This window comes from Aphis gossypii, chromosome X (assembly GCF_020184175.1).
Source record: "Aphis gossypii isolate Hap1 chromosome X, ASM2018417v2, whole genome shotgun sequence".
NCBI classification, from domain to species: Eukaryota; Metazoa; Arthropoda; class Insecta; order Hemiptera; family Aphididae; genus Aphis; species Aphis gossypii.
This window is the reverse complement of record NC_065533.1, coordinates 30475143-30547231: the sequence shown is the minus strand read 5'-3', so window position 1 is coordinate 30547231 and position 72089 is coordinate 30475143. Positions and strand designations below refer to the sequence as shown.

General features: G+C 26.9%; 5 protein-coding genes and 1 long non-coding RNA gene across 6 annotated transcripts in view; 3 read left to right on the top strand and 3 right to left on the bottom strand.

Moving 5' to 3' along the window:
* LOC114131554 (uncharacterized) overlaps positions 1-3105 on the top strand; it is a 10243-nt gene extending 7138 nt beyond the window's left edge. Inside the window, exons 3-4 of the mRNA XM_027996802.2 lie at positions 2548-2787; positions 2920-3105. Coding sequence (XP_027852603.2) covers positions 2548-2787; positions 2920-3105 — 426 coding nt within the window. The remainder of the gene's footprint in view (positions 1-2547; positions 2788-2919) is intronic.
* Positions 3106-4210: 1105 nt separating this feature from the next.
* On the top strand, positions 4211-5111 carry LOC114119432 (uncharacterized). Its single transcript, XM_050207162.1, is given in 4 exon segments — positions 4211-4570; positions 4636-4722; positions 4805-4968; positions 4970-5111. Coding segments are annotated over 4 exon segments (585 nt in total). The 5' UTR covers positions 4211-4378.
* Positions 5112-24755: 19644 nt separating this feature from the next.
* LOC126552241 (uncharacterized) lies at positions 24756-25619 on the bottom strand. The gene is made up of 2 exons (XR_007606077.1): positions 25136-25619; positions 24756-25053 (listed from the first exon to the last, which is right to left on the bottom strand). It is a non-coding gene; the product is annotated as an uncharacterized LOC126552241 (long non-coding RNA).
* A 238-nt stretch (positions 25620-25857) lies between these two features.
* LOC114123242 (piggyBac transposable element-derived protein 4-like) lies at positions 25858-27732 on the bottom strand. The gene is made up of 3 exons (XM_050207161.1): positions 27192-27732; positions 26076-27130; positions 25858-26019 (listed from the first exon to the last, which is right to left on the bottom strand). The coding sequence occupies exons 1-3, from the start codon at positions 27730-27732 to the stop codon at positions 25858-25860; spliced, it is 1758 nt and encodes a 585-aa protein (XP_050063118.1).
* A 10771-nt stretch (positions 27733-38503) lies between these two features.
* On the bottom strand, positions 38504-55598 carry LOC114123257 (uncharacterized). The gene is made up of 5 exons (XM_027986160.2): positions 55435-55598; positions 41164-41263; positions 40017-40211; positions 39736-39941; positions 38504-38954 (listed from the first exon to the last, which is right to left on the bottom strand). Exons 2-5 carry the CDS (start codon positions 41255-41257, stop codon positions 38796-38798), a joined length of 654 nt encoding a protein of 217 aa, XP_027841961.1. The 5' UTR covers positions 41258-41263; positions 55435-55598; the 3' UTR covers positions 38504-38795.
* A 5661-nt stretch (positions 55599-61259) lies between these two features.
* On the top strand, positions 61260-67883 carry LOC114123252 (FAST kinase domain-containing protein 5, mitochondrial). The gene is made up of 8 exons (XM_027986155.2): positions 61260-62037; positions 62582-62846; positions 63753-63956; positions 64014-64245; positions 65519-65643; positions 66598-66751; positions 66821-67044; positions 67626-67883. The coding sequence occupies exons 1-8, from the start codon at positions 61394-61396 to the stop codon at positions 67710-67712; spliced, it is 1935 nt and encodes a 644-aa protein (XP_027841956.2). The 5' UTR covers positions 61260-61393; the 3' UTR covers positions 67713-67883.
* Positions 67884-72089: the final 4206 nt, after the last annotated feature.

The window sequence follows — 72089 nt, the reverse complement described above, 5'->3', positions numbered from 1 at the left end:
GTTACTCGCATAATGGTATTAGAGGTGGTTTTAGGTGCTCTTACACTTGTTCATTTGGACGGTGCTCCTGCACTGTTCGCTTTGAATGATGCTCATGCACTTATTACTTTGAAGGGTGCTCATGCACTGATGAGAGGAGACAATCTTGGTCAAACCAGCCAGAGTCGCAGGCGGCACCATCAAAGATCTCCGCGCTATAAAGAGATTGTCTTTATCTCCAGCACCAGAGACCCTTACTGGATCATCCATTGTCTCTGGCGGCACACAAAATAGGTCACATGTGTTGAGCCACACTGTTACAACTATGTATAATATCCTACGTGACCAAATAATATAAATCGTTCCTTTCATCAGTTATTTAAGATGTTTGGGTTGTAAGGATACCATTCATACCATAATTGTAATGTATCCTTGATAATTATATTTGTCTGTGATTCTTCTTTATCGGGAGAAATAATGATTTTGAACATCAACTTAAATAGTTTTCCTTATCGTTCACCTGTACAGACTATCTGTCCGTCTCTTGAAAATTCACATTTATTTTTATCTGACAAAAGCGTTAAATCTTTATCTAACGCTGTGCAACATGAAAATAAATTGGACGACGACCGTAGTGGGCTCGCTACGTTGGACCCCGGTTCCACTCATTACTGCCGGTATGGGGGGGTCCTAATCTTCTGGTGTGGTAACAAAATTTTTCATTGTTGGCTTTCATTAAGGGTTTTTTAAAGTGTGCCTCTCCTTTAAATTTTTTTTTTTTTGCAATAGGGGGATTTGGGGTCGGTTTTACCTTCACCTAGTACGGTTAGGTTAAGCAAGATGGGTCCCGATATTGGGATATACATAGGTACATACACTAATCGAATATCTAACTTATTAACTTATAACTTTTAATATAATATAAAAATATTTTTTATTTATAATACATTTGTGCATTTATTTTAAAAACGTTCTACTTTGCAGTTTGTCACTATTATTTATATCTTAATTTGAATGCAATGTAGGTATCATTGTATACGAAAAACGATTCTGAACAGAGATGATTTGTCAGCTTAAGATATATTTTCCAGTGGATGGTGAAAAAGGTGGTATATGTTTTAATGGCTTAAATACCCCAAAGTTTAAGTTCTTTTATTAATATTGTAAGCTAAACTTATGAAAAATCTTGTATTAAATTTTCAACTCTTAGCTACTTATACAAACATGTTAATGAATTACACCAACAACATTTTTTACAAACATTTATGATTTTAACGAATTTTTGTCAATATTTGAACTTCAAATGTTAATAAAAAAAAATTGTGTCTATGTATTCTATAATTTTTAAATCACTATAAGACTAACTTATGACGAACTTTGTATTAAGTTTATTTAATAAAAATCCAACATTAATAAAATAATCAAAAATTCTTTTGAATTTTAGTCTTTTCGAACTTGGCACGGTTTTTAGCGATAAACTGTAGTGCTTATCATGTTCTAGCATTTTCCTGATTTTATTTTTTGTCTAAATGAAGTGGGAAATTCATCTTTTTTAATGAGTTGTGATAAGTATAAGCTATTAAAGGGTTTTACATTTTTATTGAAATGTATTTTTAAAATTGTTTTTGAGATTAAAAAAAAATAGTAAATAATTCAAAATAAACCTTTTGGCACATACCTAACACGTCATTGATTTCAAGTTTTTAATTATAGAAACCAATTTTATAATTATGTTTTCAAACTTTGGTTAGAATATTCTTTGGTAAAATCCGAAATATCAATATTTGTTATAGAAATTCAACACTAATATCTTTTTATTAATTAAATTACAATTACAGAAACTGTGAACTTATCATATTTTTAAATTTCCATTGTATTAAGTAGTTTGGTATGAAAAATTAAACTTTTATGTAAAAAAAAAACTTGAAAATGTTATTGAAATAGTGAAAAATTAAATAATTGAAATAATATTTAAACTTAGGGTCCGTGACTTTTAATGTTATTTTTACCATGTAGGTACCACAAAAGATTAAGAACCACTGCTTTAGTTTATATTTTATGTCAAATATTTTTGTATGGATGTAGGAATTTGCATACAATACTGATTTCACATGATTTATAGAACTCAATGATAAGAATTAAGAGTCCATAGGTTTTTTGAGGTAATATTATTATCTAGTGGTATTTTAATAAGAATTGTTTAAGCACTTGTTTAGTTACTTAGGACACTTAAGAGTATGTTATACCGCATGTCTTGTCTCTGTCTTATACACGCGTAACATAGTTAAAAAGTGTTTTGCGCTGGACAACATTACTCCCTAGATATTTACATCGAAATTACCTAAATTTTAAATCGCATCGAAAAGAACTTTACCTGTGATGTAGCGTTTTTATTTTTTTGAGAGTAGTAACCAATGTTTTTTAATAATTAAATGGAAAAAACCTTAAGTTTTCAAACCTATAACTTTTTCGTTATATTTTTTAATTTACCTATCGTATCATATAATACGTAGTAAGATTTTATCTATGCAAATTTAATTTTTACATAATATATTCTTTTTTTTTTAGCTTATTGCATCTATTATATGTTTATACATCGTGAGTGTTTCGGAGAAGACAAATTTATTAATCATTTCGGGATTTGGAATGGCAATTACTTTATTATTAATGAATGCCACATACCATATAGACATTATAGATAAAGATGAACTATGGTTACCTAGTTTAATTTTATTTTATATTATATTTTATTCGATTGGATATGGCCCAATTCCGTGGATTTTGATGCCCGAAATATGCCCAAGATCAGTAAGCTAACAATTTAATTTTTAATGCCCTATTATTTTGTTTTTATTGATGATTATTATGAAACTAAAATTTACTGTTACAATACATTTATTATTTATTTGAGTTTTTAATCTAATTTAATTATTTTTTCAGTCAAGATTGTGGATATCTGGCGTTACAGTCAGTTTATACGCTTTTTTAAGTTTAGTCAATAATCAATCATATTACGAAAATATAAGACTAGTATATGCAATGGAAATTTTCACTTTTTTAAGTGTAATATGTGCATATTTTGTATATTTGTTCTTACCAAAAATAAAAGACTGTGTTCAAACTTAAAATGTAAATAGTTTTTTTTTTTGATTTGTGAACAAATTGCAATTTTTAGGATTATTATTACTTTAGTTAGAGGATTTTTCCATAAAGTTGTTGTAAGAACAGTTTAAATTTGTATACCTACCATAAGATTTAACTATTCATTCGAAATGTACGGTACAAAATCAGCCTACTAGAATAGTGGTGGCTCAGAACAATACAAAAAAGTTAAGTTATAGCATCTACATTCTTGTGTGTAATGAATCATTCACTTCGTGTCGCGCGGGGAAGAACCGAGACGGCTACAGTCATAACTAAGAAATGAAATTTTCACACTGCAAACAAGAGACCTTTGTCTATGCAATGTCGTTTTTATTTTTTCGATATCACTTCTAACAAAAAAGTTTTTAAAAATCATTATTTTTGTTTTTCAGACTTGAATAACTTTTTTTGTAGAAGTGATATCGAAAGAATAAAAACGACATTGCATAGACAAAGGTCTCTTGTTTTCAGTGTGAAAATTTCGTTACTTAGTTATGACTGTAGCCTTCGTGGTTCTTTACCGTGCGAAACAGTTTTTACGTAAAGATTTCAATTTTATTGAATATTGTGTGCTGCTGTCCTAACCTAACCTAACCTACGCGACATCGAATACGATTTCCCCCACCACGATAGACTGTAATTATATTTACCCTGGTATTGGCAGTGCCGCGCCGCGCGCTATGGTTATCGGTAATCAGCGCGCCTTTAATAATTTCCAGGAATAGCTTTGATGTGAAACAATTTTATTTTGGTGACTGGCTACTGCCAATAATAGTAGGTTAGGTTATAATAGGCTAGGTATAATCAAATACTATAGAAATCTATATTATTTGGTATAATTTACTGCTGCGACACGTCGGATGACGCGCACTACAATACTACATGTCTAGAGCTTCAACAGCCAACATCTAACATTGTTTAATTGTTATTGTTAATTTGTTATTGTTTGTTGAAATTTGTATCATTTTTTATATAATTTCTAAATATCGAGAAGAACTGAGCACCGTTGAAGTAGCTGGAATTGATGGCATCTTCAAAACACTTCCAAAAAGTCCACCAGAACTGAAAAAAAGGTGCATTTGTAACATTTCAGATGGTATACAAAAGCGTAGTAAGTAGTTTTATAAAAATTGCGTAGAGTGTTAGAGGAGGCCACACACGCATATTTTGTGTGGCGTCCTCTTAATGATATTGTTTAATTCAAATTTCAAGGTAACCATTAACTTATATTACTTGTACTTTGCATTCATTCCCAATGGAATATGCATTTCTTATATACATGAACCAGGAAAATTATCAAGTACTTTTGAATGTCGTGCGCAACATTCTGCCATTGCGTTATGAACACCTCTGTGTCATAACTGATTTTGAAATACCATTGATGAACTCTGTTCAAAATGTGATGCATGATAGTTAGTTGATCGGTTGTTGGTTCCATTATTGCCAGGTGAATATAAATAAGTAAAAAAAAGTACAAACTTTAGTAGTATCTATATGCGTTTCATCTTACAGGCAGTCGTACGGTACAGTAGACGGAAACTGAACACTGTGTACCATCTGTTTCAAACTAGCCCTGTAACAGCTAGAGTTTTGAGAATGGTTGTTCAAGAAAAACAAAAACTAAATTCAAACAAAAATATGATAATTATTTAATAAAATGTATTTAATTTCACAATATTAGGTACTAGCTATACCAAATTTACCTGCAGAAAGAGGGAATCCAGATTGTCCTCAACATAATATATATGATGGATTTAGGGCTATCATGAATTATGTTCAACAGTTCCCAGACATTGAACAACAATTGAGACCTTTTCTTGTTGGGTATGTTGAAAGATACTGGCTGACAAGTTGGAACTAGAATTTTGAGTGTTTTTGGGTGTAAATACAGGACCAATAACTACTTAGAATCGTTTCACTCTACATTATTGACATAAATGTCTAAACACCCAAATATATGGGATTTTATACGTGAGATTATACTATGAAGATTATTTCTTCTATCTAAATATATAAAAATCAATGTGGAAATCTTTGTTACGGGTAAGCTTAGAAACGCCTGGACCGATTTCGCTCATTCTTTTTTTGTTTGGGTCGTAATTGCCAGGAAAAGATTCTTATGTAAGAAAAAGTTAAGAAAGTTGCACGGAAAATTAAAAAAAAAATACCAATGACTACCATTACTATTATTATTATTACTATTTTTTTTTGAAAAAAAAAGATACCATGAACACTAGTGATGGAGATAGTAAAAATAAATCAAATTCATCGTTCGATATTTTTTTTGATTCCTAATCCTAAATTACATCGGTATGATAAATCCTATGGTATGCATTAAAATTCGGTTAATGATCAACTTAAAATATCAGATATTCTTATTACTTTTAGTCACGGAATCATGATATCTCACACTTTTGATAATTACTACCCTTGGACTAAAGGACTTTGGTCCTTATTATGTGAGAAAGAACTAAAAAATATAACGATAGAAGAAATCAAATCATAATATTCTAAAAATAATTAAAGTTTATTTAAGGGCAGACGAGGATAAAACACAGCAGATTATATCATATCCCGTTTTCGATGACTCTGAATTTGTAAATAATTTGCAGTTTCTTAGTTTTAGGGGGGAAGATAGAATTGTATACATCGATCGTATTTCCTTCAAAGCGGATATAATGACGTCTTTAAAAATATATTCATCAGAAATTAAAACCCATGCCAAAGTAGATTGGACGGTCAAAAAAGATGCAATAACAATAGATAAAATGAAGTTGGTATAATATCTCGAAAAATTAAATTCAATCCTCTATTTGTCACATTAGGTTTACAAGAAACATTTCACGAGTTTGATGTAATTAGTAATAATTACTTCTGTTACACTTACGATGAGATGTATTATATTCTAAAATTCTAAAATCTCATTTTATAGTTGTTGACTTTGCCACGATTGCGGCTGTCAACCTATTTTTCTGTTACTGAAAAATATTTTTGTGCTAGTAATAATGATTGCGTTACAGAATATAATATGACTCAATACAGTTACACAGTCGTGTAAAATCGAGTGCCGAGTATGTTGACGACATTGATAAATTGCTATCAACATTGAAAAATATTAAAACATGTCCTACTTGTGACCGTCGACTACAGGTATGGGTGAAGAAAAAATATTATGAAGAGATTTCCGATTTGTTCGAAGATCCAGCTGATATTATCGTGGAAGAAAACTTCTATTTCCTTCGATAATGGTATAAATTATTGTAAACTTTTTTATGATTTGTATACTGTTAAATACAATAATACTATAATTTTCAACTGTCAACTTCTAGGCAGTTGAATAAAAATATTTTTTAAGCCAATGTGATTTGCAAATTTGCAATATGAATAATTTACGTTAAAATACTAACAAGTTTTTATAGGCACACACGGGTATTTTTTATCTCAAATACGATATTTATTTATTTATTCATTACGATATTATAATGCATAATTTCATAGTAGCTATGGTTATTGAATAACAACCGCCATTCGAAGCTTGAGGTTCTCCCTGGTGGATATTATTTAAACTACAAAAATTGTCATCGAAAAGTAAGCCTTTTTTTTCTCCCGACCAAGTCAAGTGTTATCACCTTCTCTTCTATTAACTATTAGGGTAAGCATTCCAGTTACTGAACACCCCCCAGTAATTGAACGATATTTATAAGTGTTTGAATTATAAGGACTCATGTTAACCAAACTAGATAATTTTTTTAGTTTTAATTATTTGACATTATGGCCAAACTGTAAAACTATGATTAAGAAAGCCACTGTAGATAGTAGCTGATGGATAAGGTTCAAAATATACCGTTCCTGACTGAAGATAGCGTTGGAGGCATTTTGTTTAAATAAGTACCATAAAACTTTTTTGTGGGAACTTTAAGAATTACATTTATATCTCATATGTAATGGTTTTATTGATTACTAGATTATATTTTAAGTTAATTTTATTCAAAAAAAAGTTAAAATTTTGTTTTATTTGCTGATTATTTGGGTGTTCAATTAATGGCATCTGATATTAAGTAATATCTAGTAATTGAACAGTTGTTCAATTACTAGTAGTTGTTTTAAATAATTGAATTCCAGTAATTGAACTTTCATTTTTTACACTATTATTTGTCTAAAATTCACATACATAGGTTAGGTAGGTTATACCTTAGGCTTAGGTTACCAATATAAAAAAACACTGGTAGGCATTGAAAAAATACTTTTGAATTAATAAATAATAAAAATATTATTTTCTTATAGAATGGCCAAAAAATTTAAATATTCAGAGGAAGATATGAAATGTGCTTTAGCAGATATCAATAGTAAATTTTTTTCTTTGAATAAAGCAGAAGCACAATATGGGATTCCAAAACTCACACTATCGATGAAGTTATCAAGGAAAAGTCCATCAAATAGAAAAATGGGCCCAAGTTCTTTTTTAACTGTAAAGGAAGAAAATAAAATAAAATCTTGGATTTTGAACAATGCAAAACTTGGATTTCCATTAAGAGCCAATGATGTGAAAGATTCAGTCCAAAAAGTGATCATTGATTTTCCCCGCCATGTGCTATTTAAAAACTCAAGACCTGAAGATAAATGGATGAAACTTTTCTTGAAACGCAATCCTGAAATTGTGAAAAGAAATACAGAAGTTAATCTAAAGCAAGAGCTGCTGTTACCGAGGATAAAATCAGAAACTGATTTCAAGAGTTAGACACTTATCTAGTCAGTGAAGGAAGTCGTGATGTCTTGAATGATGCAACAAGAATCTTCAACTGTGATGAAACTGTATTGCAGACATTCCCAAAATCTGGCCGAGTATTAGGACCAAAATCTTTGAAAGACTTTTAAGAAATTGCACCAGGAAAAGAAAAAAAATGCATTACAGTATTATGTACATATGGTGCTGATGGTAGTATTCCACCTCCAATAGTCATCTATCCGTACAAAAGACTTCCCAGTTCAATAATGACAACCTTTCCTAAAGAATGGATTATCGGGAGATCTGATTCTGGGTGGATGGTTAGCAGTATGAATATATTTCTAATGGTTTTTATTCATGGCTACTTAACGAGAAAATCAAATTTCCTATGATCTTATTTCTAGATGGCCATTATAGAAAACTATTTAAGCCTAGAATTAGCAGAGTTTTGTGCCAACCATGAAATTATATTATATTGTCTCCCACCAAACAGCACACATATTATACAGCCATGTGATGTTTCAATATTTAAACCCTTGAAAGCAAACTGGAAAAATGTTATAGGGAATAACAAGAGACAAGGAAATACTATTACTAAAACTAATCTTGTAAAATATTTTAAAATAGCATTTACTTCTGTTCGAACAAGTTGTATAACAAATGGATTTAGAAAATTTGGTCTATATGCTTTTGATCCAAATGCAGTCGACTACTCTAAATATATTTCGTCAAGAAGAAATACAATTTTCCCAACTTCTAAATATAATAAACCTACACACAAAGAACACTGCATTTCTTGAAAGTATTGGACAACTATATTGGTACTAGGTACAACAATAGAAATATTCAAAGAAAAATTAAAAAATTCGCAAATAGAAATTTCTAATTTACCATCATTATTTGAATTATGGGCCAAATTTAAAAACACAAATGAATTGTTTGACATAGACAACTTATCAATTGAATTAGTTCATCACAAGCTAATTCAAGCTTGTGATGAACTAAATGAAAATAGTGAATGTTAGCTGGAAACTTTTGACCTAGGTAATATATTAATATTAAATCTACAAAACATTTTGATTATTTTAAACTATAGTAAATATTATATAACAATATTATACAGGTAATACTACATTATAAACATTTTTATTTTTAGATGCTGCATTTTCAACTATGGATTCAAGTCCAAAACAAATGTTTGCCACTGCAGATGATAAATTGTTTACTGAAGACTGCATCAAATTTCAATATGACAAGAGAGTAAAAGTACTAAAGATAATTTATTATATATTGACATCAATGAGACTGAAAATAAAATTGTAAATGAAGAAACTGAAGATAGTAACAGATCTATTAACAAATGACCAAGAACATTTAATTACCAACAAAAGTAGAAATTATGAATCTAAATCAATTGATGAAACTTGGGAAAAACATTTATTTTGGCCAAAGCCAGATAATATAGATTTAAACAAAAAAAAATAAACAACCTAGACTTAAACTACCATATGCAGTATCAGCAAAACAGTGGAGAGAACATCTTTCAAAGATAGAACAAGCAAAATTACAAAAGGAAGAAGAATTATGTCTCAAAAGAAAACGCAAAGAAGAAATAAAAAATGCCAAGTTAAATGAATCTTCCCAAAAGATAAAAAAAAAACCAAAATTATCAAGAAATCTAAAAAACATTCTGATAGTTCTGAAAATGATGCTGATTGTTTATATTGTAATGAGCCATATAGCTTATCTAAAAGTGAAGAGTCCTGGATAAAATGTTGTAGCTATGCAGGATGGGCACATGAGCTTTGTGCTGGGATTGAAAAAACTGTTGCATTTATTTGTGATATGTGTCGTTGAATCTTACCTTAAAAGTCTTGTCATTATGTATTTGGTCACTATTTATTTTTATTTTAAAGTTTTTATACAGAGTTGTTTTTTAAATATTTTATAATTGTTAATATTGTTATTATGATATGCCTTACTATGTTACCAGGGCGGTATAATATTTTTTTTTTATTAAAAATATTTTAAAATGTTTAACTATTTAAATGTTTATTGTTATTACATCATGTATTATGATTTTAACTGTTACCAGGGTGGTATTTTATAAATTAAGATTTTGTTATGTTATTTGTTTTATATTAAACCATATTTTGTTTTAAATATTTTAAACTTGTAATTTTAGTGGCCTAATAATTATTTGCCTTTAAACATTTACAAAATCTTTTAGGTAATACATTTGTATTGTTTTTGGCATAACTAAATATTTAAATTCCAAGTGTTCAAATACTGGGTTTAAAATGTTCAAAAACTAGATCAGACTGTTCAAATAGGTACTAGTATTTTACAGATTTTTTTAAATAAACTAATTTTGCTGAAATGTGTTTAAGTTGGTATTCTAATAAATGGGTTTATTACAAACTAAACAGATCAAGAAATTCCATGATCTGAATTAGGAGAGTTAATTATTAAAACTGAATTTATCAATGCATTTTGAAGGTCAGCAATTTCTAAACTGTTCAATAACTGGAATGGTTACCCTACCATAATTTACTATTTACTTTGATCAGTTTTTTTTTTTTTTGACACCCAGTGATAATTCTTTAAAACTGGACTTTTTCTTAATTCCAATCAATATTTCATCGAAATGTAATTTTATTTGTATATTCTTTCATGTTGTAGAATAAGTATATATTTTTTCATTTTAACAAATGCCACTTAATTACACACTTTTTTTTTTGTTTGTGGAACAAATGAATGGCATAGAACAAATATTTAAAACATATTATATATATTGATGATGCCAGCGTACAATAATAGTATAATAATAGTTATTAGAAAACTTGAGTTATCATAATAACCAGCTACACTTACGTCATCCAATTATTATACCCAAGTATTAGCATTATGAGTTTACGTTTCTTTCTTTCTACCAGTATATAATATGACAAATTGTCCACCATAGATACACATATGGTACAATTTTTGTGCAAGGAATCGCAATAATCGCATAATCACCATAGGCATTCAAGTGTTTTGTTACCACATGGGTTAGTTTATTTCGTTATAATTTATAAGTACCTAAGATATTATAAATTTTAACAAATTTGTTTCATTTGACAAATAATAAATTTATGGATATTAGTCTTGATATAAATAAGTTACCAAAAGTTATATCCCCATAATAAATATTTTTATTTAATTTAATAAAATATTAAATTTTATATTACAATATTAACGATAAGTTACTAATAACATTTTTTTAAATGATAAGTTTCAATCATCCTACACCTACAGAAGAAATAATTCAACTTAAAATCGGATAGAATATTCAATACTATGCAGTTTTAAAATTGTATAGTAATGGTCAATCGTCTTATAAGCACATGTATGAAAGTGACAATGTTTGCACGGACGATCTTTTTTATGTATTCGATTGCCCAAGTACAGTTGTTTTATCAAATGAAAAAATGAAATACCTATCTGTTCTTTGAAAAACAACAGTACGTCATCTGCACGTAATTGTAAAACAATAAATTTTGTTTCAAAAAAATAAACTGTAGCGTTCACTTAACTCAAAGTAAACGTTAACGAGGACCAAATTAAAGAAATAAATACTTCGATTAAACTAGTACGAGATGTAGAAATAACAGTTACACATACATTAATGTTTACGATGGTTTCCGTCAAATTACCCGGTACCTACCTATGGTAATAATGAATAATAGTTTTATGTCATGACGCTCGTATATTTTAAAGTTGTACTGAGCGAAAAACACAGCTATTGCAGGTAGGTACCTAGTTGACAAACATATTTAACATGACGTGACAAAGTGTTAACAATAAATTAATTGACGTTTTTAAGCTGTAGTGGCGTCCAAAAACAAAATAACGCAGCATTTTTGCACCGATCGTAATTTTTTTGTTTGTCGCACAAATATTCCAATAATAATAATTGGTCAGTAATCCGTGCACGACGGTCGTATATTAATACGCATTTTACGACAATAGTCATTCTGTGTACCCATAAAAAATCGTCAGATATACAGCAACGTCACTGAGAATGCTGTCGACAAATTTTAATGTTCATTTCACCAAAAACGTATCTATTCCTAAAACACGTGAATGACGGAGATGGTCAACAAGTGCTCGATAAAAATGCACATTATCACAAATATTCCAATAATAATAATTGGTCAGTAATCCGTGCACGACGGTCGTATATTAATACGCATTTTACGACAATAGTCATTCTGTGTATCCATAAAAAATCGTCAGGTATATAGCAACGTCACTGAGAATGCTGTCGACAAATTTTAATGTTCATTTCACCAAAAACGTATCTATTCCTAAAACACGTGAATGACGGAGATGGTCAACAAGTGCTCGATAAAAATGCACATTATTACAGTGGCATTGACTTTGCTCATCGAAAGCGTCGGACAAAGCAAGTTAAGACACTAACCACTGATGTCGGTCAATTGTAAAATATGTAAAATGACCGTCGCCGACGATACATAAAGTGTGAACGTTTCGACAGAATGCGCATCGTCACTAGCGCTGCGGCCGATACGTGGATAAAAACCGATATTATTTGATTTTTTTTTTTTAAATCAAATACGAAATATTACCTATTGTACGTATTTTGCACATCTCACCTATTTTTATTATAATACTGGAAATTTCTCGATTTATGTAATCGTAATTATTGTAATTGCAATGATTGTAATCGTTGGTATCATTATTATGTTTCGTTGCTTATGTAACAAATAATTAAATAAGAAAATCATTATTCATAAATAAGGTTAAGATGTTTTGTTTTTTTTTTTTTACTTTGCCACTTTGGGTGCTTTTAATAAATTTTTATTTTTTAATTAAATGTTTTTTGTTCTTTGTAATGTGTAGGTACAAAAATACAAAATACAAATTACTGTAGTTTTATGGTTATAAGTTATAATTATTATATTAAATAACCAAACAACAAAATAATAGGTAATAAAAACTATTTAAAATTATGTCAAACAAAAAAAATTGGATTAAAAATTAAGTGTATTAAAGCACCAAAATTAAAAAAAATATATAGGTATCTTAACATTATTTATGACTATCATTTTCCTATTTAATTATTTGTTACATGTTATGTTGTTTAAAATACAGAGCTTAGAGCTATACCTAGAAAAGATAAAATGCTCACAGAAAGGTGGTATGTGTGTGAATTGAATTTTGAAGAGAATGATATTCTACTTTTTGACGAGACTATCTTAAATGGTATAATAGTCAATAAAACTAAAAGCAGGAGCAATTCCATCAATAATTCCGAACTTCCCATTTTATAAGTTGACTGGGTACGATTGTAACAATTGTCATGAAATGATTTATTTTATTTAGGATTCTAACTTTTTTTATCTGATTATATTTTTAATCTGTTATGTAACAAGTTACCATTATATTATGTCGATGAGTATTGATCTTTCATTTTTAAAAATTGTTGAGTAAATGAGCATCAAAAAGAAAAACTAAGTGTAACACATGGTTTTTTTTTTATTTTATTGTTTAAACCTTTGTTATATCTCGTTCTAATTTGGTTTGGTTCGGATGTTTTTTTTTTTTTTTTTATAGTGAGTTCTTTTTAAGGAAAGATAAATTACAAACGCAGTTTTGGTCGATACGATTACTTTTATTAATTTACTGTATGAATATTCTTAAATTTAGACTGTAGTATAAAACGTCTTATTAATGTTACAGCTTACGATCGACTGACGCAAGAAAATATGCTGGCAACGGATGTCGCATACACATCGAAATTGCTTGCGTACTATATTCTTACTACAAACTAAGGGGTTCTTAACACCTTTTTAACAATTTAAATAACAAAAATACTAAAATAATACTGTTATAACATTATAAACAGAACCTACCTACCTACTATCTATAGGTAGGTAGGTACTTAATTAAAATTAAGAGAAAAAACATTAATTAAATTTAATCGTCAGCCTCAAAGTTGTCACATACATAAAAAGCTGTACAATTTTGTGAGGTACAAGTTTCATGTGATCATCTTTGGCATTGAATTCACGGTTCTCTGCTTTAACTTTTTGAATACAATTCAGCACAAACCATACATGACACATCCTTATCCTTCATTCCTATCTTCATTATTATTTTTATCAACTGAAGTCTTCTTAATTTTTAATTTTTTTTTTTTTGTTCTTTTGTTTCCTTGGTTTTTGTATTTTATTCATAACTTCGATATTGAATAATTTCTTTTTAGCATTTCTGTTGTTGACATTTTTTTCTATTTCATCTTTTTCTGGTGTATTCGTTAGTATTGCAGTTTTGCCTTTCTTCCTGCCTGCTACGTTTGGTCATTTCCTTAAGTTGTGCTTTGGGATAAGGTCTAACTATATTAGGAGAAATATTACTGAAATAAGGTATCTCTGTATCAATGCTACATGGTTCTGTGTTGGTACCATAGATATATATACTAAACTAGATAGCCGACTATGTACTTGGCTATGCATCGAAATATGAATCCGAGGTGTTTGTGAAAAACCAGGTGTTGCAAATCTATGCCCCATAAGAACCCAGGTTAGGTGGTCCGCAGTCGATAATAAGGGAATATTTCGGAATGTATAGATATTCAGGTGCCAGCTCTGTATTCTATTTAACACAAACATATTCTAAAATTTCAAAGTAACTGGTAAGAGATAGTTCAAATTTTTTAATAATACTAAAAGAAGATGATACAAATTAAAGACATATCTTCAATGATCATTCATCAGCAGATATGGATTTCTCAGAATTTCGTAAAATTTCTCATTTATGCTGGTATCATATTGATTACGGATTTATGGTTTTTGATAAAATACGCGAAAAGAATGAAGATAAATATAGATATGGTTTTCATAATTTCATTAAAAAATAAAAACAATTATATAAATATAGTTGTAATATTGACAAAATCTACATAGTATTATCTTTAGTTGAAGGAAACATATATATTAAGTTCATTATTCTCAATGGATAAAGATAGTTTCGTTAAAAAAATTACTATCATCAAAAAAAAATATCAAACATACAATAATGAACATGAAGCGTGGGGTTATAGATTCTGATATCTATTTTCGTGAAACATTTATACCTTTACTCAACCCATTAAGTTCAATTCCAGATAAAAACACTTCATTTATTTCTGACACTACTAAAATAAAGATACCACGAACACTAGTGATGGAGATAGTAAAAACAAATCAAATTCATCGTTCGATATTTTTTTAATTTCTAATCCTAAATTACATCGGTATGATAAATCCTATGGTATGTATTATGATTCGGTTAATGATCAACTTAAAATATCAGATATTCTTGTTACTTTTAATCATGGAATCATGATATCTTACACTTATGATAATTACTACCCTTGGACTTTGGTCCTTATTATGTGAGAAAGAACTAAAAAATATGACGATAGAAGAAATCAAATCATAATACTCTAAAAATAATTAAAGTTAATTAAAGGCAGACCGGAAACCTAAAACCTTAAGATATTTCAAATGGATGTACGTTGTAAAACCTCTATTCGATCGAATGAAAATTGAAGGAAACAATTAAATGATGAAATATTGAAAATTAATTACGCAAAAATTAAAACTCCTTCAATTAAAATTAAAGCAATTTGATAACTTTATATCTAGTTCAAGCGCAAAACGAAGAAACAGTATTAATGATTCAACCATATCAAGTAATCCATTTGATTTTTCTTCTTCAGTGAATAGCCTTAAATTTGAAGAACCCCCAATTGATCAGCTATTTAAATTTGGTTTATCACCGTCAGTTAAGAAAGGATCTTGTTTATATAAAGATGTAATACCTCATACACAATTAGTGTATTGTGATGATCCAAATAAATTAGTTGTTAGATTAAATCTTTTAAACATTATCTCAAAATGCTGGTAATACTGGTGTAAATAATGAAATCATATCTATTTTAGAAGAAATACGTGAAAGGATATTATAGTTTAATGTCTGCATTAGAGTGTATAGCTAAAGAGCTACACCAACCTGCAAGAAAAGTATTCCTATTACGTAATATAATAACACGATTTAAAAATGACGTTTGGCAAGCTGATTTAATGAATATGCAATCTCATTCTAAACAAAATCTTGGTTTTAAGTAAATTTTGGTTTTTTATAGGTATATACATGAAATATTTATGGGTAGATTCATTGAAACATAAAAAAGGAAAAGAATGTACAAAAGGTATGTTTAATATTTTGGAACAAGCTAATCCAAAATTATTACAAACAAATAATAGTACAGAATTTTATAATAATCAATTTCAAGAGTTAATGAAAAAATATAAAATTAGACATAGTACGTATAACGTTATCATGAATTCAATTGGAGAACGTTTTATACAAGTTTAAAAAATATTAAATACAAACAATAAAGTCGGTACTCGGACACTATAAAGTTGACTGTAAAATTCCAGTTAGCCGTTAAGTCGTCATTAATCGTTACGCCGTATCATCATCGGCTTGTAATTTTAGTTAATATGTCGTGCACGTGTATGAGTGTGTTGTACCGCGTGCGTTTGTTTTGGTGTGATTAAACGCACTATTTCTGAGACAGATTATTTATTTAAAAAAATTGTATGATGGATTAATGGTTGGTAATAAGCGAAAAATTGAAACTGATGAAAAAGGAACCTTCAACTTCGGTTTTCAAACGAAAGAAAAGACAAGAAAGTATGATGCAGAATATCTAACAATTAGTTTTTCATGAAAAGAAGATAATGATGAACAGCGACTACAGTGTGTAATTTGTTTTGAAGTACTTGCAAATGAGAGTCCGAATTAATTACGTCGGTATATTAAGACTAAGTATAATGATCTGATTGATCAACCTTTCTCTTATTTCGAAGCAAAGTTTAAAGAATTTAACACGTCCAAAACAAAAATTACACAGTTCACCAAGATCGATGATAAGCTATGCACGCTTCGTACCTGATAAGTTTGCGGATCGTAAAAGCTGGCAAACCACATACTATAGCAGAGAATTTAGTATTGCTAGCAATAAAAGATACAATTGGAGTAATGTTTGGTGACAAATTCTCAAAAGATGTCGAAATTATACCACTATTAAATGATACAGTGACACGTAGAATTAATGGCATGTCTCAATGGACAAAAAATCAGCTAATTGAAAGAGCCAGTAAAAGTAGATTTTTCTCACTACAACTAGATGAATCTACTGATGTTCAAGGTTTATGTCAGCTGCTTGTTATTCATATGTTTTATATGGAACAACGGTACTCATGAAGATATGTTATTTGTGAATCAATTATTCGAGGTACTAGTGAGGAAATATTCAATACCCTCAATACTTATATCAATAAAAAAGGACTTGATTGAGTAAAATGTGTCGGATCATGTACAGATAGTGCTAGAGCTATATGTGGTACAAATATTAGTGTTGTAACTCAAATGTTTGAAGTTAGTCTGAATGCAACATTCACAAAGCAGTATTAGTATCGAAAAATCTGCCAGATAACTTGAAAATTGTGTTGAACACATCTGTGAAAATGGTCAATTTCATTAAGACAAAGCCACTGCAATCAATATTATTTGAAAAGTTGTGTGAAGAGATGGGAAGTTCTTCTTTCGCACACTGAAGTTTGCTGGCTGTCAAGAGGAAAAGTATTAACAAGACTTGCGAAGCTCCACGAAAAAGTTGCACTGTTTCTAAAAGAAAAAACTGATTTGGCAAAACCGTTGCACAATGAAGATTTTATTTTGAAGCTCACGTATTAGGCCGATATATTTTTGAAACTGAAAGAACTAAATTTAAATTTACAAGGAACACAAGGAGTCGACACATTTGCGGTCCATGAAAAAATTAGAGGTTTTATGAAAAAAACTTACTTTATGGCTAAAAAACATTGAAAAGCAAAATTATGATTATTTCAAAACATTTCAAACTTTCATAACCGAAAATAATATAAAAGTTCCTGTTGACATAATTAGCCAAATCACTTTGCATTTAATTTCATTGAAAGATAACTTTAACTATTACTTCCTTGAAGAAATGGAAAAATATCTAAAAAATAAATGGATTGTGAATCCGTTTCAAGACGCTATATTAACAGGGATATCAACAAAAAAGCTGATGAAGAACTCATATATGTATCTGAATATACATCACTTAAACTTAAATTTAGCCGAAATAATTTGATTGAGTTTTGACTGTCAGCTTAACAGAAATGTCCAACTCCTTCAACTGAAGCTTTAAAGGTATTACTACCTTTTTCATCTTCATTCTTGTGTGAAGTTGGATTTTCGGCAACGGTGGGCATCAAAAACGTCGATGTTGATGCTGTTATCAACAATAGCAGGAAACAAGCACATTCATTACATACGCCTAATTATTAATTATTATATTATTCTCACAGAATAAAACAATCAAAATTGACACTGATAATAAAATACAAGAGGAACATAGGATAATAACCAAATCAACGACGCTATATTTTTGGAGGACAAATCAATGTGACCGTTCATGAGAAAAAAACTATGTTGCATCATTTTATAATAATTTTATTTGAAAATATCAATTTTGTCATTAAATAGTAAATTTTGCACATCAACACGGTCGTCCATTGGGAGGGCCCCCCCTAGACAAAAATTAATTAAAACTTGTTGCTCGATAAATATTACCAGGGGTTAGGTTAGGGTTAGGTTACACTCTCTATCATTGTGTGTTAAATAAATGTGTGACCTTGAGTGCAGCTGGTACGGCTATAGCATGTATACTGTATAGCCTATTAGTTGTAATATAAAATATTACTATACATTTTGTTTATTATAAAACAAAACCGGTACCGACTTCAAGGCGGAGCCTCCAGTAATTCGATCATAACTTCCCGGCCAGGCCTCCACTATGTTATCACACAGCTGAGTGTCGTTTCCTGTTTGTTCTTTGATATAACCATATAATATTATTATTATCTTTATTTACATTGATAAATTACTATCAACATTAAAAAATTTTAAAACATGTCCTACTTGTGACCGTCGACTACAGGTATGGGCGAAGAAAAAAGATTATGAAGAGATTTCCGATTTGTTCGAAGATCCAGCTGATATTATCGTGGAAGAAAACTTCTATTGCCTTCGATAATGGTATCTTCCCGCCAAACTTTACAGCAGACACATTTTTACATATTAAGGTCTACCGGCACCATACACGCACATCCGCTAACAGAACCAGGTAGATATTTTATTAAATGTGTTTAAATGGAAAGAATGTAAGAGCACATAATAGGGTCTGCTATCACCAAATAACGCACATCCGTTAACGAATATATCTAAAAAATAATAATAAAATTATTGTAAATTTTTCACTGTAATTAAGCCCACTTGGACGTTTGCCCAAATAAACAAATAAATAAAAAAAAGTCGAATTTATACACCAATAATTTCAACAGATGAAATCGTACCAAACGAATTTCGGTTTTTGCAGTCAGAGATAAAGTATAGGTATAGGTACTACACAGTGTGAATTATGATCTAATTAATTAATTAGTACAGGTGATGTCCGATAATGGTCAAAACACTTTTGTGTTAATGGGTGCCCACCACTGATCTCATATATATATAAAATAGCAGTACCTGTACGGTTGAAAGAATATATGACGATTCTATACATTTCTATATATTTTAAGCTTTGAAAATAAATATAATAGGTTATAACCTGCTGGAAGAGACTGTTGCTGCTGTTGTTGAAAAACAACTAAACATTTTTCTAGGAAAACTCAAAAGCAGGCCCATAGATAATAAAAGAATGGATAGGCCATTCCTATATTAACAACATAGGGGTTTGCGTGCCGGAATGTGGATGAGAGACAGACTGCTTTTATATAGTGCTCTCACTTTAGCAAGGGGTATTATCATTTATTTATATAGCTATATATATATAAATATTGCTGCAATTTTGATATTTTGATAATAGATAAAACCCCTTGTAACCTCAAAGTAAAATAATGTTCTTGCCCGTGCGATAAGGCCTGATGGCCTATCCATTCTTTTATTATCTATGAGCAGGCCTAGACGAGAGGCCTTGCGTAAGTTTAATAATTTTTTCAATATTCAATTTACATAACATTCATAGATTAATATATTAATATCGTAATTTATTACAGACTTATGTATGTAAGAAACCTGGCCGTGTGGACAGGCAGTGTTTTTGGCGCTCGGATAGTAAGTAGATGTTATTTTTTGTTAATTTTATAACTAATTAGGTCTTTTATTATTTATTAAATAAATCTATGTTTCAGTTCCCCCCCCCCTCGCCATCGGTAACGCTCACGAAGTGCTCCTCCCTGGCAACAGGGGGAGAGGTCGCATTAAAATATGTAAAAATTACTTGAAAAACTCAATATTACTCAATATCATTTAGAAAGTTTTATACTCATGAGTGCGTAGAAAAAGATATTTTAAGTTCTATTAGCACAGATACCGTAATTGATAAAGTTGCATAAAATAGTGAGTCTTAAATTATGAAAGTATTAACTTAAAAAAGTTTAAAACATCATATTATAGGTATTCTTACATGATTTTAAACAATAAAAATAAACACATTTTGTTCTATAAGTACCAACATTATTTATTTAATTAGTTTTGTATTGTATTGATAATTATTATTATGTCAAAATAAAATGTCACTGACGTCTTATTTTATGGGGGCCCTTATTCAAATTATTTCCGGTTAAAAAAATATTAGCCTATCCACTACCTACTGATAGGTAGTTAATAATAATATTACTAAAAATATATATATAAATTACCTCTTTTTACAGTATTGGTTTGAAGAAATGCTAATGCAGGAATCATTTTTATGGCTGACCTGAAGTTTTTGTCTTCTTTATATTTTATAGCCAATCCCAAGTCCTGAATTTTTCGCCAGATGGACTGGTTTAAATGATAACAGCATAACTGCACTGATACTTCATCATGAAAAACTTCCTTGATAGCCTGTATTACAGAGTGTTCAAAGTCAATTGAAATTATTGAAAGCGATAGAAATTTATCTCGTATAGCAAACAATAACTCAATATAAGTGTCTTTATTTTTACGTTGTAGCAAAGCGTACATCACAGGAATTATTAAATTATTTATGCTTGCGTGTATAATATACACTTGGTAGAATTCAGAAGGACAAGTTGAAAATGTTCCGTCTATATAAATAATTTTAGTTTCAGATAAAATTTCGCGGTACGTTTTTGAAGAAAAGATTATAATACGAATATTATTATTTTTGTTGTCGTAAAATAAAAATGGCTCTGGATTGAGTTCTCCACCGGTTGTACTCCACTGTGTTCCTTCCAATATAATATCGTCTATTTTTACAATTTTTGGATAAATATTGCTACGGACATGCCGTAAAGTCCTTTTCATAGAATCTTCTTTTGGAATTAACTGTTTGCTTTCTTTGGATAATGGGATTACCTACATTAAGTGCAAAAATTCGAGACGGTATATCGTAATTTTGTTTTGCTGTATTCTTCATAATACATTTAGCTCTTTCTGCACTTATTAAGTCAGTATTACCTTCATGATTGTGATCACTTAACTTTAATACGACATTAATTCCATCGTCAATCGTAAGTGATCCATTACACAATTCTTTGTGAACACACACCCACCGGATACCAATTTTTACATTTTTTTGTTTATAATATAAATAGTCGTGCACTAATTTCTGCTTGTTTCTATTCGTGGTTAACACCTCCATAGTTCACTGACGTACGTACAATTACACAGACAAACTATTACTGCGTAGTGCGCTTTGTGTAATATACTATTATAGTATTCAGGGCAGGTATAAAATATTATTTAGTCTTTACAATATAAATATACAATTTTCTAACATTTTTCCACTGTCTGACAAATGAATAATAGTCGAGCAATATAATCTGTCGATCAGAAGACCTTCGATTAAAATAAATATCTATCGATAATTTCATAAAGTAATAAAGATGGGAACAAATGCAGTTTAGTTTTTTTTCCCAAAATGTGTGTTATAAAGCACTGAATACAAAAGTCTAATTCGAAAATTCTCGCATTTTTTTACTTAAAAAGTTATACCAAAAATATACTATAAGACAGTATAAATAAATACATCCAAAATACGTGATATCCACGATAAAAACATCAAACAACTACTTTTTGATTTTTTTAAAATTGTATATTTTTTATGATGGATGAAAATATGCTAAAAGATTTTAATTATCGTACCTACCTACTATTTAAAAATTCAAAAAATTGATTAAAAAAATGTGACTACACGTGTAACGTCGCTCCGGTCCGCAAATCGAAAATATCCCTCGACTTGCTATGCAAAAATTGTTACATTTTCCAACAAATGTAGAAAAGCAAAGTACATAGCGTTTTGCGTACACATGCGTAAATGCGTAAAATACATTGATAAGATATAACTTCCAAAGAAGAGAATTTTTGAATTAGACTTTTGCACACATTTTTTGGAGAAAAAAATCGCGTGGGTACTAAACTGCATTTATACCCCTAACCTAACTGGAGGCTAAACATCCTATGGGTAAGTATAAACAAATCTATGTGACTCCCGGGGGCCGAATGTCCTATCTTAATAATAGACGGGGACGAAACGTCCATGGACTGGTTTTTTTGACGGGGGCGAAACGTCCTTTTACCTTAGCTTTCATATCCATCAATTCAATCACCTCAGATTTTGTCTGAGGAACTAATTGGCGCTGATTTGATCATAACATGATTATGGCTTTCATTCATACGTGAAATTTCTAATTTTAAACCATCACTGGTTACTCTTACATATATGAATGCTGGACAATTTTACTTCATAGTACTAGATAATGGTTCTTATGTATTTAAAATAATTTATAAATAATTTGTGTGTAATACTTACGATGCGGATTGTTGCTATTCATGTTCGAACACTTCTTATAATTCCTCTGTGAATACATTTTAATTTTAAAAAATAATAATGTAATGAGTACTGAATATTTTTTAATTTGTGTGGATATTTTTTTCGAGCTACATTTAAAGTCCGATAATCCGAAATCAAAAAATCACAAAAAAAAGTTTTTTATATTCCTCTAAATTATTTTGAAAATCAAAATATGAGTTAAATGTCTGACCAATTTTAATCATATCCATGTTAATAAATTAAAATATAATTATAAGATAAATTAAACATTATTTAATATTATTAAATGAAAAAAAACACTGTAAAACCAGACAACTATGGAGAAATGCACTGCAAAAACAAACCACGGTGGAGTTCCTACTTCCTATTGCTATATCCACTGTGAATGAAGAGTACCTCCTACATCTATTCTCTATCTTGATAAATTTTCTACAAATAGATTGAAAAATGCTTTGGGAATCTTGATAAACTTGAGGTCATTACACTATTATAGATTAGATTTTTTTATCATTTTTCCAAAATAAAAGTCAGTATATGGGATTTATAGGACATTGACTCCATTAATTTAAAATAAATAACAAATGCTTTGTTATGTACTGTATAACAATAATATATATATATATATATACATATATATACTTCTATACTTATATTTTATTAAGAGGAGTGTTAGTTACCGTTGTCGAAAGTAAGCTCTGGAAATACTGAACTGTTTTCGAAAATTCATTCACCAATAGAATGACAAATTCTTTATGAGTGTTCTAGGCTAATTTAAAAAGGGAATTGATCACCCACGGTAGGTGCTCAAACAGGAATTTGGAGATTTACGATAGAAATTGTTGTTTGTTTAGTCGTGGTAAATGCGTTTATTTTATTTAAACTTTCGACATTGTTTTAATAATAAGTTATTTTCCGAACTACTTTCGGATTTATTACGTTACATTTTGTTATGAATAAATAACGACAATATGCCTAAAAGAAAATCTCAACTATCTAGACATACATCCAAAACAAAATCAGTTAAAGTACGCCGAATAGAAGAAACTTCCTATGAGCATACACAGCCTGAGTCTAGCATAGAACGTTCGCAGAACCTTACTGCTATGGCACACGGACAATGAATATCTAGAATACGCAATTGAAATGCCCTCACAATTATAGATCAACTTTCAATTATGATTCCAACATGGACTATGCGAAGCAGAGAGCAGTAACAATAGGATCAATGAGTAAAACCTGTAGTGCTTTGCAAAGAAGTGGAGCGATGAACCAATTTTGTATGTGTTGTGCTGTAGGTAAAGTGATTCTTCTTGATATTGAAGAGCCACCATAATCTTTAAATAGTCTCTTGAGAAGTAATCTCGAATTTTTAAACAATTGATGTAAATATAATTAGTGTTTGAAAATTTCATGAAATTTAAAAAAATTAAATATATCATGAAATATTTCAAATGTGTAAAATATTTCAGTATTTTAATAAATTTTGTTTTTTTTTTTAAATACGTTTTATTTTTATGTACATAGTTGTCGTCATAATTTACTTTTATAATTTTATACTACTGAAACCTATCACTCATCACCCATTACCTACTCATTAGTAATGGTTTTTTTTTTTTTTGGTATTATACATTTAAAATAGTATTCAACATTTCTAAATTGATAAAAAAACATTTAAAATTGTTTAATGATGTATATGTCTATATTAAGTATACCGAATGTTTACATTAGTGTAGTATACACTTCTATAAAATTAAATACTTATTATAGGTTTATATATACAAATATAAAAGTGGTATGCAGGTACATGGCCAAGTTTTTAATAGGAATACTAGTGATAACTGGTAGATAACTACTGAATATAGTTTAGTTTAGTAGATATACCTAAAGCCTAAAAGGAATTGATAAATTAATATAATACAATAATTTTTATAAATAAAAACCATAAACATAATATAATTGTTATCATAATATTATTTTATGAATTTATCATATTCACTAGTTCATCTATTTCAGTACTATTTATATCAATGTCTGAGTTCTGTTCTTCTTCATTTTCCAAGTTAACACTTATAACACTACAGTCACTCTCTTTAGTATTGTCTTCACATTCAATTTCTTCTAGTTGTAGCTCATTATTACTGTCTTCTTCAAATTCTTCTAAAAGTTTTTCTTAATAATCTTGCTGGGCAAGTGGTGGATTTACTTGTTTTTCTTATTCTTCCTTCAATTACCAACAAAAATGTATTTCAAATTGAATACTGTTAATAAAAATGAAAATATAAACTATTTTTAATTAATCTCACCTTTAAATTGTGTTTAACATAAACTAATTTTCCTGCTCTGCTGATGGTAAGTCTATTTCTTTTAAACTAATGCACATCTTTATATGTAAATTAACACATACCTCCCATACATAGGTATTTGACAAAATCCTGGATCACGGAGCGTGTGATTACACACGAACACAGTTCAAATGGAAAGTTCGAAATTATATGTTTCAAAATCAATAGTAGCGCCACTTCATGCGACCACTATACCCCGGTTAGAACTCTGTGGTGCTGTACTACTCAGTGAATTAACCATAGAAGTCATCTCTGAAATGAAAAAATTGAATATAAGCTTACATCAACGTGATTTTGTATTATGGTCTGATTCAACTGTCGCCATCGCTTAGATAAACAGCACTCAGCCACTCAGGTCTTAAGTATTAAATAGAATTGCTCAAATTTTAGACAACACTGATAAAACACAATGGAATCATCCGATATCATTTTAGGCATCATATCAACGCAGTATTAACCCGTCACTGGTCGCGTAATTTTTTTTTTTATTTTTGGTCGCGCGGGGTAAAAATTTTCCATAATATGAAATATACTTAAAATATTACTTTTAGTTGGAACTTTGTAACTAACAATACTTATAATTAATATACATAAATAATTATACAATTTTATTTGCGTATGGGTCTATAGTTTTATGAATAAAAATTAAAAAATAATAAAAATGGTAAGGTAATACAATACTATTATAATGTAAAACAATCTGGGCAAATTTCTATTAAGTGATCTCTACATATAGGCTTTATGCAATTGGTGCACACTTTAGTGGTTTTTTTGTCTTTCGCTCTTTCACAAAAAGCACATCGGTTCGAACTTCTCAACTTTTGAGGGAGCACTTCTCTTTCAACCTATAATAGTACGAATACATTTTTAAAATTAAGTATAAAAAAAAATGTTTTACTACCGTAACGTAATTTTGAAGTCTTGTTTTTAGTGGTCTGGGCAGACTGCTAATTGTCATTCTGTACTTTAGTTGATTCTCCATAAGTTGCCTACCCAATGATTTCAAAAATTCTAAACGTGTCTTCTTTACTTGCGTATTTTCTTGGTACACAATCATTGAATTTAGTCCTCCGATATTGAGTAGAGAATAAAATACTGTAAGAGGCCAACGAGCACTATGTCTTGCCACGCTGTAGTTTTCGGTCATCCAATCCATAGTATCTACACCACTTTTGGTCGAATTGTAAAATGTAATCATTTCCGGCTTTAATTTTTCTCCAGTATTTATATCTATAGCCTTATCATTGTGCATTGTCGAAGCTATCAAAACTATTTTATTTGATTTAGCTTTATACGATACGATTGATTTATTTTTGGAAAAACCAAAATATGATGAGTATAAGTCACGACCTTTTGAAATGAGAAATTCGGGAGGGATTTCTCTTTTATTTTTTCGAACTGTGCCTACTATAGTTGTTTTATTTTTGAGTAAATAGTCTGCCAATGGAAAACTAGTAAACCAATTGTCAAATGTAATATTTCTACCAGTATTCAAAATTGGGTTTGCTAATCGTTTTACAACGCAAGATGCAGCATTATCAACTAAAAATGGACCATCTGGTTGTTTACCAGCATAAAGTTCGATATTGAGTGTGTAATAATTAATACTATCCACTAATGCAAACATTTTTAGTCCATATTTTGCGGGCTTATTTGGCATGTATACTCTAAAAGAACAATGACCTCTGAATGATTGTAATTTTTCGTCAATCGTGCAGTATTCGGAAACAGTATATGTATTTTTACAATTATTTACAAATAAATCAAATATATGTCGAATATGAGTCATATTATCAATTTTTTTTCTTACGTCTCTTCCTCGGATATCATCAAATCGTATACAACGAAGTAAAAAACGGAATCTATGCTCCGACATAACACATGCTAAAATGTCTACTCCACACCCATCTATTTTCCAAAGATCCTCAGTGGATCTGTGATTACATTTTATTGCTCCTAAAATAAAATAATAACTGATAAACAATTTTTAAATTTTTTTGAAAAAAAATTAACTTACCAATTGTATATAATATCCCCAAAAGTGCTTTGATTTCGCGAACACATGTTTCCGAAGCATCTCTTTCTCGATTGTAATTAGGTCGAACTTTATCAATATATATATTCGTCATTTTTACTATATGCTCCAACATTTCATTTGAAAAAAATAACATCCAACACTCCAAAATTGTTTTTGCACTTTTAGCTAAAAGCTTAACTCCTGATTTTTCTGTAACTTTATTAGAATTCGCGATTCTTACACGAACATTTGGTTTTCTATTCCATTTTGTCCAGTCTTTTCCAATAAAAAATTTGCGTCTCATAGATATAGGTAAATCATCGTCAGATTCATGGTACGAATATTCAGAATCTGATTCATTAGAAATATTTCCGATAGAACTTGTACTAGACATTGACTGTTCTGTATCCGTATTTTGGTCATGAGGTTCATATGTTGGTGTATTTTCATCATTATCATCACTTGAAAAGCCTCCTAATAAATCGTCTTCTTCTGTGCTTTCTAATAGACACTCAATCCGCCGTCTCTCAATTTCGTCCATGTTTTTTATAATAAGAATCAAGAGAAAATGAAATTGAAAAAAAATGTAAAATAATAAATTACTATTCAGTCGCGTGGGGTAAATATTGTCCAAACGAAAAAAATTGTTCTCGACCCGCATGCACCGAACAAACTAAAATAGTTTTCGATGAAGTAAATGTCATTATCGAATTATGATGTGATTTTGATAAGCTAATTGAAATTACGAAACCATATTATAGATAATTATGGGAAAACACGTATTTATAAATAAACTGGGAGATTATTTACCCCACGCGACCGGTGACGGGTTAACTGAACAAATCTCGGTAATGATGTAAGTATTGAAACTGTTATCTTTGACCATTAGTCATTAATGTAACACATTATATTTCTTTTAAAATATGTAATATACATGACATGTTGTCTGTTGTGACAATAAATAAAATATAGGTAGGTACCATAGCCTCTTTACATTATACCTACATAATATGTAATATTATTTTCAAATTATTATTTTTTATTATTATTTTCACCTATATCAAAATTAAAAATTCTAATAAATATTTTACTAATTACATTTATATTTTGAACTGGTTATTTTTTTATTTAATTAACTTTTGCAATAACTGCACACCACCTACTTTGAACACCACTGATAAATAATGATACATTTTGGGACCGTATAAAAAATTTACACAATTTAAGCCCATACCATACTAGATTACAAGAATAGAAAGTAATTTACCACAACTCAGTATTATTCCAGAGATATTTGTTGAAATTAAAAAACAATATGATACTTGTATAAAAAATGATTCTTGTTTTGAGACTGAAAAAAATATAATTAAAATTAAAATTCAATCAAGAAAAGAATTTAGTGTTCAACAAATTCATTTATTCTAAATCATTAAGTAAATTATCGAGAAATGGAATAAAGAGCGTTACTCTAAAATATTCTTCAGCAGATTCAGTTTGAGGATTTTCCCTGTTTTTCATTACTTTAGATAATCTTGGCTTGTCAATTCCTCCTGAAATTCCTAAGTTAATTATCTGACTTTCACATTTCACAGAAGGCATGACTAAAACAAGTGCATTTGATTACATTTTTCATTTTTGCTTTAAGTATTTTAACTGCTTCACATTTTTCGGATAGCATAACAGAGCAAAAATCTGTTGTAATTCCAACGCAATTTTTAAATGGTAAATCAAATTTTTCTAAAATACTTAAAACTGAATTTCCTATAATTACATCAGTCATTTTAGATTCTACTTCTCATCCAGTATTTTTATAGTTATCTTGATGACAGTCCAAAAACCCGACAAAATCTTCATACACTTCATTTTTATAAACATATCAAATAAGTGACTAACTGAAATATTTTTGATATATCGGTAGTTTCGTTGAAGATAACACTGTTAAATTTTGATTGTTTTACTCTTTCCAACACATTTTTTAATATTAAATTTCCCATAATAAAAATAATTTCATCCTGTGTCGTTTTGCTAATGTAAGTGGCTCTAGACTCAGAAGTTAAAAAATGTTTTTTTTAAATCTCATCACCAGATGAAATTCTGAAATTTAATAATTCCCTGAAATTTCCGTTATTTTCTGTAGGTTTTTGAGAATCATCAAATATACTACCATCGTCGCGATGTCCTCGAATTGGTATATTTTGTTTTCTAAGAAATATTAATGTGTCAATTATTGATTTCAACCGAGATTTATTTTCTTTAACTTGTTCGTAGTGAGCTGTATTTAAAGTCTTAATAATTTTATTTTGAGGATTATTAATAATATGTAAAAACGATTTACCATCCTGAATTGCATTTTTATGGTAAATATTTCTGCAATGAGATTCTAGGTAACCATCCTTTCCAAGTAGTTTAGCAAATTTGGCTAATGGTTCCGTTACAAGGCACTTAAGGGGCATTGCATTATTTGATCCAGTGCCAGTATTAGTATGATTAAAAACTGAACAATAAATACAGAATAAACCATTCATAGATTTCGATACGACTAACCAAAAATATTTTTCTAAATGCTCTTTTTTTACGAATTTTTTTTCAATATGACCACATTTTTTGTGAGTAGAAGAAGGGTAGGTTAAGGGTAATCATTACTATTTGTGGGTCTCCAGTGATTTTCAATAATTTGTTTTTTAATCAGATCATTGATTTGAGAATTTGACTTTAAAAAATCTCCTATGTCTAGTGATTTATTTAAATTAATTTCAGACGATTGTGGTTGAAAAATATTTAATTCATTTTTTCTTGAGAACCGATGGCCTAGACTGAATAACTTCACTATTTAATACCCTTCCAGTAAGAATCCATCCTAGTGTGGTTTTGTGAAACGCTAAACTATTTGTAATGGCAACATTTTCTCCACTGAAAAGTGTGTAAAACATTTCTGCACCAAGTAATATATCTATCTTGCCTGATGTATCATAGGTTGGATCTGCCAATTGTTCATTAACAATATCTGGAATCTTTGACTGATCTAAACGTATTAATCGAGATGGGCATGGCATATCATTGGCGATTGAAGGAAGTACATGAAGGTCTAGTGAAACGTTGAAATTTTCAAAACCGAAAATACATAACAACTGGTTGCAATCTTTGTGCATCTGACCTCATTGAGTTGATACCAACTATTGGTAAAAACCATTTTGTTTTAAACAATCCAAGAAATTGAGCACAGGCGTCAGTTACAAAATTAACCTGTGATCCTGAGTCCAATAGTGCTAGAATAGAATAGAATATCCAACTGCATCATTGATGTACACAACGGCTGTGGCCAACATGACCATATCAACTGAAGCATGCATTAACTGTGCTATACCCTTATTGAAATATAAAGCACTTTTTCTTGCAATGGGCTCCGTTTCACTACTAGTTTGTTGATTTTCATGAACTGATCCGAATTGAAACAAAAATAATAATCCGTTTAATCCGGATTAAAATACCAATCCGAATTATTATATAAAACCAGTTTATTCAAAAAATAATACTTGGAAAAATTAAATTTAAAATTTAAAAAACTCAAAATATTTTGAAAATTGTACCTTATATAAATAACACTAGTATATACATTTGATGAAAATTTAAAGTATTTACAGTGATTCGTTCTTGAGTTACAGCCATATAAAAAATCAATTTTGCCGAAAACTGTTTTTGCGTAAAAATTCCCATTTTCCCGATTTTTTCGAAAACTACTGAAATATGATATTAGATGTAGTTAATTACTCTGCATAGAAGTAAGTATCATACTTGCTACTTTCTAAATCCTAGTTCCTACTTAATAGGTAGGTATCTAATAATACATTGTGAAAAACTCAAAAACACTGGTGTATTTGATATAAGTGGTGTTATATTGAGTCGATTATCAATAGATCTAAGATCGTAATTCGTATTATTTCGGTTGATACTTGATAATAATGAAAAAATAGCTGATTATCTCAAAAACAATGAAGCCGAAATGCGAATCGATGGATTGGATATTTGGATCCGTGAATCCGTCTAAAACGGATTGATCCGAAATTCGGATTAAATAATTGTAATCCGTAATCCGGATTGGGCAAAATAATGATCAGCACTAGTAGATATTTTAATAATATATTAGTAGTCAATGAAAAAGATAGAAAAAGAACAGTGTAACGTTTTTTTTTTTTTTTTTTTTAATTATTATATTATTTTATAAATATAAAGTACGAACAACGGAACACAGAACGATAATATCATAATTATATTTTTTTTATTTTTATTCTTTACTATCATTCAAGTGCACATGCTGTGAACAAGTATTAATAGTGAAAGCAAACTATCATATTCTTTCACGACAGCGACTATCGCGATCTACTCTCATCGTGCGACCACAGCTTAAATGAACACCATATTAAAATATTAAATAACATCATTTATACTTGTACGTGGTAATATAAATAGCAGCTCCACATCAATCAGTATTTACGATGGTTGATGGAAATAGTAATAATAATAATATGGTTGTCATTACACGCTCGTTTTATTTTAAAGCTATACTGAGCGGAAAATAAAGCTATTGCAGGTATTTGACTAGCATATCAAACATGACGTGACAAACTGTAAACAATATCAATCAACTATTGTCGATCGATAATAATTAATTGAGTAGCGTCCAAAAACAAAATTACGCAACATTTTTGTACCGATCGTAATATTTTGCAACAATATTATTATAATTGGTCAACGTTCGAACACGACGAGCATATAATATTATTACGCATTTTACGAAAGTAATTATTCTGTGTACAGAGAATGAAGTCGGAAAATTTAAATACTATTTCACTAGAAACGTATCTATTTCTATTTCTAATACTCGAGAAAAATTAAGACGGTCAACGAGTGCTCAATAAAAATCCACGTTAAAGCAGTTTTATTTTGCTCAACGACAACGTGGTTTTTAATAATATTTTTATTATTTCGTCACAAATTACGTATTTATGTTTGTTAAAAACAGTTCTTTGTGACTGTTTTCACATTTTTAACTGGACACAACAGTTATTAGCCAAGTATAAACTACAAAACAATCATACGGTTTCAGACAAGGCTCGTGAGTAACAACTATCGTCGGTAAACGGAAATTGTAAAATGACCACCGACGGGCGACGATACATGGAGTGTGCATAGAACGATAGAATGGGCATCGACGACACTAGCGCTGCGACCTATACGTGAACAAAAAACTGATAATTTCGTTTTTTTTTTTTTAATCAAATTCAAAATCTTATTTTACATATCTCATCGGTTTTTAATATTATGCTTGAAATTTCTCGATTTATGATTAGTAAAATTGTAATTGTTTGGTACAAACATATTATTATTACGTTCAGTCTTCCGTGTTCTATACAACTTTTATTATCGCTCTGTGGAGATTGCCATAGACCTATTAGCTAATGGACTGCGCCTTCCTTCCCCCCCAACCTAGAGAAAAACTAGGACGTATCTGATCAGTGAAAAGGGGTATTGTGGAAGAATAAATTAAATATTACTGTTTATTTCATGAATTTTTTATATTGCAGAGTATAATATATAAATGTATAAAATTAAAATTCAATAAGATGTACAAAATAAAATAATAATTAGAAAACCAATCGGAAATTCAAATTTAGAATTCACACTTTACTGATGCCGGAAATGGACGAGTTTTGTCAAATGTGATCTTATCCTTTCTTTGGGTTGGCTAATTATTTTATTCAAATGATGTACATGAATGTTTAAGTAAGTTTTAAAGATTAATTTTATTATTTGAATGAGATAATTTTTTATCAGATTTTGATTGTAAATATGATTTGATAATTTTAAAAAGTACTTGTTTATATTAATTTGGGAAAAGGCTTTAAGAATAAATTTTTTGGTTATATTACTAGAATTTGATTGATAAGTATGCTGCTGGATCCTAAATACATTTTCAGCTATACGACAAAGTTCTGTCACATCATCACTAGGCTTGATTAAACCTCCTCTAGTTTCAAATCAATTAATGTTGTTTGTGTAATACTTGACTCACTTATGATCTCTGCATATTCTTGATATTTTAAAATTGATATTATTTTTCTAACAACAAAGCCACTAAAATATTGTGTTATATCCATTAAATATGGTGTGTATTGTGGTTGCTCTAAATATAAGAGCATTGACGTATTTTCTTTGTCAATATCTATTCCAGCTGTACAAAAGTATTCTAATGAATCAGATTCAATTTGTTGTGAACTGCTAGTCACAGTTAATATTTCAGTCTCATCTAGACGCACACAGTTATCTTGGCTAGATGTAGCAATTTCTGTGTGAATCAGTAACCTTTTGTATGCTGATTCAAATTCACTGGCTGTGGGGTTGTTGCAGAATCCACCATAATATCAAATAGCTGAAAAAAACATTTTTATATGATCTTGTGTGATTTTATATGATAATATAAAATCCATTTGATCGGCCTTAACTAAATCATCAAATAATTCTACAATACTTTTTAAACATACAATTAATCCAAATTAATCCATTAAAACTTGTTTTTCTTCCAGAATTTATTATGGAAATAAACTACAAAGATTTAGTCTGTTTGTTGTAAACTCTTGTTTGCAAACATTCTAAGTAATCAATAGCTGATGTAACAAATGACTTTAAAAATGTTTCATTTTTTTTATAGATAGGTTTTTTGTAAACCGTTTTACCTAAAAAAATTCTGGTATTTAGAAAATCAAATATATTATTCATTTGTTAACAAAATGTTGATGTTGCATCGGAATTTTGGAAATCTAGCATTTTTTGGTTAGAGCAATATATTAGCGCTTTAGATACACTCTCGCTTAATGTTTGAGCTGCTAATCTAACTTTCATCTTCTCCTTATAATAATTTATTGGATGCAAAAAATATGTTTTTACATTAGGTGAATGTAGTTTACTTCTTAATGATGTCGCCATTGATATATTTGAACCAGCACCATCAAATGTAAGGCTTTTTATAATGACACCTGTATCGTGGAGTACATTTAAACTTGTTTTAACTATATTACCTTTTTCTTCTCCTGACATACGATTTATTAAAAATAGCCAATAGGGATTTTCCAATTAGAATTTAAAACCACCAGCATCAGTACAAGGGCTTCTTTGGCTAATGGAAGTGAATCAGTATCATCATTTAGACCAGTGCCATAATTCACATAGCCTTGATTTCGTTTTCCATTGAAATGAACATTTTGTTTTATACTGATTTCATCCATCATCATTCCGCAAATTAACTGTTTATTTTTCAACTTCATTTCAAATACTTTATTATGTAAAACGTTTAATGATTCTGAAGTGAAACCTGGAGATCCATCAATAACAGCATACCATTTACGTATTGTAGATGGATGGGGAAGTGATTTATTAAAAACTTTTCGAACATAATTGTAAGCAGAAGAAGAATAAAAATTTAAAGTTAAAGCAAAACCTCTTAGTTATGGAGATATTTTTTTTCAGAAATGCCATTTAACTGCTTTAAAATAATTTTTCTTGGAACATTGGATAAATTGTTCTAAAAAATTAATTAAAAACAGTTAAATATCACATCACATCATTCACCAGAACACCAAAGAATGAACAAATAAGTCATTAACATGTACAAATTAATAGGTGAAGTTAAATATTGACAAACAAATAAAAGTCTTATTAAAACATATAAGTTATCATAGAATTATTAACTTTATTTTTATCATATTAATATTTTTGTGGCAAATGTTTAATATTACTTACTATAAAATATTGAGTTTGAGCAGGTACGTCATAAATAGATAAATGGGGAGCTTGCCAGTTGCCATCTAACGATTTCCTATTTTTTTTTTCATGATAGTTAATTTTTTATCATCAAATGAAATTTAAAAAAATGTATTATGGTTTTTAAACAATAAAATTATCTGTAAGCAATAGGAAAAAAAATAAAGCACCTTGGATCGACATCAAAAAATTAATTGTTTTGTTGAGTGTGATTTGTGTGTTGAGTAGCCCATGTTTTTTCTGTATCTACAATAGACATCTCTTTAACCATATATTTGTTGTTCACTCCAAGAATGCATTGAATTTCGATGATGTCTGTAGACATTATGGCTTGTTTTTAAAATAAGTTTCAATAATATTGAGTTTCCTTGGTATAGCAGGGGATGTATTTTCAAATCGCTTACAGCTTCTCGGATGGTTTTTAATATAACTTCTGTTTGAACCGACAACCGGGAGGGGACCGTTTTCGCATTGCTTCCTCTCGGTTGCCATCGTTTATTTGAAAGAAAAACGGACGACTACGAATTGGTTCCAAATTGTCGAATTGGTTCCCGGATTTGAAAAGTATTTCAATATTTGCCCAATCTCTGAATCTTTATTTTTAAATTCATCTGAGAGTCCTAAAGATTGAATTTTTCTCCATCACGCCTGTCCGAGCCACTTAACAAACATCTGTTTTCCCTTCCTATGAATAATTTTTTCGATTAAATATTCGTAACTTAAGCTATAAATTGTAATATATTTTATTTACGTTACAATGTCTGTTCAACCAGTTTCAACTGTTTCGTTGAGTAACCATGCTAAGCGCTTAAAAAGTGATGTCCTTCAGAGATCTTGGAAAAATCAATTTAATTAAAAATTCAGATCCTTATTTATTACTGAAAGATGCTGATATACTATGGACAACTTATTTAGACTCAATTCTTTCATGAACATACCCGGATATTTTTAATTACTTAGTTCTAACAAAAATTGCTTACACACTAAGTGAATTTAAAGCGTATAAAAGCTTAGATGCTTATAATTTTTTTGTCAGAGGTTGGATTTCTAGTGATAAATAGTATGTGATTAACAAAAAAGTGCACGTAATTGCTGAGGTAAGTTTTTATTGCTTAATGCTTTTCATATTAATTATTGCATGTTAGATATTATATTTTGTTTATGCAGTTAACTCATTCTAAACGGTTGAATGAAAGTATACTTTTACCTTGGTTTATTATTAAACCATGTGGAGAAGTTAAAACTGCTCATTGCACTTCCATGTCTGGTCTTGGTGAATGTTGTTCGAATATTGAAGCATATTTCAGATCGAAATTGATTACCTATTGAGTATTTTATTACATTTATAATTAGAGGACTAGCAAACCACCACCCAACAAACTATTAAAAAACAATCTTTAAAACAATTGCTTCTGAAATCATCGTTTGCCACGTCATTGCACCCCATAACATATATTACTGAAATATTATATCAATTAGGGCAGTCAACTTCTTCTATTTTGGAAATTCTACTAGCAAAGAGTTTCGTTCTCATCTTCCGTTAAAGCTGGAACAGCTTTACAAATTTTCATCCATAAATAATACATGTGACTTATCTTTCACATGCTTTTCATCGAGTTATGGAAATTATTATTAGATCATAATTTTCCATTGTGGATTTGTTCATTGTTGATATTAACCATAAAAAAATTTTAAGTACCAAATGTTTATATTAGTGTTATTTATACAGAGTTAACATTTCAAAATATTCTGGATTTTTTGAGCTATTTATAGACAACTTGAACTTTCAATTTTTCTAAGTATTTTTTTTTTTTTTTTGAAACGTCGATAATAAAGTTTTGGGTGCTCAAAATAACTTGAAAATTTAATAAAGTTTCTTAAAGTTGTTCTTATTGTACTTCAAATTTAAAAATCGTTAGTTACAATTTTTTTTTATAAACGTTTAAAGTACAAATTTTCACAAAATGTGTCAACATTTTTTTTATATTTATTTACAAATTTAAAAAAATTAATTTAACACTGAGTTTTGCATAAGTTTTCCTTCAAATATCTATAGAAAAAATTCCAATCGTCATTATAGGAAAAAAAGTTATGAACGTCAGAATTATAAATTTTTACGAAATCACGTACCGATAACGATTCATCCTCGAACGATTTTCAATATTTGTTTTTGCTCAAAAAGTATAAGTCGTAGATACTCGAAAACTGAACCAGTTTTTTAGATTGGCTTTTTCTTTACATAATTTAATTCTAAAAATATTTCGCTTATTTTAAGATTATTTAAGGTATTTTAAATATTCTTTGCTATTTAATTTTTTTTTTTTATAAATATCGATAAAAAAATGTTTGGGTAAGTCAAAATGCTTGAAAATTTAATACAAAGTTTCTCATAAGTTAGCCTTATAGTCATTCAAAAATTATAAGCAAAATTTTTTTTTATTACCTTTTGAAGTTTATAAATATTGACAACATTTTTCATAAGTAAGCAAGAGTTAAAAATTTAATACAAGATTTCCTATAAGTTTGTCTTATAATAATTTATTATAAAATAAGTCGAGTGTTGGCCAGTTAAAAAGTGTAATCTAAAGTTAAAATTTTAGCGAAATCAAATATAATAATAATAATAATTTTCACTCTTAAAATACCTAACGATTTACTATTAAATAATTTTGGGCTTTTATTTCGTTAAAAATTCTAGTCATAAAAACTTAAAGCATAGGTACATCAGTTTTTTTAATTGGCATTTTCTGTACATGATTTAATTTTAGCTGGGTATTCAGGTTATTAAAACATATACCACCATTTTCACCACCTAGTAGAAAATACATCCTAGGCCAAAAACATTAATCAAAAAGAAAATTAAAAATGAGTATTTTTTAATAAATAAAATTATTAATGATGATTGTCTTAATTAAAACATCATGAGTAACACTTATTAAATTTTAAGCTATTATAATTTTTTATAATTTTTCTTTGCGGAGGAAAGTGCTACTCATTACATGTACCTATGTACAATGAAACTTCCATATAATGAACTTCCAGTTTCATTTAACAAATTATTCTTGAGAACTATAACCTTCATTGTAAATCATGCGTTAATTCTATTTAACGAATTCCTCTATAATACGATTTTTTTTTGTTCCCTACGAGGCTTCGTTAAATAAAGAAGTTTGTTTGTATAACACTAATATATTAGTTCATGTATAATGTTAGTACAATTAGCGGACAAAATTCGATTATTATTAATTAAAAACAGAAAAATGGTATTAACAATACCAAATTCTGTTATCAAGAATCCATAACTACTTGATTTCTAACGCAACTTCATATTTTTAAGCATTTTCATTATATATCATGCTGTAGGCTATTTATACCTATTGAATCAATGTAGATAGGTACTCAAACTTGCTATTACAAAAAAAAATAAATAAATTCAAAATATTTATTAAATGTCTAAATACCTGTACACCAACAGGAAACGAATAATAGACCATTAATTTTATATAAAACATTTAAAAAACTTTATTAATCATACATAGTACATTATCATAAACTTAAAATATAAATTTTAAAAATAAAAATAAATGATAGTTTAAAATTGTTTACACACAAAATAGCCAAATTGGAGAAATAAATATTTTTTTGTAAATAAACTACTTTTATAATATCTACTATAAGTTGAGGTGTACATAAATATCAAATTAAATTAATTTTTCTAAGTATTTGTTTTTGTGCTTTATTGAATACACTAACAATATAATTTACTTAAATAGAAAATTTCAAATTATCTTATAGGCGAATTCCTTGATTACGGGAACGTACAAAGTTTAAAAGTTCATCACTGTCTTCGCACACAAATGGTTTTAAATGGTGACACGCGACATCATGCCACTTCACTCCATCTTGGTAAAAATTATTCAATACAGCTAAACATGATTCATCATTGCCCTGAAAAATGCATACAGTTATTAATTATTATCAATAAATATAAAATGTTTTTATTTCTAAAATAGTAAGATAACCACCAAATTAAGAATAGTTATAAAAGTATTAATGTATTAGAATATAATTTAATTTTTATTAATTTTAAATTCTTTGTAGATGAAAAACAGATTTTCCTAATTCTCTACTTCCAATCTATAAATAAGAGTCTTATCAGCCTATTTTATACAACAATTTTCCACAAATAATAATCATTGTACAAGTACAACTAAAACAAATTAAACACAATTAAATATTTTTATTTAACCCATTATTTATAAAACTCTATTTACTAGTCTTAATTAAAGTAATTATTATCCATTTAAAACTTCAAAAACAAATAATGATGTTTTTTAAACTATACGGCTCACATTATTTCTTACATTACTTAAATACTCGCCGTAAGTAAAGCGTATGACCAGTCGCACATATAAAATAACATTCTCTCCGCCACGTAGATCACCAAAGTAGGTTAGCGGTCGAAATAGTTTGAAATGCCAATCTGAAGTCAACTGTGCGTAAGGACGTAACAAACGCAAAATCGACTTCCACCTGGTCATACTTTTAACATGCGGAGAGCATATAATTATACATTTTGTAATTGATTCATATGAACTATTTTGGGTAAAAATGAATCATCAATAACTTTTGTTTGACTTCTTGAAAATTCTTTTTGTGTAATATTCATTCATTTTCAATTTAAATTACAGCTCAATACACAAATGCCCACTTAAAACATGTTACATACTTGTGGTGCTTCTCTGTTGTCTGGTTGTGCTTGTCCAAACCCTCCTGTGTGACTCCAGTCACCAGAGTTACGTTGAGTGGTTGGACCAATTTTTGCTCCAGAACCAGACCAAAACCAACCGTTTACATTAGCAGGTACTAAATCAGGACGGTCACATCCATTAAAGTTACATTTTCGTCCAGATGTCCAAATGTATCTTATATTTCCTTTAAAATTCGTTTTTATTTAAATACTTTTGTGATTCTAAAATATTTTATATTATTATGGTTCAGTTGGTTTACCTCTAGATATTCTTTGCTTAACGAACTCGTTCTCTTGTGGTGTTTCTAAACTTACTGCATCCATACAATGTCTACGACAAATGTTTCTGGCATCAAGCCAATCTACTTCTAAGCTTTTAGTGGGGGCATGTTCCCAACTGAAAAAATAGGAATGCGTAACACCGCGGGCATCTCGATATGAAGCATGACGAATTCCTGAAAAAAAAAATTCAATATTATTAATATAATATTATGTACAATATATTATTTAAACACGTATGAACTATGATTCGAATCATACATTGTTATTAAATAATAATATAATTAATAACTAAATTCGAGACTAATAAATAAAAAATAAAGGTTAGGTTAGGTTATACGTACATACCTATAGGTTGAAAAAGTTTATGTGCTGGTAAAGTTATAATAGAAAGCTGGTGGAAGTCAAGCCACAAGTGCATTGTCACTTTATTTATTAGGGCCCGCATTTGAATGCAAAATGTATTATTTTTTTGGAAATTCTTAAAAATGCTTTTAAAGTACAAAATCAGTTTCATTTAATATATCAGAGAACTGAAAACGTGAGCTTTTATTTTGCTAACATTTTTAATTCATTTTGTTAACTTTTAATGCATATTTATATATTATATGAATTTATAGACTCAGTTTAATAATTAAATTAACAATTTTTGTTAATTTAAAATGCTGGCTCAGGAAATTTGTTTCCGAGTTTTCCGACCAATCATTTAAGTTATAATTTTGAAAATATGCTGATCTTTATCTACAGCGTAATTAACGGTTGTAGTACATCCAATACTCAAACAAAAGTATAGAGTTTAATATATATTTAATTATAAATTTTGGTAAGTTTAGAATGAGTATCTACTTCCCTCTTAAAATAGTTTTTCACTTGTTAACATTCAAAACTATCATTAACGCATCCATGAAAAATTTTTAAATTCTTGTAATTAAATAAAAATTATAAATAAATAAAATAAAAATTTAAAAAAGGTATTATTTTTAAAAACAAATTTACTATTGAAATGCAAGAAATCCCTTGATAGGTATTAGGTTTATATTATGAACAAATAGTGCATTCACTTAATCATGATTTATGTATGTCTATCCTTGTTGAATATGTTTTTTTATTAAAAATGTATAAACTTACTACTAGAACAACTTCGTGGATCTGGCAATGCTAATCTCCTCTGTGCTACAACGATTGTCAATCCAAAAACAAATAAGAATATTTGTTTTATCATTTTAATCTGTAAAATAATAAAAGTAAAATTTAGTATACAGTTAAGTTGTATTACTGTGTACCTATTTATAAATGATAGTAAAAATATAGTTTATTTAAATGAATCTCATATATTGGGAAGTATACATCTTTACAACTTAATACATTTGGAAAAACTAAAAAAAAAATTACTATGTTTTTAGAGGTGTGATTTCTGGTTTAATTTACATAAGTTTCATAGGTACTTAAATACATTTTCAAAAAACAATTTGGTTCAAATTTGATCAAATGTTCGAATCTGCTACCTATTCTAATTTGATATGTACTATGAGGCATGTTATATCAGTTTTTAATAATAAAATCAATATTTTTAGAACTATTTTTAATTAATGTTTATTTGAAAACAATAGGCAAGTTTAAATAAATTTTAGCTATTTATAGGTAGTTTAATATTTTTAAAAATACTTTTTTTTCAACTAAAATTGGTACAATGGGTGCCAGACTTATAATATTTACTAAAGACTATTTTATAGCAACTATCTCGATAACGCTTTAAAAACACTGTTCGTTAATAATTGTTGTTTCATAGTTGTAGTTAACTTAATACCAGCTGTAAACATTGGCATACATATTTCTTGTCTATATACCACCAGAGATTCAATTAAATATAAAACCCTGCTTTAAATATTAAAATACACATTTCTATAATGCCGTATAAGGAAAGTATTAAGTAATATTATATAGAATGGTAATTTATTATTTAGACGTAGATAATAATATGGTAAGCAGCTTTCAAGTCTGTACGTATGTTGCCCAATTCACGAAAATTTCACAGCGATTTTTATTCATACCATCATACAATTAGGTACAAACATACTTTTCTTTTTATTTATTTGCCTAATTTGTAATTACCAAATATTAATTAAAAATAATTACATTTTTATGGCTCAAATACTTCTTATAATTTCATTATAAAGTGAACTACGACCTTTATTATACGTAAAAAGTGTTTTAAAATAAAATATTACAATACATTCCCACAAACCCTTACGCAAGTGACCTACTGAAAACAATAAACCATGTTATGCTTCACGTAGTTTAAAAATATTAAAAAAAAAACTGTATTAATTAATTTAATAATTGTCTATCACATAGGTAATACATTTTAATTAATTAAAGTACAGGTAATATGGTTTTTTTTGTGTGTAACGGTAGGAGACACCTGTTTAATATGGAAATATACGCTTATTAAACATAAAAATTCCTAGAGAAATTTCGTCGTTTGATAATCGGTATATCATTATTATTGTACCCATGTGCCATCCATATGGTAGTAAATAGTAGATAATAATAGCTTTCTTCTTGGTGAAGGGCACGTACCTACGGCATAGTTCATGCATGAAATATGTAGGTATTATGTACGAGTATATGTGTACATTACAGTTATACTCAATATAATATTATTATGGTTATTGGAATCATATATTTTTGTATTGTACTCCTTGTCAGTATAGGAACCTAATAATGATTCACGATACAACGTATCTTCAGATTATAATAATCTATTGGAGCCAAATTTTGTAAATGTTTTAAATAACAGTTACCTATTTGAGAATTTAAAAAAAAAATGATAATAACTTAATACTAAAAATTCAAATTTATTATCTTATATTGATGTTTGAAAAGTTACTTTTATAAGTACCTAATTTACAAATACAAAGCTTAAAAATAAATTAACGTAGGTATGCGTAAATATTGAAGTACAAATTTCCTAATGACAATAGGTATTAATACACTTTAAACAGTTTTATTGTTGAAACTTAAAAAAATTCAAAAGCCTTTATTCATTTTATATTTACTTTAAAGTGGTTCTAAATTTAAAAATAAATAATATTATTCCATCCATTAGAAATAATTTTAAAATATAATTGTTACAATTAAGTATGTATAATTGTATACTCCAAATAATAAAAAATAATAATAATTTAGTTTGTACGTATTATTTTATTAAAAACTAAGTTTACAAATACCTAAGACTAGTTGTTACTTTTAACTTCAAAGGTATTTTGTTAGTTGTTTATATAGGTTAGGTTACACAGTGTTTGCGTAAGGAAGACTTTCGACGAATATTGAAAAATTGTGTGAGTTTACTGTAGTAAAAAACTTAAGTAGGTACCTAGATACTTCAACGGCAATAATTTATTATTATAATTTGTATTTTTATGTTTATGATATGCCATCAAATTCGCACTGAAGTAAATAGAACAAGACGAGTGCCTACTTTGCCTTTTTTTATAAGAGCCAGTTGTCCTTACATGGTTATCCCACATTCCCACGTATTGTCACGATTCTAATGCTAAAACACACATTCCAACATTCCAGTTCATATTAAATAATTATGTTGAAAATATAAAATAATATAATTTTCATCTACGCCAAATCGTAAAATACCTAAAAATATTTTATAAGCTTAAGTACGGTTCCTTTATGATATTATTAATATATTTAATTATTACATTTATAAACACGAGTATTTATATTAAGTATATCACAGCTCGCTACAATATTTATACATTTTCTGCATAAAGGTGAGTTTTGACATCACTGCAGTCTGCAATGATACATGTAATGAAATAAAGGAAGAATATAACCTTAGAAAATTGTTAGTGGTCGTATGCATAACAAGTGTAGTAAGATTTCAAAATCATAGGCTCTTATTGTTTAGCAAATTGAGAATATTATAATATAATGAAGATAAAAATACTTAATTAAATTTCCATGAGAATGACTTATTATCTGCAAATGCAGTTCTTATATAATTACATTTCGTGCATAATTATCTGGTATCTTTCCTGCCAATTAAAAAATAAAACTAGGTACGATTAAGTTTAATAAATTAGGTGATGTAAGTCTTTGTACTCATTTCGCATTAATTTCTTTAACAGTTTATCATCGTCTATAACTATTTCAAAACCTAATTATTAAAAACATTTTTGGACAATGATTAGCTACATCCATTAATAAGTTTTTTCCAAAAATCAATTTCATTAAAGAAAAAAAATAATAATTGATGGTCAACAATTTAAATAAAGATACTGGTAAATAAATAAATATTTGCACTAATGTTAATAATATTTTAATTTAAAACAATAGAGCATTGTAGTATATGGGATGGAGTTCATCTATATGTAACCTCAACTGAACTCTTGAGATAGGTAAATATTATGTATTTTAAGATTTATTTTATATACTAATATGTTCTAATTAGTTTTAAAATCGATGAAATGGTAAGTGGGTATTTTCTTTGAAAAATGTAGGTATAACGTGCCTATAATGTTTTTTAGCTATCAATTAAAAAGAATTTATAGATTTAATATTGTATTATAAGGTATTATTGAAGTTTAGTTAGATCTTAAGACAGTTTTTTTCAAGCCTTCATATTTTAATATGTATATCTATTTTAATAAAAACAAAATAATTTAAAGAACTCAATTATAGTTAAAAACTTATAGCATACAAACATTTTAGCTGTAGATGATAAAAATCATTTTGCCTTTGAAAATTATGTTAAGCATAAAGGTGCCCACACACTGCAGCGGTAGCGGTAGCGTTAAAATGAGTCTGAACACAATTTTACCGCCACCGCCGAGACAATAGAATTTTACCGCCACCGCTACAGTGTGTGGGGACCTTAATTTATATGGATATATTATATGTATGATCGATCTGATTATAACGATGTATAATTTATTTTAGATCGTTAAATAAATAGTTGACTAAGAATAATTTAAGAAAATTCATGTTACCTGTTAAATTACTCAATTTGTATTAAATAAAAAAAAATATTTTACTTTATTATAACATGCTCTATATTATTGTTATTAATTTATTATTATTTACTTCATACCAAACGGGATTTACAGAGTTACAATACAGGTTCGGGTATGAAACAAAAAAATAAAAAATAAATTTTAATTTGAGTCATCTGAAAAACTAACAGTAAAAATCATTCAACATTTGAGTATAATATATTTCATATTTTTTCTTTTTTCTTTTTAATTTTTAAATTCATGTTATACTTAAAAAATTATATTTGTTCACTTAGTTTCCTTTTTACATGTTGGCAACTATATATTGTGATTTAGTTATTTAAAAGCAGACAAAGTGAAAAAAATCAAATAGTTGTGAAGTTATACAAATTTTAAATTTTAAAATATAATTTTACACTTGATCATTTTTTGCATGGCGACGACGAAGTATTAATTTTAATTTTTAATAAACTTATAAACGTATTTCTATTACATATAAAAATGTAAAATACTATAATCAGAAAGATATAAAAAGTCATTTAAGCAGTTGAAATATTATCTTGATTCATTACGACAAAATAATAAATATTAATTGCATTCTATATTTCTGTGGATACCTAATTTTGTAATAAATGATTATTAATTTTTATTTTTATTATTAAGTACCTATGTTTATTATGCGTACTTAATATAATATACATATATATTATGTATATAATATATTTCTATGTATTTTATATCTACTAAAACTTTACTCTCTCTCTTTTTTCCACTTTTATAAGTAAACACAACAATACAAATCATTTATAAACTTAATCTGTCTTGTAGGTACAAAAATATAGTATCCAGCTAGTTCATCGAATTTTTCTTTCAGTATGTATCTATAATAAACACTCGAGTATATATATTATATATATTAATAATATAATACGAACAAATATAGAACCGAGAGCTATGAATTTTCCAAAATAAAGTTAATAAATTTATCCAAACTGCATTCTGATACGACACCGGAATATCGCTACGGTGGGTGGTTTAATTGTCATTGTGAATATATCACATTATTATGACCTCCATCATGGAAGTATTATTACCTAGGTACCACAAAAATAGAAATTTTAAGATAAAAAATGTGTAGGTACTAATGTATTATGAAGAATAGATATTTATTAATAATTAATTAGTCATCATAAAAAATATTATAAATCAGAAAACTATGAAACTATTTTTTGTTGATTCGTTTTCAAACCATCACAAAAAATTTGCCACTCGTGGAAACTTGGACAATTAGACCTTTCCTATTTATTCCAATTTTAACACGATACTGATTGGTAGTATTTAGCATTTATACAGCTATCGTTATTCAAATTTATACCTAACCTAAACGTTATCATATGTTTAAAATGTTTAAATTTTAATCAATATTAACAAATATTTTATTTTTGCTAAACAGATATGAAAAATAATTTTAGTAGTACATATTTGTAGTGTGGCATAGACTAAAAATTAATTAAATAATGCTTAATGTTTAAAATTACTTAAAAAAATTATTGTGTAAACATTGTTGTTTTAACAGATTATTATACTGACATTTTTATCAGTAAAATATTTATCTGAAAACTTAAAATTTGGTTTGCATTATTCATGAGAATTAGGCCAATAAGCGCCTTACATAATTTGTGAGCAGATTTAAAAATTTTGTATTATTTAAGTTTAACTGCAATAGCTCAAAAACATCAACAGCTGACAGGTAATTTTCAAATGATAGCAACAATTTAACTTTTCATCTAGATATGTACCTATATACGATATGATTTGTGTATACGTTACTACGTATATATATAACTAAAACTAAATTAACTATTTTAATTAGACACACAATTAAAGGTCACTATAAGGTCACTACGGGGAATGATGTTACTGAATAAAAAAAAATTATTGCCAACAGCAAAAAACAATATATTTTCCCTTAAGAAAACGCATAGGTAGTTATTTTTTTATTCCGTCGAGCCCATTAGAAAGTTATTTTATCATTCAATGCATGGTAGTAAATATTCAACTGTGCACTTTGTGTATATTTATGAACATATATTTTCTCTTGTAAAGTATCATTATGATTCATTTATAAGAGAAACGTATATTGCTAGTGTTAAAGTATGTAGGTACCTATATCCTAATCAACGTCAAACATCGAAAAGAGAAATCAACGACTAATCATCTTTCGGGGCCATTATAGGCTGCCTATACTGTATTTATTGTTATTACACGAAACCAGAAAAGTTTTCATGATCAAGTCCAAGAATACGTTATTAAAACGAATATAAACATTTAATCATAACTCGATAATCTTGTATAACCTAATATTTTGTTTGTAGCACACACAGGCACGGCTCATACGAACAGCAAATACCTGCACATCACACGCTCTTTAACCGGTTACATTCCAATTAAATAGTTTCTGTGTCAGTAAGCCAAACACCGTTAGGAGTTCATATTTATTTTATGTTAGTCTATTTTTTTTTATCGCAACTTGAAATATGCTTAAATTTGTAGTATGTGCGAATGCAACGTGCTCTTAAACGTTTTGCGAGGAAACAACATACATATTTTTAGATTCTTAACATTTAAAATTGTCTCAGTGTAGACAATAGATAAAAATAGATAAAGATGAATAGACAATAGATAAAATTCCACCTGCCAATAACATAATATTATTATAGATGTATAAATTGTAAAAGAGCCATGTGATTCTGAATTATTGTTTTTTCTATAGGTTTTTTTTAAATATTTATTACCATACTTATAGTTTCTTATTAAATTTTGGACACACTTGTGGTGCCATCACCTATACAACTAGATTTAGAGAGTTTTTAAAATATTCTTTCATATTGTTTGATATATAAAACAATATGTAATTGTATTTATTAATGTATTAAAGATATTTTTTTAACTTTTTAATATTTTAAACAATTTAACTACTATAACAACCATTGGCAATAAACATTGTAACCATTTGCGACTTTGTAGTGTAATTTTGAACAGGTTTTTAATATAAATCATATACCTTGTATTATTTTTAAATTTAATATACCTAATTTAAAAAAAGTTATCAAATAATAAAGAAATAATTAACCAAAAATTATAAAATGTGCAAAATAAACTTGGTAAAATAAATTCACAATTATGGTTATGATAGTAACAAGTTACCAACATGCATGTAAAATAATAAAATCAATAAAATTAAATTTATAAGTAGGTACCTACAACTATAAAATAAAAAAACAATATACCTATTAACATGTTTTAATTTAACTTTTTTTAATAAATAATGAATAGTTGTACAACTACGCAGTATAATATTTTATAATGAATACATCATGCAGTAACGTTTTGATTTATGCACTTTAAATCTTCAAGTAGGTAACTATACGTGGTTTTATGAACAATATCGTAAACCGTTACAAAATAATAGTAAGTATTGAACTTCGTGGACTTTAGTACCCACCTATTGAATTGCATTAACATTAATTTTAGTAAGCCATCATAATATAGTACTTAAGAAATATTTATTTTTTATTGCAGTATAATTCTTCAATAAAAACTCGTAATTAGGTGAAAAAAAAGTAATAATGTTTATAGCCTTTAGGTATATTGAAGTTGCTGTAAAACATAAGAAATAAGAGTTTTTAGCTGAAATAAATTTAGACAGTATAATATTGCATTATTTAATAAACTAAAAATGAATTCAGCTTCTTAGTTAAAATACTATAATTTTATTGTAACAATTTGTACAGTAAGCATTTCTAATCGGTGGAAGTACGAACAATATATATATATTATTATCATTAGGACCACTGAAGAGAAATGCGCTTGTGTGACCAATTGATCTCTCCGTTTAATAACCGTTTCGGTGAAAACTGCTACAAGTTTACAAAAAAAAAAAAAAACTCAAAGAAAATTATATACCAATTTGAGGTTCTAAGAATAATATCTTTATCATTAAAATGGTAATTATTTTAATTAATCGGTGTATGTGTACGTTGAGAAAATTAGGTTTGATAGACAGCATAATTATTGTACTTATTGCTTAAATTAAGAACCTTTAAAAAAAGTGTGTTACAAGAAGATACGGAAATCTGTCATTAATGATAATCACAATAACAGTGTAAAAAAGGGTTAGATACGTATTAAATCGACAATCATAAATTAAGTAAAATTTAAACTAATCGCAGTATCCCAATTACGTATGTATAAATATATACTTCAAATTATACGAATGATGTCGATAATATATTTAAATGTAATTAGTACCTAATTACATACATTCAATATTAATTTTGTGGTAATTATAATAGCCATAGAAACGTTTTGATTAATTTAATTAAATTAATTTATGGAGAAACATTTGATAGAGCGTAACTGATTTTTTTAGATATATTTTCATAAAAATTCGTATAATAATTAAATTATTATATTTTGAACACTAGCTTAACGGAACGAGAAAGCTATTTAAATTTATTTAGCCAACATAGATTACATCTCATTGAAATATTTAAATGTACATATTTTTGATATAATATAGTTTGAAAAGTTAAACTAAATGAAACCCATTGTACTTTTACAACCACGAGGTCATATTTTGGCAGAAACATATGGAGCATTTGCGGGTAATTACATTAAGCATTGTTCGTATTTCTAATTTTCACAAAATTAAAAACTTTTTTATATTGTTATCAACTATCATATTATTATATACATTTAATAGAAATTTATCGTTCAGTAATTTTTCGTGGCATAAAAATTTTTATTTTATTTTTTGAAATGTATTTTGAGCATAATATACATTAAAAAAAAAATTATAAAGATCAATAGGCCCTGGGATAGTGCCCCGCTAAATCAGGCTTGCCATTAAGTTACATTATTATGTAATAGTAACATGCGATGATTACAATATGATATAAGTATATTCTATTCTCACAAAAATGTAAAATAATTATCTGTGCATATCTGGCGCCATGTTTATGTTACACCTAATGATTTTTTTTTTTATTCATCATTCAATTAATATTTTCTGATAGGTACTTCTAATGTGTATTATGTAGACTCGTGATTGTACCTATATTGAACGTGTCATTATAGTTTGTTTGAACAAAAATGTAATCTAAAAAAAGAACTCAACACTTAATTCACTATTTTAACACCTAATCTACTTTTACTTTTTGAATGTATTACCTAATATAACTACCGCTATTGCAATTTGTGTATATATATATTTAGTATATTGTATACACTTTTATGAAGACTAATTTTATTATTCTAATAAAATGAGATTATTTAATGCACTTTTCATGGTTTCTTAATCTATATAGGACATAGGTACCTTCAAAATATAACATGATGTGCACATATTATGTAAAAATTAGTTCTTTACAAATTTGATTATGAAAACTTTCTTCTTACACAATAATTAACGATTATTTAATATTATCACCAATTTCAAAATACCTACCGTAGTAAATAATTATTTTTAGATTTCTCTTAGACTATAAATTAAACATTAATTCGTGATTTTTTCGATAATATTACTTTTTTTCCAATCCATTAAAGAATTTATTAACTTTCTATATCTATTTAGATTATTCCCATATTTTAATTTATTTACCTACACCTAGTAAATTAAAATAAAATCGAATGGTTAATGTTTTACTATATTCATATTGACGCAGGTCAGTTATACACAAATGTTAATACATTTAAAAACAATTATAGATAAAAAAAAAAATCAAATAGGTAACGATATAAACGATGGCAATCAAAAGATGTGCGAAGCTCAGTTTAAACTATGTTCATTGAAATTTTGTTTCAATGTTTATTAAAATCGTTAAATATAAATAATAAAGGCTAGGATTTATGTACAATAAAAAACGAAAAAAATGATCGTTTTTATATGTAATTAAAATAGCTAAAATATGTAATAAAAAAAAAAATTAAAAATATGTAAGTAGTCTTCAATCCTGAATGTTTATTTAAAACTATATTCATTTCATTCTTTAATAATTCGGCTCTTAGACCCTCCGATTCATTATTTTCATTATTTGATGAATCAATAATTCTTAAACTTTCATTTGACGAAATCTTGGAAATTTCTAGCTTTGATATTGATTCACCCAACAAATTAAAAATAGACACAATATATGATAGAGCATTTTATACTAGGTTTTTGAAAAATTTCTTTTCCCTTAAAAATTAATGCTGCATCATCATAATATTTACAATAATAATTTACTAAATACCAATAAATTATACACCTATTTACACTTACTATTTTTATAAGTTCTATTATCAAAGAATAAATGTATAACACTACTAAACTACATCAATTTTGATTTACTAGTTGACGAATTTTAATTTTTAATATTATGAATACAATTTACGAAATTTGTAAACAAAACGTAAATTTTACAAATTATGTAAAAATATGTATCTACATATTATAAATTCTAGTCCTAGTTATTAGGCACAATAAGGATAATGATAATCGAAAATTATAACGTTCATCTAAATTATTTATTAAAATATTCTATAAATTATTTTTTTTTTTAATAAGTATTACCATTAGGTATATTTAAAATATGATGTATTCGTTTTAATTTCAATTTTCTTATCTAAAAATTTAATAGAATATTAAAAATAAAAAATTATTCTTATTACCTGTAAATCATATATTGTACAATTTTTTTTTCATATTGACACTTATTATTTGACATGTTTTGATTAAAGATAAAGATAAAATATTAACACACCTAAAAATATTTCATGCTGGTATAGTAGTGTCTGATATTTTATCTCATACACTTATTATTTATACATAATTATAGTTGTACAAAATATATTCAAAAAAATGTTAATTGATTGTTTTTATTATTATTATTATTATTACTTGCTATAAACAAACTTAAAAAAAATAACAATCATTAACATTAAACTATCTACGATTAAACAAAATAGTTTTCTTAAATTTTATGATTTGACCAAAAAAAACCTTAGGTAATTATTATTTAATATAGATAATATTAAAAATTAAATGTATGTAACAAATAATGTTTATTTTTTTAGCGAAAGACAAAATAATTGTTTTTATGGATAATAAAATTTTTTTAGGATAATGGAGAAAGATTGTCGCACAAAATTGAAAATTATAGCTTATAGTTTTGTATTTTATAAAAAGTGAGTTAATACTACGTATAGACCTAAAACTATACTGAACTAATGCCAATTATGAATATTATATAATTGGTTCTTTAGATACTCTGTATTACCGTTTGAGGAGTAAAGAGTTTCACGAAACGAATGGAAAAATTGTGAAATTTACAGTATGTTCATTTTGATTAGAACAATGTTGTAAATTTAAAAAACAATTTTGAATGGAAACAGTACATTAACCTCTAATTCTAATAATATTAGGTACTATTAGTAATACTGTCAGTAGCGCACACAAGATTTTTTTTTGAAGGTGTTAATTACAATTTTGCAGGAATTAATAATTAATTCAAGAAAGGAAATTGTTATCAATAATCCATGTTTAAAGATCCCGTCCTAATTTGAATTAAAGTGTAGGTATATAAAACAAATATCGTGGTTATATAGTTTTAGATTTGTAGGCTTTATGTAATATGTAGATTATAAGGAACTTTGTATTATATTTTCAAGCTTTTTAACTGAGCCTATAAAAAAATTTGATGTCGGTAAATTAATAATTTTTATAAAACGTTAAAAACGGATTTTTTGGTTAAAAAATAGACAAACTGGGCATAAAATCAATACTAACATATCACTACTTATAATTGTTATATGCATATACCTTTCATAAATCTTCAAAATATGTTTTTTTCAAACATTTATTCTATAAAATTTTTGTTAAAATATAATATAAAAAGATGGGCAAATGGATACTGTTCTGTAGTACAGTAAATATCAAGCGGGTATATGGTAAATGTAATAAATGTACCTATTCAATTATTTGAGTTTAATGATACATAATTGTACAAAAAAAAAAAATACCGTGGGATCTTGTATTCAATTTTTAAAGTTAAAAATTATTTTATCGACAATAATTTAGAAAAAAATACATCGAAAATCTTTTACGTCTAAAAAGAGATCAAAAAGAGGAAAAAATTATGGAAAATTGTAGCATACATATTAAACACTGCTATAAGTAAAACAAAAAAAATTTAAGTTTAAGTGGTTTTTTAAGTTGCACCTAAAAACAAAATCGATTTGATAAAAAACTGGTTTTGCATAAAAATTATCTTCTGTGATAAAACAGATGTGACAATAATATAACCAATAAACGATGGCTTTTATAATAATATTATCTATATTGTAGTAATTAGGTAGTACTTACCCACACCAAATTTTAACTTTTTTTAATTGTTAACAAGTTATTATTTTAATTGCATGTTTTCAGATGTTTGGCATAATATGTGAAAGTAATCTGATTGATTAAGTACCGACTATACCCACTTACCATAAAATACCAATTATTAGGAAAAGGTATTAACATAAAAATACCAATTATTTTATTGAAAAATTAAACCAAGAAATATAATTTTCAATATACTTAGATATGTATTAATATAATATTAGATATTATGTACCTAATAAATAATTATCACGTATTAAAATGTTTTAATTAATATTATTATTTTAAAATAAAATATCTAAACCAAAAAGACAATTACACAAACTGTTGTGTTCGTTTTACGAACGTATCACACCAACAATTGATGTTGAACATTTTTAATTTTGTATACAAGCTGATTAATAATATAGTTATTGACCTATTAAAACTTAAAGCTAAGAACATTATATGTTCTTTTTCGTGTGTTTTTTTTTTTACCATACTTTAACTTTTAGTGAGTTATTAGAATTTCTAAATTTTAATATTATACATACTCATAAGTCATAACTTACTTAAAAATTAAAAAAAAATTAAATAGAATGAGAATATAATACAATAAACGTCCTCTTTATTTAATTTTCTAGCTAAAAAAAATTAAGAGCATAATATAAAATTAGTAAATTTACACTACAAACGTAGTTTAACTATATTGCATTTTCCCATTTTATCTATTGTTATTATACGGTAATTGAACAACTAAATAGATCCTTGAAAGCTTTAATATAAGTTTACTGTATAGATACCTACTAGATATTATAAAATATCAACCAATTATATTACTAACTTAACTATCCGTTTAACAGAAATAAATATTTTCTCATGTATTAATTAATGTTGTTGAATGTCGATAAAAAAAATTATAATATTAGTATAAGCACACATCTTAATACACGTTAAATATTTTGTTTAGAATATTGTTATTTAAATCCGATTATTTTTTAATAGCTTTCCGTGGTCAAAATAAAATATTTGTTGTAGGTCATTGACTTGAATTATGTACAATGTATAATATAGGTACATGTTATACTATCGGTATATTTCTGTGTAGGTAAACCAGTTTCATGAATGAGACCGACTTTTTAAATTTTAATAATAAAATATATAAAAAATAAAATTTGCGTTGGAAGTTAATGAAATAAATAATTTAAGAAGTGCTCATCTAAAACAATGGTAACTGTAATTTATCAATATTTTATTTATTTTATTTGGACGTATGAAAGATATTTAATATTAAATAATATTTTTTTTTCCAAAATAAAGATAAAATATTACAATGATACTTTATGAAGTTCTTATTATTACCTAACTACCAATTTATAAAAATGTTTACTATAAAATACGCAATCATTTGCAATTTGTTTATTGATTAATGAAAATATATCGATAGGTAGATATTAGTAATGATTTAATGTAACACTAAAATGTTTTAACTACAGGAAAAGTCATGAACATTTCAGAAATATACAGATAAAATGATATGGATACGAAGATATTTTAGAAGGAATAGATTTAAATTCCTTTTAAATTACGATTTATTTTACCTACATTTTATGTAGTAAAATTGTATATTGATTTTGGGAAGCAATATAGCTTATACTAAAACAAACAATGAAATAACAAACTATAATGTTACCCATGGTTTGAAATTTCGGATCTTTATTATTATTTATCTAATTAATTTATGACTTAAAGTTTTGTAAAATAAATGTGAAAAATTGAGTTTTTTAAAAATAAATGATATGGGTATTATAACCTAGACGAAAATTAATCTAATTATTGTTTATGAGGAACGTTTCTACTAAAAATAGGATTTATAAAGCATTATTTGATTTCGCGTTGTTAAAACATTATTCAGTTTAATTAATTGAAACAAAACTAGAACATTTATTTAACTAAAATAATTTATAAATATTTGTAAATTCATCTTACCTGGATATATGAGCAATAGTTATATAGGATGGCGACTTCTACAAGAAGACCGTACGAACACACTCCGACGTGGTATGATTAACAGATACGACTAAACTGGTCTTCTGCATTCCAAGTGCGTTTATAGTCATCGTCCTACTTTTACTACGATATTCCAAATCCTCCACTTGTAACGGCTTTACACTGTAACCTACATCAGAAACTCTCTTCCTGCAAGTAACTGTATTGTTTATTTTAGTAGTCCCCTTCTCTTTCCAATCGCAAAAATAAAATAGTAAATAGATAGGTATAAAATATTATAAGTACTATTTTTTTAACTTGTACATTATCAATTGTTATATTTTTTTAGGGATTTTATTAGTGTGTTTATTACTATAGATGTTTTACAGTTAAAACATTTATTAATTCATCGTATTAATAAATGTAATTAACAATTAATAATATATATCAATATATATTAAAATATTATTACCTACTTATAATAGTTATTATTTATTAATAAAAATGATTTGTACCAACATAAATAACTTTGGCTGTTGATTAAAATTAATATTATATTCTTATTAATAACAATAAAGGCATGAACTTATCAATACGAAGTACCTTTAAATGGTTAAGTAATTTATTTTGGTAGACTAGGTAACTTTTCTTAGTTTAAATAACACATTTTAATTTTTTGATTTAAATAATAAATACATACACTAACCAAAGAACAATAGGTACATTAGGTACCTTTATACATTTTTATTTCTTAAATTGAATGTACGTTTTTACATGGATAAGTAGGTATGTATATTGTATACACATAAAATATTAAAATATAATAATATTTCACAAGTACCTAATTAATATTTATAAGTTAGTATTTAAAAACGTGTAGGTATAAAAAAAGTGGACAAGTGGGTACCATTTTGCTGTATAGCAGTGGATCACTGTGAGGATGTATTTGAATTCCGTGATAGGTATGATTGAACAGGAAAACCAATAAATTCTGAGCTATGTTTTATGATATTGCTACTATACAAATTAATCAATTTTAAAAGTAGTAATAAAGCAGATTGAATATATTTTTGCCTAAAACATTGCATTGAAAATTAACATTAAATGAATAAAAATTTAAAAAATAAAATAAAACATATAAAATATCTATATCTATAGTTTAAATATATAATTTAGTCCAAATTTGATTCAAAAAATATCTATAAAAATTAATAACCCACAGAACGAATTTATTCAACTTGTCAGAGAACTTATCTCATCATCGAAAACAAAATAAATTTTATGTAGGTCCCATTCCACGTAGGAATTTCGGGGAACGAGAAAACTGATGCAATTGCGAATCTAAGATAAGACAAAATTTCCCACCAAAGACCTGATAAGCGAAGACCAAAAACGTATTCTTAAAACATGGCAAAACTATTGGGATAGCATTCCCAATAACAAACTGAGGAGCGTAAAAAAATAACTGAAAATAGGGGAAAATGATGCTAATAACGCATCTAGGAGAGAACAAATAATAATAAACAGAGCGAAAATAGGCCACTCCAATATCACCCAATCCTATTTAATCACACCAAGAAACTCAGACCAGCGTATGACACATGTACCTAAGTCACCCCTTACAATTGAACATATAACTATCAACTGCCCCAAATTCTTAGCATCACTTCACCTCCTCAACAATCCTACATTACTCGAAGAAGCCCTCAATCAAGATAGCCAGTCAATATTTTCAAGTTTTTCAAAGTAATTGGTTTAGATAAAAAGTTGTAAATACCTACTACCTACTAGGTATATATAATTGCATATTATGTACTCTGTTTAATTTTTTTCTATTATTATAATATTATATAAATAAATTTAGTTTGTAAATAATACTAGGCTAATAATCTTTGTTATTAAAGCCATATTTTTAAATGAAAAAAAAATTAAACTTATGTTTTAATTTTTTTAATTTCACTATGAAATATATAGTTACTTGTGAGGAAATTTGTATTAAGTTTTCAAGTTTTTCTATAGGGAAAAAAATTATCGACATATTATAGAAAAAAAATTAAAAACAATAAAATTTTTTTTAAATAAATATTCTAAAAATGTTGTCGTGTGTAAAAAATGATATTTTAAATATATGTTATAATATTAATACATATTTAAATTCATGTATTCATGATTATTTGTTTTTTAATTACAATAAAATATCAAAAGTCGATTAAGGAGAAATAGTTATGATATTTTACGGAAGAATATCTGAATATGTAATGTTGAAAAAATACCAACTTTAAACGCCCATAAGAAAAATAATTTGATTATTCGGTATTATTTGGTAGTAATTTTTTTTTAACATAGGATGAATAACATATAAAGAACTTCTTCAATTTTAAAATCTTAGATATGAAAAGTAAAATTTTTATGAATTTCTAACTACAAAATAGTTTGAATATATTTTAGAGATTTTACAAATTTTGTCAAAATTCTAAATTTATACGTTTATAAAAAAATATTTTTTAATTAGTAATTTAACTATTTATGAGGAACCTTGTATTCATATTTTATTGTGTAAATAATAAAAAAATTATCATTTAAGCATTTTTTGTGAATTTTAATTATTTACTATTTTTTATTTTCTAATTACACTTAAAAAGTCGATTTAATTATTTGCATGTGATTGTGAGTAATGTTAAGAATTTTTTAAACGTAAATTGAAACATCATTTATATTTAATTAAAAATTTATAGGATTTAATACAATACATCATAGCATATATAAACAGTAAACACAATACCTACCTATTAAAAATATTTAAAAAATTAAAATCTAGCAAGTACCTACAAATGTTTTAAATGATCGAAAGGTCAAAGTAAAAAAAATAATAATGATAATAACAATAAATTTATGAATTATTGATTAGTCATCAATCAAAGTTTTCTATTTTGGTAATTATTTATTTTAACCTGATTAAAACGTTGGTGCTATCAGAATTTATCAAAAATAATTACAGAATAAAAAATCGTTAATTTTTTTGTGGGATTTGATCATTTTTTTTTTTTGGGGGGGGGGGGGATTAAAATTATTGAGCTGTGATGCGCACATTGTGATTAACTCGCTGCTCTACGCTCCGCCTTATATAGTAACATTAGTACTTATATTCCTCGACTTGATGTGTAAAACCACCTTGGGTAAGCCTCGAAGTTAAAAAATAAAAGTAAAAAAATATTACAAAAAACAACCTTCTAATGGCTATAAATTTAGGGTGCTCGGTAAATTAGTAATATACCTACCGTAATAATATTTCGTTTTTTTTTTATTTGTAAAACAAGTTTTAAAACTTTACCAATTTGTTCATCCTGTGAAATCATTATATCAAATACTACTTCACAGTGAAATTATGCTCTATCTACAGCAGTGCCAGTATGTTAAAATAGATAACATAAGATATAAGTATATTAGTAACAGTGGCTTGTTTACAGCGTAGGCCGACTAGGCCACGGCCTGCCCAATTTTTATTTGACAGTTTGATTTTTTTTATCACAAGTAAAAATTGTATTATTAATATTATTAATATTTATCATTGCATATTATTATCATGATACCACTGATACTAACAATATAAAAAGGTGCTGCACACACATCTATCTACAAAAAATAGAAGAATATCGTTTACTCTATAAATTAATATTAGGTAGGTACCTACTTTAGATTCTGAACGAAGTGATGAATGTATTGATTTTACACTAATGTGTGTTTTTTTTTGTCCATATGCATAACTTGTCGAAATAATTCTTCAATTTTAAACTTCGGGGGGTGGTTTCAGATGGTAAAGTGAATATCCTTGGTGCAATTATAGAAGTAAAAACTAAAAAATTTCCGGTAGTTTTCAAAAAATGTGACTGAAAACCAGTTAAATCGACAAAATCGATTTTTTTTTATAGTTGTAACTCAAAAACTTATCACTGTAAATACTTGAAATTTTCACCAAATGTTTATATTAGTGTTATCTATATACAATTAACTTTTCAAAATATTTTGCCTTTTTTTTTGAGTTCTTTATTGACAGTTGAAATTTTCAATATATCTAAGTATTTATTTTATTTTTTTTTTTTGAAGTGTCGATAAAAAAAATTGGGTCAACAAAAAATTGAAAATTTAATAAAAGGTTTCTTATAAGTTATTTTTATTTTAGTTAAAACAAGTCAAAAATCGTTAGTCACGATTTTTTTATAAGCGTTTAAACTTCAAATATTTACGAATTATGTCAAAATTACGAAAATATACAAGTAATTTCGTAGTTGAAAATTTATTTATGTAAATTTATAAAAAAATGTTTGTATTTATTATATCTAAGAATAAAAAATTCAATACTAACTTATTCTATATCCATAAGTTTTCCTTCAAATGGCAATAGAAAAAACTCAAAGCCTCACAAATCATTATAGAAAAAACTTTATGAGCGTTTGAATTTTAAATTTTTATGAAATCGCGTAACGATAACAATTTATCCTCAAACGACTCAATTTTTGTTATTATTCAAAAAGTATAAGTCCTAATAGTTACTACACTACAGAACAAAATGGGCCTACCTACCCAATTATTTTGTGCTGGACGCGCCAATGATTAGTATATACTATATCTATAATAACTAAAAAGGAATAAGTGTGGGATTAACTTTACTAGGTAGTGGCTAGCGTGATTTAAAATACCTAGTACCTACTATCTATCTATTTGTAATTTTTACTTTCAATAGTTATTATATTCAGTTTAGAGTGTTTAGATTAAATTATAGGAATACCTATTTATTAGCATGTTAGTCATTATTTAGTATGTCGTTTACTCGTAGCAGTCATAGCATTATTCTTATTATCAAACATTGTTATTAATAGTTTCGATTGTTATATCGAAAATAAACTTTGCACAAATAATATTTATCGTTTAATTATTTATATAATCATTTCAAGAAATGTGTATCTACTTGTTCGAATAAATTATTCGACTATTCATACTTCGGCTAGGTACCTACTAATTATTTGAATATTTTATAAATCCAATCACTAATTGGCACTTGCTGAGTGCTGACTCCTTTACTGATCATTGAGACATCGATAAAATATTAAGTTAGTTACATTAATTTGTTTATCGTGATGGGAGAGTGGTTACCTCCATTAATTGGTTGTCAGAATGTATACATTTAAAAGAAAAGAATAATCGTAAAACACATGACACATCTATATAATATTTTATAATAATTTTGCATGCCCATATCGGCGAGCGAGTGCAGACAGACTAGACAGTCAGACAAACATACTAAATATATATTATATAAATAATAATCTATCGGTCGCCGGTCAGTCTGAATCGTCGATCGACGCACTCCGACAACGTACACAAAATAATATAATAAAAAATAGATCGAACAATAAAATAACAAAAATGGTCTCCACGACCCACGGCAATAGCACAGAATATTATACAACAAGTTTGAGCGAGTTTTTTTAAAAGTACCATTAAATAAAGCATACAAACACATAATTTGAAAAAAAAAATTTTCCAAAAAATCGCTTGGGAGCTAAACTAGAATTATGCCATATTTTTTTAAATTACATACTTTTTTTCCTCGCATTTTTTACCGTTAACCGCAAAACTCGCTCCCGGAAGATTTTCCAATATTTTTGAGTTCATGGCTAATGAGTAATGAGTAATGACCATTATAATAGACGTGAGCATTTAGGTAGGAAGATTGTTACCTCCACACATCCTCGTGTCGTTTTTGTTCTTATCAATCTCGTTTGCCATCTATTTAATAATAATATGATAGATAATAAAATTGTTATCAAACATGCCGATTAGCAGTTGTATTTTTCTTATAGTTCATCGTTTCAGGTTTCTACCAAATAACGATGGTCAACTCTGATCAAAATTATACGTTGACATTTTGAAATCTTATCGACGTCAATCGAATTACACCATGAATCAGACACTGAGCCGTTTGGCTTTCGTTAGTCGGGCGTTCGCGAACAATTACGGACATCGGAATACATTCGCTCATATCTGGCCGGCGTTCACGTCTTCTTCAGCACTTTACTCCTACGTGAACACTGAAAATTACAACGCTCATAACGTGATGGTCAAAGATCCTGCATATCGTGCTACGATTGTCAATCCAGACTCGTCTGCTGTCAACTGGCCAACAGCGATTACTGCTCGGCAGTTTCATGAGCTTATCAGTCAGGACTTCAGTGTTAAGACGGCTGACGAACTGTACAAAGACTTTATAGCGATCAGCTTGTACGCTAAGGGAAAAGACTACCGACTAGCTGATACGGTGTATGATGGTCTTCGGGACCGTCTGATTAGTGTCCTGCCCCAGATGACTGATGAGCAGCTGTCAACCATGTTGACCCTCATACCATTGTGGGACACCAAATATGCCAAGGATCCTGTCTACCATCGTCTGTGGTCTGAGTTTGACCGACAGTGCATTGAAAGGCATAGGCGTTGGACTCTTAACAAGCTTTTGCTGTTTATGGACCATTGGTACTTGATGAGGCTGTCTAGACTGAGTAATTTTGTTTGGATGGGTGTCAGGAAGTTAGCACGTAAGCCGTCAAGGTAAATACATTGATAAAAAATTTTGTATTCTGAAGTAAAATGTTTTTCATTAGTAAATATTTAATATACTGTGATATAGTAATTAATTTACGATAATACAATTTATTACAAATTGAACACTTGATATATATATCAAGCTAGACTAGCAGTTTCTTAAACTTTTGGTTCACGCATTCCCTAAAATAAAAATAAAAAATAATCATGCCTCCTTTGAATTAATGAAACAACAACATTTCCTTATTAACATAGTGTATACAATGTTAATGTTTACCACGTGCGTCACTACTGAACTAGACGATAATATTAAAACAAAAATTTGTTTCTATAATATATACATGGTAATATTCCTATGTTTTATTTAATCATAAAAGCATCTATGAAACTACAGATCATAACAGTTTAAGTATAAAAAAGTTAGTTATTGGTAGATAAAAATCAATGTATTAAAATAATTTGTATGTAGTGTAGAAACATTATAATTAATTTTAAGTTTTTTACTATATTTTTAAAATATAAATTAAAATAATAAATTTTAATATTTCAGATTGACTCCCAAGCAATTAGTTCAGATGATGTTTTATGCTAACACAAGTAGAAAGTTTTTGCCAACATTACCAATGTATGATATTGAACAAGAAATATGTGCTTATTACAACGATTTTAATATCAATGAATTGGGCATAGTGTCTTTAGGATTCTTTAAAACTCAAACCCCTATACGTAATCAGGAGCTTGTAAAAAATCTGTATAACTCTGTTATTAAAGAAATTGAAAACATAAATAGTATAGAATTGGCTGCATTTTTAAAGGTTAGTAAAATTATTATTCTTTAATGATTTAAATAAAAATTCTATACTCTATTCAATAAAAGAATGTACAGCTGCCCAACAAAATTCTAGCTTTAGGGTTTTCAATAATCGGTATATTACAGCAGTGTATTATCTTTAATATTGTGCATGCATCACAATCAATTCCTAAAATATCTCTGTTAATAGCTTCTTTTACTTTTATAAAATCATTGTTCTTTTCCTTTTATTCATTTATTTTTATTTTGTTGGATACCATCAAAATAAATATTTGTATAATTATTGACAAAATAACTTTTTTTTTCTTTAATATTATAATTATTTTATAAAATCTATTTATGAATTAACACTGCAGTTAAATATTTAAACTAAAATGTTATTTAATACTTCAATTACAGGCGTAAAATAACTTACTATTAAAGAGATTTACTTAATAGTTTGATGTTTTTAAAACCACTTTGTGTTTTAATTGATCTTGTCTTATATTATATGTATTATTTATTAGTTATTATTCATTAGAACTGTGAATTTAGTGCACTAAACTAAAATAAAACACAAAATGTGCATGAACTTATGAACATGTTGGAAAAATGCAGTTATACATAATAAATTTGATAACATAAAATCATAATTGTGTTTTTATAATTTATTTATTTTTATGGCTTGAATATATTCAAACAAACAATATATATTAGAAACTAAATACAATTTATGAAAAATATTTTTAACATTTGAAATTGATAATATTTTTATATTTAAATATTATGTGTTAGTATACAACTGGAAATCCATTAATTATTTCCAACTATTCAATAATAATAATATTTATTTATGGAAAATATATAATATCATTACCCTTCGTAATTATAAACATTATGTTTCTCTAAATAAATTTTTATTTTTGTTTAGATATTTAGATATTGCTCAAGGCATCAGCATGCTGATTATATGTACAAATTAATGGATGTTTTAATAAATAAAGTCGATGAAGTACAATTAGTATGCTGTGTTCATATGGCTCTATTGGGTACTAATTTATTGATTAAACATGAAAACCTTTTGAAAAAAATATCACAGCGCATAGTTGATGAAATATCTCTAGCTAGAATTAAGGTAATAAAAAAATATAATAATTATCTGAATAAATATATATAATAATTTTTTTTTAAGGATTTAGAAAGAATAACTTTGGCTTTAACTATGTTGAATTATAATCCACAAACAACACCATGTATATTTGAGATGATTGTTAAGGAACTCCAGAATGATACAAGAAATGTTGAATTTGAAGAACATCCTAGATGTTATATTTATACTTTGTCATACTTAGCTGTGAACAGTATTTATCCTAAAGATTGTATTTCAAAAGCTTTAAACATTGAAACTCTTCATAAATGTTTTGGTAAGTTAAAAAAAAATATCTGTATGTATAGTACAATAGTACATATATACTAACATACATATAAGGAATCTTCAACAATATTTTTTTGAATATTCATATTATTTTTTTTACTCAATATTAATTTAAGTTACTGAAAATAAAATAAAGGAATAATATCCCTACCATTAGCAAACAACATTTTTCTTAAATATAAAGTTTTTTAGCATTTCCAGAATTTACAAACTGTGTTTTCTATTGTTACTATCACTAATTTATATTTTTAATTGTGAGATAATAAAATAAAAATAATAAATAATGAATTATTAATTAATAATTTTACATTTTTAAAAATTTCAAAATTAAGAAAAAAATTACATTAGTTATAATATTGTATTTAAGTACTTCATACTTAATTCTAACTTTAATTTGTAATTCTATCCTTAAGAGTGAATTAAGAAGTATTCATTTAATATGGAACATTTATTTTGCTTAAAATTTATCTAGCTGTTTTTTTTTTTTTGAGAAATAACTTGCCAAGCTTAGCTGAAAAGGCAGTCACTCTGAACACGTCTCATGAAAACAATACTTAATATTCTTTTTACCAAAAAATTAATAAATTAATTTTTAAGAAATTTGTATGTATTAACTTTCTATCAAATGAAATGATTATTATTATAATATGTTTTGGAGTTAATTTTTTTCAACTGTTTGTACCGTCTTAGCTTCTGTAAACTGCTATTTGATACATTTTTATTTTCATAATAGTTGTTAAAATCACTATCTATCATTACTTTTTACAAATAAATAGTACCTTCGTTTTTATGTCTAGGTGTATGGACTGTCTTTTCTTTTTTCAGTAGATCTTTCTAACCTTGCTGTTTTCTATCTTGTACCAATTTTGTTTCAATTAGTATATTTTAATGTATATTTTGTTTTAGATTGCTATTAGAAATGATAAATACTTGAGATACTTTCTGTTATGTTAGTGTATAATATAAAGAATTAATTAGTGTCTTAATTTATTTAATTACTTCAATTTAAATTTCTCAATTAAAATACATAAAAACTAAAATAAAAATAAATTAACTTAAGTTAAATGAATTATATACCTAAATTTTAATAATTTAAACCTTATCTGAAATATTTTAATAAATTATGAGTATAACTAGAGTGATACAAGAAAACATTATACTTTATTAAAAATTTAAAAAATAAAGTTACAATTATAGTTATTTTGTTAACTAGCTTTAAAAACTATGTTAAGTAATAATTAAATAATGTGTAATAATTTTAGGAAAAAGATTATCCAGATTTAATATATCACGTGATATTGTAAGTTTAAACAATAGTGTACTTATAGAATGTCCTGATTATTCTGGTTCGTTATTACCAGATACATTGAAAGAATCTTGTAATGAAGTAAGTATCTATCTTTATCCATACAATAACACATAGTTACTTATTTTATTATCAACATAAATCATTCTGTACATGTTATTGTACCTAAATTTAAAATTATTTTAAAATTAAATTATCAGATAACTATTCTTTCATTTAAACATTGAAAAATTATTTTACAAGATATTATATGTATATCATTTTTTTTTTAGACATTCAATAACGTTAAGAGAAATATGACATGTTATTAATTATAATAATTTATGATTTTAATATTTAATTATATATTTATTATAAAAATAAATTAAATATTGTTAGTATTATATTTAAATAAAATATGTTGTCTAGTTTAAAATTAAAATATCAAACAATTTCAATTCTTAACCACTGATGAACCTAACATACAATTGGTTCTCTTGAACGCTAATTTGCTTTGTTGTATGTCTGCAAGAAATTAACATCACATGTGGATTGCGGGATTTTAATTTAAAATGTTTGCTAAATATATATTTAAATTTTCAAAAATAAAAGTTCAAAATTTAATGTGATTTATTAAAAATAAATACTTCTGATTTAACAAATAGTATAAAATATATCTGTATTATAGCAAAATAATTTTTTGAATTTGAAATTATATTTAAATATTTTGTATATTTAATACAAATATAATTTAATGTATATCAAAAAATATTTTAGTAGTCATATAGTATTTGTTGTTACATCAATAAAACATTATCTTAATCCTTTAGTATTTTTAAATTCATAGATTGTATTTTTATTGACATTCATATTCAAATACTATGTATGTTATATATTTTTAAAATTAATCTTTGTAATAATAAATAATTCTTATTTTTTATTTACTCCTATTAAAAGCAGACCACAATATTATCTATATTTATTATTTAAAAATAATAAATTCTAATATTTTTATTTGTGTTTTCCATTTTAAGCTTATTGTGTTATGTATTGTAGCATTTAGCATGGCATATACCTACTTCAAGTACTGTGGCTAAATTAGGTGCAAGTGACAAGAACTTTATTAAACTTTACAAAGAACTTCTAAGCCTATTCAAAAATGAGGCTTATTTACACGTTTGTTACCCTCTTCCTCATCATCCAAAATCTGGTAATGTTTGTGTGTTTAATTTCTAATGTAATTTTAAATTTTATTAATTTTCCTTTACTATATTTCTAGATATATTATTTTGCATCAATACAAATGGTAAACCAGTGCCTATTCCTGAAACAATGAAAAATAGAACTGTATTGAGTGATTTTAAGAAACCGCCAGAACTAGGAAAATGGTTTGCTATAACAGCTCTTGTTAGAAATTCAGTACTCTATTATAGTAATGAGTATAATGGTTTAACATTGTGTAAAATCAGACAACTTAAGAAACTTGGCTATGAGCCAATTTTGGTAAGATTTGTGTATACAAAATTGTTTAGTATTATGATACAAATAATATTGATTGATATCTGTACTTCAATAATCCTACTGTGCATTTTCTCCTTAACAGAACAATTTATAAACAAATACAACATTGAAATTAAAATACAAATTTTTCTGTTTATTTTAACTTTTGTTTTAAAAAATTGTTATACTTTTAGGTTTCTAATTATATTTTGCACGTCTAATGATCAATATTAATGACTCCTGAAAACTAACTTGTGTACATTGTACAATGTACAATGCAATGGAAATTAATTAGTTTTTGCTATATTTGAAATAAATCAATAAATTATTTATTAAATCTAAGTCTTACGTTTTAAAAATTAAAATAATACTTAAACCTTCATATTGCTAAAGCAATTTATTTTACAACATAATTACTATAGCAATAAAATGAATAATTTAAAGAACAATATACATTTTAAAATACACAATCTCCAATTAATATTATTGTATCCCTGTAGGTATATAAATATTAGTAATTATACTATAATTATAATTTTGTATATAGTTTATTAATTGTATGGTTTTAAATATTTATTTTACAGTTTACTGATAGAGAGTTGGGAACTGATTATGACTTTCAAACATTCATATCAGAAAAATTGAAGAGCCATGGAATAACTTTTGATTAAAAATATGTACTGCTTAGTTTTTATTCATATTTAAGTTATTAATTAGTTGCTTTAGACAATTGCAATGTAACTTACATGCATTGTTTTTTACAATAATAAATATAATTGTTGAATAATTTAATTATGACATAATTATTAAATATTATAAGAATAACCTTGTTATTATTTTTATTATTTGTTGAATTGATGCTAAGTAATTAAAATGATTTTTTACAAGTATAATATTATAGTACTTACTTAAGTATAATTAATGTAATTATTAAATGAATTTGAATAATTGAAGTATTTAAGTGCACTTTCAGAATTCTCAATTGTAGATAAATCAAACTGACTTATGCTTAGTGACTTATTTCTTTTAAGACTTAGTACTTATGCTTGACATCTTTTTCAAGTTTTGATCAAGACATTTTCAAAATACGTAATTATGATTTTGGTATAATTAACAAGATTTTAAAATTGTACACATATTTCACTTGTTTATAAGCAAGACAGAATATATTTCAATAAATACTTAAAACAAATTTAAGAAAAGATGTCAGACAATTTTGTTGTTTTTATAGATTTAAAATTGGACCAGCCAAAGGTCTCATGTTTTGTCATAGTGGAAGAATATTTCTGTTATTTCTGTTCAAAAAGTAATTTTTCGTATGGCCATAATTTTATTTGATAAATGAATGTGTGTGCGAGAATTGATATGGTTTGCTGGTAAGGTGTAAACGCATACACATTAACTAGCTTCATCATAATATTCATAATGAATTGCCTATACAATGCTCCTTAGAATATGACAAACTAGAACCCCCTAAATAGAATACTTATATAATAAAATTTTTTTTAGTAATTTATTGAAAATTGAAATATTTTTTGTTATAATATTGTACCTATGAATTAATCTTGATCTTCATTAAACAATTTTATACTGAATTAAGAATATTAAACTTTCTTAACTGCACTTATATAATTTTTAAATTTGAGATATTTCACCAATTTAAAGTGAAATATTTGATATCCATAATAAAAAATTTAATACCACAATACAAATCATTTATATAACCTTTAAAAGTAAACTTATTATAAAATTTGAAATGTATTAATGTTATTAATTATGATTTATTGAGGTTAATACACTTTAAAATTATATTATATCTACTATATTGGAATATTTTTGTTTACAGTTTAAAACAAATGCAGATATCTTATTTTCTGGAAATAATAAAAATATTAACATTGGTTTATAATTGTAGCATGTCTCAGACTGTCATTGCATTCGTGGTTTAAAATCCAATGAAAATATTTATTATGTCAGGAAGATAAATTTGACTTGAATGTTAAACATTATTAATCTATTTTTCAACAATATAATTTATCCAACTATTCCAAAATTATGTAGACACTTGAGTTGCGAATTTTCTACATTTTCTTGAAAAAAAAAATGTATTCAAAGTAATTTACTTTTCATTTATGCATCATACTGATTTCTTTAATATTAATTCAAGTCTAAAGGTGAAGATTTAAACAAAAAATTAAAAAATCTTAAGATTTTTCTTATATTTTTACAAAGTTCAGTCAATACTTCAGCATCAATGCATCAAACAGTTTTCATCCATATGTATTTATAAAGTTCAAAAGTTATTTAGACACTTAATCTTTGAACAATATTATAATAAAAATATATACACACGAGTAAAATATAATGTGTATTGTGTATCTAATAAAGAGATTACATTTAGGAAAATATAATAACTATAAATTAAAAAATATTTTTATTCTTTCAAGTAAGAAAATTAAATAATAAAGAAATATTTAAAAGTTTCAAAAGATTAATCAATTAATGTACCTAGATGTTTAATAAAAAATAATGTTTTTTTCGTGTTTATACTTTTTAGTTTTAATAAATGCATCAAGTTGTTAAATAACTGAACAATCGTAGAATTATTTGTTTTTTCTAAAATTCCCGAATAAATTAAACGTTTTTACCGGACCTATGAACTTCCAGTGATCCAACAATAATATTGCTTACATACAACTCATCTACTTATATAGAAACTTTCATCAATATTGGAAACCATATTTTATTATTTCTTATGTATTCCCAGATTTGGTCTATTGCATTCGTACAACATTGGTTTAAATAATTAACTCATCTGATTGACTCATCTGGTATATGATGTTGAATATATTTTTCCAAAAAAATTCTGAATTATCCGTCGGAACATGTCGGAATTTAATTTTTATAATAGAATAGTAGCTGATAAAAATATCTGATAAAGTTTTTCATTGGATATTTGGATGATAATTTTTGTTTTTGTATTCGAAAAAATGTTTGTATTATTGATGGCTTTATGTTGTATAATAAATGTTTTTGAGTTATACTAGTTATGTCCCGATTTTTTTCCACAGGTAGGTTAAAAATAACATTTTTGATTTTTATATTATTATTGTTGCAGTTGAAGTTGCCTATAACAATTGGTAATCGTAAAAAATAAAAAATATTATGATATCAGTAAAAATTTAAAAGATGACTATTTTATGAATTCAAATCTTCAATTTTTTTTTTTGTTTAATTGAAAATCTGTCATTTTTAGTCTTAAATAAATAGTTTGTTTTTTTTTAAATTGAGGGTGTTATGCGGTTTTGTGAATGCTTCGTTATTTTGTATAAATATAAATATGTAACTTTTTCAGAGCCAATGAGTTGAAAAATGTTTGGATGGACATTATAAAACATTAAATTTAGATTGAAACGAAAAGTTTCACAACTATTGGTTATTAGCATAATAATAACCAATGATGAATTTCTGCAAATAGTGAAGGCGGGAAACATAACGTAACATAAATAAATTATCAAAATTTAAACACAATCGTTTATACTAAATCGATAATACTAAAATAATTTATAATAACCAGTATTTTTGCCTCTCCTTATAGCATTTCTCATTGCTGTTTCGAAATCAGCAATGGTTTGTTGAAAATATCATAGTAAGGTAAATGGTAATTCTAGCAATAAATAATTCTAATCCTCGTTATTATCGTCGCGATTGTCTACCATCAGATATCCAGATGTGTAGGTTAAATTGCCTAATCAACAATTTTCAGATACGTTTATTATTGGTTTTGTTTTTGTGTTATTATAATCAAATTTTATGTTTATAATTTTAAATCGATAATTACATATTTGATAAATATTTGTAATACTTGATTAATATTAATTTATATTAAAAATACCATACAACACGTATTCACTTTTAATTATCTTTTCATTCACTAGTGTCTACTGTCTTGCAGTATAATGAAACGCCAATGAGATCCTTAACTATTTAAATAAATTAATTGCGATATTCACAGAGTGAACTGATATATGTATACATATATGTATATGTTGGGTGACCATAATATTATAATACGTAGGTACGTCTTATCTGTACTTGATAAAGTTTTATTAGTTTGCCTAGTTAGTACCTACAGTAATTAGTTCAGCAACCACTTTAACATTGCCCATTGAAAATCTTTTTTATAAATTATTATAACCAACATTTCCTATTTTATACGGTTATTAATGTTATTCAATAGAAAATAACAATAATTCCTACATTCTTAGATAAGTAACTAAGTAACGTTAATAACCGGCAAATATCGTTATTTTACGATACCTATAACATCATTTATCAAATATATATTTTATAGCTGTCCACACATCGTAGCACATTGTTGTTTATAATAATGACATCTCCTGTGTGTTTCAAACTTTGTTCAAGTCGTTAATATAGCCTATACATAGAAGTGGACACGAACGTTTACGAATGACGAATACAGTTTAACCAACTTTTTAAAACTTATCTCATCATTAACTGACATTATGAACATTATTGTCAGCCTCCTACCCACCTGCGCTATTATTTCGTTCGTATTTGCTTGACGTTCTTTCTGACTTATATTTATTTTTGCTCGGCTTCTAAGGACCGAAGCGTGATATTAAATAACCTTAAATCTTCCTAAAAAAATTTGACTATTAAACGAAACAAGATTTTTTCAAATCAGATTGTGGTAGTTCTACTACTATTTCCTTTATTCATTTCTGTACTATAAGTCGCCTCCTATACTAGATACAATATTTGTAGATTATATAATGCTCGTTGTCATCATTAAAAACCAAATATATTTTGAATAGCATGATATCATTATAGGAAGTAATGCATATCACGTAGCTTTATTTTTCAATATAAGTTCTAGTATTATACCTGGTAAAGTGGTAAACCGTTACCTCAAACAGTTCATCGTTGATGCTCATCACTTCAAATAGGCTATTTTATACCTACGTATAGTGATGTTATGATTACTATTGTTTCATTAACGATGGTATAAAATACAAATAAATAAA

Excerpts from the sequence above, each read along its gene's own strand:
- LOC114123252 (XM_027986155.2), top strand. The coding sequence starts at position 61,394 with ATGAATCAGACACTGAGCCGTTTGGCTTTCGTTAGTCGGGCGTTCGCG. Across the intron at positions 63,957-64,013 it reads TATCTCTAGCTAGAATTAAG|GATTTAGAAAGAATAACTTT; the intron begins GTAATAAAAAAA and ends TTTTTTTTTAAG. Across the intron at positions 67,045-67,625 it reads TTGGCTATGAGCCAATTTTG|TTTACTGATAGAGAGTTGGG; the intron begins GTAAGATTTGTG and ends TTTATTTTACAG.
- LOC114123242 (XM_050207161.1), bottom strand. The coding sequence starts at position 27,732 with ATGGACGAAATTGAGAGACGGCGGATTGAGTGTCTATTAGAAAGCACA. Across the intron at positions 27,131-27,191 it reads GGGGATATTATATACAATTG|GAGCAATAAAATGTAATCAC; the intron begins GTAAGTTAATTT and ends ATTTTATTTTAG. Across the intron at positions 26,020-26,075 it reads GACTTCAAAATTACGTTACG|GTTGAAAGAGAAGTGCTCCC; the intron begins GTAGTAAAACAT and ends GTACTATTATAG.
- LOC114123257 (XM_027986160.2), bottom strand. The coding sequence starts at position 41,257 with ATGATAAAACAAATATTCTTATTTGTTTTTGGATTGACAATCGTTGTA. Across the intron at positions 39,942-40,016 it reads TAAGCAAAGAATATCTAGAG|GAAATATAAGATACATTTGG; the intron begins GTAAACCAACTG and ends CGAATTTTAAAG. Across the intron at positions 38,955-39,735 it reads ACAACAGAGAAGCACCACAA|GGCAATGATGAATCATGTTT; the intron begins GTATGTAACATG and ends TGCATTTTTCAG.